This window comes from Nicrophorus vespilloides, unplaced genomic scaffold (assembly GCF_001412225.1).
Source record: "Nicrophorus vespilloides isolate i.1.1-1 unplaced genomic scaffold, Nicve_v1.0, whole genome shotgun sequence".
In the NCBI taxonomy this organism is placed as follows: domain Eukaryota; kingdom Metazoa; phylum Arthropoda; class Insecta; order Coleoptera; family Silphidae; genus Nicrophorus; species Nicrophorus vespilloides.
Window position 1 is genome coordinate 40939 of NW_017099650.1, and position 52305 is coordinate 93243.

At 30.1% G+C, this 52305-nt stretch overlaps 4 protein-coding genes across 4 annotated transcripts; 3 read left to right on the forward strand and 1 right to left on the reverse strand.

Moving 5' to 3' along the window:
* The first annotated feature begins 4394 nt into the window (after positions 1-4394).
* On the forward strand, positions 4395-5064 carry LOC108565012. Its single transcript, XM_017924237.1, has 3 exons — positions 4395-4468; positions 4523-4648; positions 4708-5064. The coding sequence occupies exons 1-3, from the start codon at positions 4412-4414 to the stop codon at positions 4933-4935; spliced, it is 411 nt and encodes a 136-aa protein (XP_017779726.1). The 5' UTR covers positions 4395-4411; the 3' UTR covers positions 4936-5064.
* A 103-nt stretch (positions 5065-5167) lies between these two features.
* LOC108565011 (sodium- and chloride-dependent glycine transporter 1-like) lies at positions 5168-8676 on the forward strand. The gene is made up of 12 exons (XM_017924236.1): positions 5168-5409; positions 5845-5976; positions 6096-6250; positions 6310-6380; positions 6436-6703; positions 6847-6950; positions 7003-7240; positions 7293-7421; positions 7695-7895; positions 8109-8279; positions 8354-8453; positions 8515-8676. The coding sequence occupies exons 1-12, from the start codon at positions 5250-5252 to the stop codon at positions 8604-8606; spliced, it is 1821 nt and encodes a 606-aa protein (XP_017779725.1). The 5' UTR covers positions 5168-5249; the 3' UTR covers positions 8607-8676.
* Positions 8677-30819: 22143 nt separating this feature from the next.
* On the forward strand, positions 30820-40665 carry LOC108565013. Its single transcript, XM_017924238.1, has 4 exons — positions 30820-31006; positions 38409-38566; positions 38975-39230; positions 39483-40665. Exons 2-4 carry the CDS (start codon positions 38419-38421, stop codon positions 39649-39651), a joined length of 573 nt encoding a protein of 190 aa, XP_017779727.1. The 5' UTR covers positions 30820-31006; positions 38409-38418; the 3' UTR covers positions 39652-40665.
* A 3049-nt stretch (positions 40666-43714) lies between these two features.
* LOC108565014 (uricase) lies at positions 43715-45520 on the reverse strand. The gene is made up of 4 exons (XM_017924239.1): positions 45354-45520; positions 44514-44992; positions 43973-44283; positions 43715-43917 (listed from the first exon to the last, which is right to left on the reverse strand). Exons 1-4 carry the CDS (start codon positions 45389-45391, stop codon positions 43741-43743), a joined length of 1005 nt encoding a protein of 334 aa, XP_017779728.1. The 5' UTR covers positions 45392-45520; the 3' UTR covers positions 43715-43740.
* Between the last annotated feature and the right edge of the window lie 6785 nt (positions 45521-52305).

Sequence of the window (52305 nt, forward strand, 5' to 3'; positions counted from 1 at the left end):
CGGAGAAAAATCAAAATGATGAAAAACGCATGCAAAAATAAAATAGATGTGAAAAAAGAGTGGATTATTGCGAGCAGGTAACCTTCTGTGCGAGCATAATTTAATTAAATTCCATTCATATTTTATGGAATATATTATTTCGGTAAAATCGATGGAATTATAAACTAGCAAGTTTTGTGCGTTTCCAGTTCAAATGATGGCCTTTTCCACTCTTTTTTTTTTCAATTTATATATTTTCGTCCACTCTCCAGTATTGTTGTTATTGCGTTTGTTGCTATTATTATCGAGGTCTGCATTTATAATCATTATATATTCTTTTCCTGAAACGAATTCAATTGATGAGGTATGTATATGTATATACATATCGGGAATATGCACGAATAAATAATGGCACAGTATGGCTTCATTAAGCGATTATTTATTGGGCTGCGTTCGGTTAATGATGCTGATGTTATGTATTATTTAGAGGCGAGCTGATTTATTGCCACAATAATTTTATTAACTGTCTCAGGCAACGAGACCGTCTCTTTTCACCCGCAGCTTCACTTATGTAACTCCCTTTTTGATTTATTTCGTATGCATAGCTAAGATTCTCCTAGTCAACTGTAAATTATTGTGTATGTTTGGTATTGCCTGCATACTTACTTTTTTTTTATTCTTTGTCATTGTCAGCAGAAATATAATTTCGTTAAATCTTACCAAGTACATATATAATTTATAAACCAATACAGCAACACCTTGAATAGTGCGGGTAATCGGTTCCGCCTATATCCCGGACTGATTGAATCCGAAATATTCAAAGAATTAAATACATATTTAATTTACAATCTTATTCCTGCAAATATTAATTATATCTAATGGCGGTAGACATTTGTTTTTTGGTTAATTTATCAATGGAAGTTTTTACCATTATATTCTTCTATAATTTGTTGGTTAGTTGCCGTCTTGTAGGTTAACTTCTGTATTTTAATGCTTTGCGATCCCACTATTCCCTTTGTCTGTTTATCTGCTGCTATCCTTAACACTGTCATTGTCCATCGACTTGGTTGAAGGTCCATATGCTAAACCTCATTCATTTGACTGTCTATCTGTGATGAACGATGGCCCTTTTGCTGCAAGCACCGAGAGGGCTCACAAGGGGCCTGATTTGACCAGGATTCGAATCGTGGGTAGGGCGACTTAAAAAAATCAAAAAAATAACGTTATAAACATTTTTTAGAATATTTTTTTTATTTTACTCCATTATAATCGCAAATAACATTGATTACATAATCATTCAAATATTTATTATATTACTAAGTATTTATTATATTTCATATTTTTTGATCAATTATGAATTAAAAAATACATAGATGATTAATAAATGATACAAATTATTCTTGATTTTCACAATGTATTATCATGCAATTTCACCAATTTAATGCATATTTCTTTGACTTGGTACAGACAACTACAATACATTATGTTTATATATTTGCTATATGATGAACATTTTTATAAATCTAAACTAAAAATAAACTATATATAAATATCGCAAAATTACAGCTGTAATTCGTATTGCGTTATATAGTAACCACGTTAAGAGAAATACTTGATTTGTTACGATTAAAACGGTTATGAAATATTTGAATACATATTTCAAATTATGTGCATTGAATTTCAGAAAATTCTTAGAAGATATGTGAAAAACAAAATGAAATACATTAAGAAATCGTTTGACACTTAAAAAAAATATAGGACCCCTTTGTAGAAAAATATACGATCCTGTCTGTCATCAATTTTTCTGGCACCCACACTTTGAGAATCACTGGTTTAGTGCAATTGTTTCACAAACTATGTTCCGCTGAACATTGGTGTTCTTCTGAAAATTAATAGGTGTTCCGTGAAAAACTAGAATGATATAATTACTAAATAAATAATGAATGTTTTTTCTAATTTTTTAAAAGTTTATTGATTATGTGTTATTACCTATCCTATAAAATAAACAAGGTATTCCGTGAAAAATTCAAGATTTACGAAGTATTCCGTTGCAGGAAACGTTTGGGAAACAGTACATTCTCGATTAACGCTGATTCGATAACATGTTGATGTTCGAAGCATCAACATGAAAAATATGTTAATATGACTTCGTTTAATGGTGTTACGTATATCGCTTGTTGTTGAACGTATCCTAAACGTTAAATGAGGTTTTACTGTGTAAACAAAAACTGTATTATAATTTTTCAATTATTTTAAAAAGAAGATGTCAAGTGACAAAACTAATATATACGTGTATATATCTATGTTATTTGATCATTCGAGGAAAGTTCGAGGTGCGGGATTTCCAATTCCGAAGATTTTGATTGTATCGCAACAACTGCAATAAAAAGTCCCACCATTATTTGTTATAGTTCTTCTCGATGCGATTACCAATTGGATGAGAAGAGTATGAGTGGGGCGGGTTTTGGACCGTTGCGCTTTCCAATAAGAACAGGAAAAATAATTTCGTAGTTCGTGAATATTTATACGAAAAACGAGTAGTAAGAGAGAGATATCCAGGTGATGTGTCTGCTGGGGTGGCACAAACTTATATGAATTTATACATTGCCGACGGTTAAAATTTTACGGCCATTTCCACCTTTCATCCGAGCCGCCGTGCCGCACCAGTAACATAAGCCATCTCCATTCCATTTTAGATATTTATAATATTATATATATAAAGAGGAAGTGGAAGTGTGTATGGGTGTGTGTGTATATAGCGGTGATGCGGCCGCCCCCAACTTCAGTCTGTATAAATATATTTTTCTGCATTGAATATTTAATGCGATACAAATTGAGAAGTTCATTTTCTCGAAAACCATCAGAACTCGAACTGGACGTCAATGCATTATTAAACGACCGCAGAGGGATGCCGTGCCAAGGGGGAAAATTACCCCTTATGAAATTTTCACTCTTTTAATATATTTATATCGACGGACATGCACACATACTACACATTGAAAACACGCTCGCATTCGCACAAAAGCTCCCAATTGATATCAACCATTTCGTTGTTCAAAAACCCACCCCCATTGCGACCCTTTCACTTAATACAAATAATTAAATTAGAAAAAAAGAAACACACAGTGGAATCTTAATTAAAAGGAGCTTTAATAGGTACAATTTGTGCCAGCTTTATCATTTCACTACCCTCTGCCCTTTTTTTTATTATTTTTCTTTGTTTCTTTGCGTGCTTTCAGTTTCTAATTATAAGAACGGACGAGAACAATTTCATTTGTAGTATATCTTTCTTATTTAGCGTTTCAATTTAATTCTCCCAGCAATTCCGTATTCCGTTAATTAAATCGCTAAGGGCAGATTATGCTCAGCAGGCGCCACCTATCACTCACCGAAAAACCCTTTCTTTACAGATAGCGGCCTCCATCTGTTGTCGAGTAGTGGAAATTTCCAATACTTGCGAAGCCTAGACCTCTCCGATAATGAGATTACTGATCTACTTTGGACATTGCAGATTTTACAGGAATTAAAGTCCATATACTCGTTACAGTTGGAAGGAAATCCTTGCTACGTATGCGTTTACTCCTGTTCTTTCAAAGATGGCACAAAACATATTGCTCTAGGTCGTTAGTGGATACAAAGACTACATTCTACGCTACTTTCCAAACTTAGTTTATCTGGATAATGTTAAAATTCTTCCAGAAGATAGAGCAATTGATGATGCTGGTACCAATTTAGGTGACGCCGCTATCATTTTCACATGCCATCGAATTGTAGGATTGCCTGCACCACCAAAAGAAGTACATCTCTTTAATTAAGTAATAATTTTTTACTGTTATTCTTTTCACCTAGAAAGGTACAATCCAGAAATTCTTCTTTGAGGTGAGTGTCTCTTTACTGGAAGAGGTAATTGTGGAATCGAGCGTCGAAGCGATTAATACAGAAGCACCGAAGAAGCGAGATAAATCGAAGTCTTCTAAGAGCTCCAAGAAAAGTAAAAAGGGAAAAGCGTCAATGTACTCCGGCCCGGATGAATATAAAGAGAACGAAAAGAGCACCAGTTTTAAGACGGAAAGGTTCGGGTGGTCCAAGGTAATGCAATTACCGGAGGACGCTCTCGTAATCGAATCCTTGAAGAGAAACTACACAGACATCAGAGATACTTTCCGAAGTACCGTCAGTGTTAAACTTATTTACTTCAAGGTGAGCCGCGAGGGCGGATGATCCAATTATTGCAGACGAGATTACCATGTGCTTTCTTTAAAAACGTAATGATATTTAATGCTTTCGTATTGCGCTGTAGACAATCCCGCCGTCTAAAAAGAAGAAAGGCAAAGACAAGAAAAAGGGTAAAGGTAAAAAGGGGAAGAAGGCTTCGTCGAAGGGCTCGAAGAGCTCGAAGGGCAAAAAGTCTAAAGGCGGGAATAAAGAGAAGATGAATAACGATTCCGTGAAAGTTGTTGAAGAACCTAAAGAGATTGTTTTAAAAAAAGTATCAAATTTAATTTATTTAACATACATTTTTCTTATTAGATTATTCTTCTAGTTAACTTTAGCGGATTTTAATTGTGATTTGCATACTATCAATTGGAGTGATAAAACAATCGATTTTTTTTGGGCAAACCATCCGCAATTGGGTAATAAGGGTGTCGAAATTGAGGGTAGTCTGCGCGTCTGTTTTAAGCTTCTTTTAATTAACTATGAGTTTAATTTAGAGTATCTATATTCTAGGATTTCAAATACTCGGAGGGAGGTAAAAAAGGAAAAGGTGGAAAGAAAGGTAAAAAGGAGAAAAAATCGAAAAAAGAAAAGAAAGGTAAGAAAGGATCTAAAAAATCAAAGGAGGGCGAAACGGAAAATGAAGCGGTAAGCTTAGAACCACAGAAATTATCAGTTCCGAATATACTCACAATTCACATTGGTTTCGGCTTAATGAGAAGCTATAATGTAGTAGTGTAAAATTGATTAATGAGCGTTAATAAAGAGGCAACGACCTAGAACCAAATTGCTTTTGTAGGAAGTAGAGTTCCTTTAAAGGTTTTTTTTGCGGCGGGTTCTTCAAATGTCGGTGGCCCTAATCCCCGACGTTTACAGTCAGATTTCGTTTATTGATATTAATAGGAAGTGGAAAATAAACCTTGGATTAAAGCATGTGTCGTCGTCCACTACTTATCATCAATTATTCCTGATAGCATAATAGGCAGGAGTTGCTGCCGTACGAACGATTGTAACATTTAGTTGGTGCCTGAAAAGACGACCAAGTGGATACGGCAATGGACACCGTTCCCAAAGACTGTGAAAATGCAGACGAAAAGGCAAAGCAGAGAGGAAGTTGGGCAAACAAAACAGAATTCCTGCTATCCTGCATGGGCTACGCGATCGGAATTGGAAACGTGTGGCGCTTTCCCTACTTATGTTATAGAAATGGTGGAGGTATTGTACACAGATTTACATAAACTATGAATTAAGTTCAATATATGCTAAGTTATTGTTTAGTAATGCTAACGTACTACATAAATATACATAAGCCATGTTCAATAATTAATACGAAATTTAACATATTTCATGTATTATGTAGATGAACTGTAATAAAAACAATGTAAGATGATATTGGGTGGGCAGACTAAATATAATTTAATAGACTAGTGTCTATTTTTTATGGAAATGTAACTTCTGGTATAACAATTAAAGCGGAAAAACTTTTACGTGAAAACTTGGGCAAGTTTAAATTACCTCTAAGAGCGGTTTCATTTAATTGAGATTTTCAACTCGTAAAGTAAATCAATTTGCTTTATAGTTTACCATTTACTTAATGCGAATGTTAATCATTATTAACGTATATTATTAAAGATAATGCGTCTGTTTCAGGTGCCTTCTTAGTGCCGTATCTCCTGATGCTTACATTATGCGGAATACCATTATTTTTCATGGAAACTTCACTAGGACAGTTCGCAAATACTGGATGCATAACGCTATTTAAAATATCCCCTTTGTTCAAAGGTAAGCAATATTATAAAGAGTTTCCTTTGAATTACATTATTTCTGCTCAATTCAACAGAATATAAGCTTTCGTTTGCATGCAGAAAAATCGCATTTTGTATTTTCGTTTTCATTTCCAGGAGCTGGATATGCCATCGTTATTGTTAACTTAATATGTACCTGCTACTACAACGTTATTATATCTTATCCATTGTTGTTTATCATAAACTCGTTCAGAGCTAAGTTGCCTTGGGTCGATTGCAGTAATCCTTGGAATACGCCAAATTGTCTGGAGGTAATTAAAGTTACAATGTTATTTAATTGATTTTATTTTAATTTTGCTAAAATATTTAGTTAACTAGCCGATATCTAAATATCAGCACGGCGCACGGAATGCCTAAAACTCCAGCTGACGAATTTTTCCAGTAAGTTTATTTACATGTAAATCAATTATTTTACTAATTAATATGTTTGTTACAGTAATAAAATATTGCAAATTTCCAATAACGTCAATGAGATTGGCACTATTGTGTGGCCATTATTCTGGTGCAATGTAATTGCTTGGATCGTCGTTTATGTTTGTATAATGAAAGGCGTGAAAACAGTAGGAAAAGTAGTCTACTTTACAGCCACATTTCCTTTCGTCATTCTATTCATTCTTTTAATACGAGGATTAACTTTACCCGGCGCCTGGGATGGGGTGTTTTTCTACCTTTACCCCGAATGGAATCAGCTCACCAATTTGAAGGTAACAGTCTAAATAAAATAAAACATTCACATTTATCCTAAATCGGTTCTCGTTTTATCAGCATAGTATTAATTTTATTTGCAAAAGCTTAAATTTAATGGTTTATAATTACTTATTTTTATACAACTTTAATATTTTTGTAGGTTTGGGCTGACGCCGCGATTCAAATATTCTTTTCCTTAGGTCCTGGCTGGGGTGGCATTATAAATATGGCTAGTTTTAATAACTTCAATAATAACAATAGAAGGTTAACTTTCAGATAATTAATTGTAGTTAAAAATAATAATTTCATTCTTTAGAGATTCGATTCTGGTGCCTATTTTGAATTGCGGCACGAGTATTTTAGCAGGGTTCGTGGTTTTTTCGGTCTTAGGTTTCATGTCCAAGAAAACTGGATTGCCAGTGTCGACAGTAGCAACTGGAGGTCCAGGATTAGCCTTCGTTACTTACCCTGAGGCTATAACAATGCTACCTTTACCACACCTTTGGGCTATAATCTTTTTCATCATGCTCTTCCTATTAGGTTTGGACAGTTGCGTAAGTTTATGGAAATATTAAAGTGAATACATTTTATTTATGTTGCATTCAGTTTGTACAGATAGAAGCCATTATATCCAGCATAATCGACGAATATCCATCTCTGAGAAAGTCTAAAATGCTTGTAAGCTTAGTCTCGTGCTTTGTTATGTTCCTCTGCTCCATCTTATTTGTAACAAACGTAAGTTAAATCAATTATTTTTTTGTCAAGCCTTTTCTTTTTTATCCGAATCGAACTGATCCGGTGGGAAATCTAAATCTAATTGAATTATTGATAACCCTTGAGGGCTAACTTAAATTGTAATAATTGTAATTTCATTTCATCGTGATTACAAATAAAAAAATATAGGCTACGGGGAAAAAAGAATCATAATTTGCCTCGCCTATTCCATAAAACCGATAGCGACACGGCACGATTTTAATTAGTGCGGATGTTTGTATGTTGTTTTTTAAGGGCGGCATGTATTATTTGCAATTATTCGATTGGTATGCAGCATCGATCTCGGTAATTCTGATCTGTCTGGTGGAAGTTGTCATAGTCGGATGGACTTATGGAACGGATAGATTTGTGAGCGACGTAGAATTCATGATCAAAGAAAAGATCCATTGGTGGTGGCCTCTTTGTTGGAAGTACATCACTCCTATTATCCTTACGGTAAATTTTAACTACTTATTTGTACACTGCTTGTACTAACTACATGATATTTGTTAAGTGCCATGAATTCATGCAAGTACACTTTAAACACTACAAAAGATTATTAATACATATTAAACGCACAATACTTGTCAAGTAACATGTGTTCACACTATTGATAATATATTTGTATGTATAATTACTCATTCGACTCCTATTTGGTAATATTTATAGTTTATCTTCTTCACGACAATTATCTTCAATACAACCATCACCTACCATGGAGTAATCTATCCCGAATGGTCTGTAACCTTGGGATGGTCATCGTGCCTACTTTCAATCCTGTGCATACCAATGTACATGGGATACAAACTTTTATATTTAAGCGAAGGCGACTTATTCGAGGTATAAAGCTCTTAATAATCATCTGCTATACGCACTCATCCAAGTTTAACTATGTTATATAACTTTTTTTACAGAGAATAAAACTATCGGTAAAGCCCTCTCTGGACTGGGGTCCGGCATTGGAGCACAATAGGAAGGAATGGTTGGTGCGCTGCGTTTTTAGAAAACAACTCGGTAAGTACAATTAATCTGGTTTTATTAGAATTTTAAAATTAATATAAAATTGCTTTTGCAGCGGAATTACATGAAAGATTGGAAGAGAACGCGGCAGATCTCGTCCATCAACAATTCGTGCAACTCGCAACAACTGAAGTTCTCATAAAATAATGTGTTCCAAAAATATAAATAGTTATAAATAGTCTTTTCATAATTATATTACAATTGTTTATATGTATTATTATTATTGCGTACAAATATATAATAAGGATTAAATATTTTAAAATTTAATTTTAATTAGATAAATTTTTAATGGTTAATTTGTATGGTTTCAAGTTTATATATAATGGCAAATCAATAATGACTAAAGAGGATTATTCTTTTTTACTCTTACAGTTTATTAAAAGCATAAAGGAGTACAAATAATAAAATAACAACCTCATTAGTACGTTTTGCGAAAAGTATATGATGTAACATTAATATAATGAATTTAAATATTATAAAAACAAGCTCGAAAATAATTGATGCCGCTATTTCTTATAACTTTTTTTCTATGAATTTTACGCAAATCTAAGTTGTTGAGTGTAAGTTACTTGTCGCTAAGCAAGTAGCTTTTTATATGTAAAATTAAATTTAGAATGTTAACGAACATAATCGATTTAAAGACAATGTTTGCTACCCGAATTATTCATTATCCGATCATCCATTTAAGAAACTGCTTAAGGTTCATCTTACCGCCAACGTCAATCAATGGGAAAGGTTCAAAAAGGTTCTTTATACGAACATATATTTGTTATGCCAACATAAATAATTTCACGAAAGTTTTGTTATTCGATTTGTTCGCAATCCGAATGCATTGTATTTAAAAAATAATATTGCCATAGAGACAATACAATTAAATATTTTATTATTATTGTTTCAATACTTTTTTGACACAATCTGTAGGTTCAAATGTCAGTATAAAAGAAAATCGATCGTGCTTCAAAATTGATTGTTCTCCAATTTGGAGTACTTAATACTTGTAAATTTTTAAATGCGTGCGTGAAATTCTTCATTAAACAAGATGTGTCCGAGGAAGGGCAGGAGGCGTAAGCCTAATGCCAAGAAATCGCCGGAAGAGCCAAAAGAATCATCTCCATCTTTTTATGCAATCATGCAAAAGCGATTACTCAAATGGTGGGAGAAGCCAGCAATCAAATATGCGTAAGTTAAATTTTCAAAAATTAATATATGATTTAGTTTTGAATAAATAATCGATATATTTCGATATGTATAATATTGGTATATAGGAGTGATTCTCAAAGCGTGTATCGAGGCCACCATCGCATATTTGGGGGGTCGCAGAAACTTTTTATGTCTAAAAGAAAGTCGCTATCCGAAAAGTTTGAGAATCACTGGTATAGAGTGTATACATGCAATATTTCCATCCATATATAAATAAATAAATAAATAAATTGCACAAAGACAACCTTATTTGTATATAAGAAATTTGAAAGACCATTAGGATTAGTAATTTTGTTTACTAATTATTTAGAATAGATTTTTATTTTGTTCAATTGTAGTTAATATTTTTTAAATTTGCAAATTGTTTCTATATGAATTGGTTTTAAACAAAGTATTAATATAAGTGTAGTATAGCAATCAATGAAATGCATTCGAGTTTCTAGTTTAAATTTTATAAAATATAAAATAAATTAAATAAACGGTAGATTAAAGTGAATTGCTGTGCAGTAAGAATTTCGTTTGAGTTATGAGTGTTTAGTGACTGGGAATTTAATTGTCGTCGAATCGTGTCTGGGAGTGCTTGTTGCCAAGAGCGTCGTAACCAAAACACAAGTTCGTTGTACCGTTTTTTATAATACGAGTAAAAGTTGATACTCCTTTTGTTTGTATGTTTGTACATGACCTGCCCCATCAGTTTCCCCTTATGCGCGTGAAGTGGATGGATTAAATGGGTAGGTGGCGATGGCACCTGAAATACCAACAACAAATTTTGATTGTTCACATCACCGGCTCTTCACATCGTGTGCAAGCTACACAATTCCGTGTTGTGCTGACTTTAATTGCAAAGTCCGCTAATTGACGAGCTCAGGTTTTTGGCTCCGTTACAAAAGCTCAGCTCTCTCTCTCTCATTACCAGTCTTCATTTGCAACGGTATGGAAAGCAGTTACTTCTGGAAGACGATCGACCTGCTCTTAAGCATCGATTACAAAAGATCCAACAAAGATTTAAGAGCTGATGCTGAGATCTGGGTTAATAAATTGATCGCAGAAAAATCAGAGGATGCGGATAACAATGTTATGTTAAAGAAGAGGCTGCTGGGTAGCGCCAGATCGGAAATATCTACAGTGAGAGTTAACAATGATGAAGTCAAAGTGTTCTTGAAACAGTTAAATTTACCACCATTTGTATGCCAGTAAGTAAATTTTGTTATCATTACAATTGTTAGTATATGATTTTTTCTTATAATGTGTTGCATATCATATTTCTCGTAATAAAATGTTAAATATTTGCACTTGTTTAAGCTTTAATTAATAATAAATCTAAATTTTTAAGTGTTATAAGCTTTAATCAGTCAAGTCACCAAAATTCGATATCAAAATAACCCACTTTAAAACCAATGATCTCATTTATTCTAAAACCTAAATTGTTCCTCTCTTATATTTTTCGCTTTCCATTACATTTAAATCCAAAAGCATATATTTCATTTTATTATTTCCTCTCTCGCCAAATTTCAATATCTAATATCCATATTTTCTTGATCTTGATTATTGTATATACTTATCTTCTATTATATTATCAATATTAATAACTTTTTGGCTAATTATATTTACTTTAAGTTTACCTATTTTTTTGTTTTGTTTATTGTTTTTGGATGCAATTTATGTCTGGTCAATAAATCATAATTATTAATTATTCAATTTAGGTTACAGTTAGTTATTATTTACATATACACTTTTTGCAGATTATATTTGTAATACTTATTAGATGTTGAATATTTTCTTTTTTTATACAAATCATGAAATATAAATTCCAGAAGAAGATTAAATTAAAAACAAGGGAAAAAATAATAAATTTAAACATAAACCTAAAAAACAAGAAACATTCTATAATGAAATTTCTAAAGAATAACAATAAAACAATTAACAATCTGGCCAAAATGTCTGTAGATGTAATTCTTTTCACCCAATTATTATCATTAAACCAAATTTACTGCATACCCAAAAGTTCTTTGACTTTTTCTTTATTTATGAAATGTGATGACTTTTAATTATATTTTTTTATGAAGCATAAATCAATGACCAACATGCTAACATAATGCATAAAATTGTTTTGTTTTATGGAAGACGTAAATTGTTTTTAGAGGTCGTAAATATAATAAACTTTAAATTTAGTGCCGAATTATCACATCAAGAAGAAGAGATAATAACGCGAAGACGCTTTATGCACACTTAAGATAGCTTTATATCAGAAACTAATTTATAAAGACAGGGTGATTGTGCATGATTAAATAATACGTTTATAAATATTTTTAATATAAATACAGAGTGGGTCAACTTCGACTGACTGATGTAAAATACATACAACGTTTGTAATTGTATTTTTTTTTTAGATTTTCATTTTTTAGATGAAAGTATAGTTTATTAGAATTTTTCTGATATAAGTGTAGAAAATAGTATCATTTAAATGACCTCCATTGTCTTGTTGACAAGTATTGACTTTTTCTAATGCATTTTTAGCTGCAAATTTGTTATTTCTTTACGAATTCTAAATCCAGTGATAACAATTGAATGGAAACATCTTCAAATCAAGTTTCAATATTCCTTTTAACGATTTTCTGAAGATGCCCAACTAAGTAGCACGTCGACGAGAAGACACAAATCATCATCTTTGACACTATGTCGTATAGCCACCACGGTTTCTTCATTGCGAACAGTACGATGAACATTTCATCGTTGATGATAACATACTACACCACGTTCCTAAAAATGGCTGATTAAGTTTCTAATCATGTTTACAATGGGAATTGTTGGAACATTAAAATGTGCACGGTATTTTTTTGTGCGTTGTAACAATACATCATCGGGAAATATAATAAAATTCTATAATTTTGACTAGTTCTTGCACTGAGCCATTACAAAATTTCTTTATAATCTACAATAAAAATAAATTTAAAATAATTAAAAACTCAAAGTTATTAATATTTGAAAACAGTCAGTACAAGTTGGCCCACCCTATAGATACAAAAGAATTAATTACTAAATATTGGTTAATGTAAATAATATTGATTTATACTATCAACAATATATTTATTTTTTGTTTAATACTAATAATAACATTAATTGCAACAAATCATCATACTACAATTAGAACAAACGTAATAAGAAAATAAATATTTGTTTAAATCTTATAAATATGTTGTTAACCATACATATAAAAAAAGATATTTTACAGTATTAAATATTACGTAATATGTATGGCAAGTATTTTTTAAAGCACTTGAACTTTTAAAGGTTTTGGACGTTGCTTTTATATTACATTATTATAGTAATCTGTTTTTATACAAAATAATGAAAAGAAATTTTAACTTTAGCATAGGGTATTTCATTCTTTAATAAAGTTCCCTATGTTTTTATAATCATCTACTGGCTATGTATTTGGTTTGGTATTAGATTTATTAGCCAAGAACTGGAATATTAATCTCGGTATTATTTTTCTCGGTCTTTTTCTTTTATAATCTGGATCATTGAAATCCCCTTCTTCGTATGTTCCTTCATCAGCCATTTTCTCCACCTATCGTTTTTGTGGTTTTTCTAAAATCTATTTAGAAGCTACACTACTGTAATTGAACGTTTGCTGATAATCACTAAAATCCCTATTTCTTCGGTGTAGAGTGTCACATTAATAACTACTTTAATGCAGATATATTTATTAATTTTTTTCATAAAAATTTCCATGAATTTAATAAATATTTTAATATCACTAATGTGTTTTTCATGAAAAAAGTTTCTTTCTAAATATGAAATAACATATTAAAAATATTCACATTACATGTGCTTATAGTTATTAAATTTTATTATTAAAATAACTGTGGTTCTTGTATGTGATTCAAGGCATGAAATTAATTTAAAAAAATCCATTTGTTCTTTGCCGTTTTTTTTTGTGCGCACTGTGAATATATGTTTTGTTTTGTTTGCAATATTCAAATGTAGTATGGAAATGATATTGGGATATGACTAAGAGTGGGTGTGAAAGTGAATGAAAATGGGGGCGCCTCGGAAAGCACGAAAAGCAAAAGGGGGATGGGTAGAAAATGGGGCGACATCTCGAGTCGGTACCCGCATCACCACCCCGAAAACCGGCGTCGCGACGCTCGAACAATATCACGATGCAAATCTGTCTACACCTGTGCATTTCAGCATAACAGCGGAAAATGTACTATACAATTGCATACGGCCAATGTTGTGTAATACGTGCTAAAAAATGTGATTAAATTTACTTTGTACACTCACGGCGGTAAATATCAGAACGTGCTATTGATTATGAAATTTCAATCGCGTATTTAATTAAGGAAATGGGTACTAGTGTAATTATTGCTTGGAGCGTGATAACCGGCAACACGTGAAACCCCAATTTAATTCGATAATCAGTAAATAATCATCGTTCGCTTATGTAATTTCATACCATTATTTGTATTTACTTTAATTCCAAATGACAAACTAATTATTGAAGTTTAAACTTAAAATAAACATAAATACACTAGTTTTCAAGTTTATACATTCGCAATTATATAAATAAATTTGAAATTTTTATTTGTAATTTTTTGAAATACAAATTAATTAATAATCCAAATTCAAGATCTGTATACACGAAGGACTAATTTCTACTTTTAGACATTAATATTAATATGAACATATGTATAATTGGTTCCAATTGGTACCATTTTTATTTAATTTTATGTATGTATGTAACTTAACAATTCTATTCGAAAATTAAAATTTAAACACATTCAATTATATGAAGTCATGAAAACAATGTACAGGAATACCCCGGATTCACTATAGTATAAAAATAAATTCTAAAAAAAAATTATGCGATTTTAAAGTCGCCGAATTATCCTCACTAGTTGGGGTAGCAATACCCCAATTATTTAATTTTACTATGAGCAACTTATGAAAATTAATTATGAAATTTTAAGATTTTTTTTTAGAAAAATATACATAAATATTGGTATATACTGTAAAAAGCTAAATTCAATCACTTTACATCGTCTACATATAAATTTTATCTGTCGGAAATATTCAATGTGACAAATGTGTGGATCTGAGGAAAGGTGACACAACTTCAATATATGTGTGAACTAACTTTGCCAATTCGAGACAGGTTGAATAATACGTCAATTGATCTAAGTAATAAGTCTTCATACTGCATAAATTCACTGAATATCTTCATATTGTGATTATGAAAGTTAGTATTAAGTAGTTTTTTAAATTATTTTATACATCCTTATCATTGCATAATAAATCGAAAGATTTGAATCGGATTAAGGACGTATACCGAGGTATCATTTATTGAATATATTCACATTATTTATTTTATTGGCTCTAATTTCGGCTATCTACATAAACATTTACAAAAAACAGAAACAAAGAAATTATATTTAAAGTGTCATGAAAAAACACATCAAAAGTACATACATAAAGATAATTTCTAAAGAAATTTAAATCTCAAAAATACAGTTCAAAATCTTCAACTTCATGTTTTTAAAATTGAATTATATATTATAAAATGTATTACGAAACAATTTCTATGATAAACTTTAATTATATTACATTTAAGTTTATCATAACATAATATTTGCTTCTATGAGAAATTTCCTTTCAAAATATTTAAGATTTTTGACATGACGTCTGGTTGCATTTGCGATCTTTCATCTCTGGTCAAATAACGCAGTATTTTATCGTTGAGACATATGAAATTGATATTACATAACCGCATTTCATGTCTGCATATATTAAAAAATTGTAATGTTAGAAGTAAATAAACCACAAACATGTTGTTGGTACAGGCAATTTGCGAACGTCGTATTTGCATGTGGTCAGTCGAATAAAATTAGTTTATGTACCAAATACAGTTACGTACATTTACGAGACAATTTGCAGCCCACGTCTTGATTATGGATATATTATATTATACAATACCGCAAACGAAGCGAAGCGAATAATGGAGGTTACCGAGGGATTCACCCTTCGCACAATTACTGAAATTAGACAATCCAACATAGGACCATCTTTCTTGTGGTCCAAATCATCTCCAACATATACCGCATTGTGAGTACAAGTTGTAACAGGTAATTTTATAATAATACTAATTACATAATACAGTAGAACCTCGCTTAACGAGTTTAATCCGTTCCAAAATTTTGGGATTTTTACTCGTATAGTGAAACATATTCAATAATACACATAATATGTGTACACAAGTTTTAAAAATGATGTAGCAGGCGTGAAATCCGGGACTTCTCTTCTCATCGTCACTCGTTAAGCGAGTCATGTTTCTTAGAATTAATTTTGCTCGTTTTGCTTTTCCAATTTGTTATTTCATTCATGAATAGTTGTGGTTTTTACTACTAGTCTAGTCTATTCGATTACTATTCACGATACGTATTGCTTATCTATCGTCGCTGATAGTTTCAGTACATATATTCTAGTCTATAATTATATTACGGCTTTAAACATAAATTCTAGTAAAATTTCAATTAGAGCTATGCAATTTGCGGGATTAATCAAAGGCGATAATCAATGTCGTTTCTGTGCACGTACGGAACAATAAATAAATTGGCATATTGAAATGAAATTCAAAATTGAAATAATCTAAATGCGTAAGCAGATTTTAGGCGATAATTAATGGCGTGTTTAAAGGGTACGGGGTCGTTCGAGGCGAGGCAACGTGACGAAAACCCTCCAAACGGGACGTTATTTATCACCGCAAACGTGACAGTTATTGGGACCGAATTCTTTTGTTATTAACAAATTTATGTAATCGCATCGGGATTCTGGAATCCCGGGTGTAGGTGGGTGTGTTGACATCAATCGATCTAACAACCGTCGCACGGATATTTTCATTCGGATGCAGCCGCTCGAGAAATAATCTTATTAACTATTATTTCAGTGCCGATGAATTCTGGATATTTGTCTTGCTTAAAAGACTATCAATCTTCTTTATAATCTGCTGCTTCCTCTGAACAATTCTGCACTTCCTCCTACACAGACACGCACATACCTCCAGACCTTCACCCCATTCAACGACACTTTCGCATCATTTCATCTCGTTGTGATTGTGCATCTGGAAATCCTTTGCATTACATAAACAAATAATTATTCAACATCATTTTTAATCATTAAATATTTATGTAAAAAGAATTACATTACTTATTTACAACATTTTTTTTAATATCAACAATATTTAATTGTTGCAATAAGATAAATTAACAAACAGATTCAGATTTTTCAAATCAATTTTATTTGAATTTTCATTGAATTCTTCACATTTATCAATAATAAATAAATACTAATTAATTCTATGGTCAATTTCCTATTGAAATAGTTGATCATTTTTTTATTTTATTATTATGATTATATAAATATTTTTTAATTAGTATTATTATTATTTATAAATAATAATCCGTTCCCTCCGTTCCAAAATAAGTATTCGATTTAGAAATTTTATTTGTTTTATTTGTGAAAGTATGCAAATGGGTATATAAAATATATTTTCAAGCAAACTATAACATTAAATGGAAAACATTTGAAAATTAACACTTATGAGTAACATTTAACAAATTTGTAACTCTAAACGTTCAAGTTCCTAACGTAACAATGTTCGCTACAAACGTTCCACTTTGTCTTTGCTCATGTGAGGAAGCTTGTAGTTGTTGCCTCATTTCTGAAGCTTCATAAACTTCTGCAATATAATGAAAGACTCTAGTCTTTCCGCGGTTATTTCATCCCATACTTTATAAACAGCCGCAACGAGTTCATCAATACTCATTGTGTTGTAACGATTGAATGGTTTTAAAGAAACCCAACTCGATGACATTGAAATCGGGGTTATTTGGTGGTTGACAAACCATTCTTATGTTCCACCCAATTTCAGTACCAGCGCGAACAACTTCCTCATCATCAACACTGCAATAGCATTATCTTACTGGATTTTCATTGGCATGGTTCTACTACCAATAAGCCAGTTTGCTTTTATTGCGGGAATTAATTTCTCTGTAATTGTTCAAATTTAGACTTTTTGGTTAGTTTTTGTAATTATTCATGAACAAATTGTCAGCGGGTAAAAAATCGTTAGTTTGGTTTTACAAAATTGTTACAAAATTTTACCTATTTTAACTTCAAGCAGCTACTATAGTTACTTTTTGTATGCTTAACTTAATTAAATAGATACATTTAATTTCATTATTTCAATAAACCATTAAAAAAACTAAAATTGGACACCTATTTTGGAACAGAGGGAGTATTAGTTATTTCTTATTTATATTTAATAATTGAAACAATTCTATTCGACGATTTCAATTAATATTTTGATATTGTTTCTTAATAATAATAATAATTTATTGGACAGACATCAATAAAAAAAAGAATACATTCTATAAATAAATGATAATAACAACAATTCTCAACACAAATAAAAAAATTCTAACATAAATTAAAATAAAAAAATATAATAGGCTGGCCAAAGGGCTATCGACCGAGGTCTTTCTGCCTAATCGTTTCTTAATAATAATAATTTATTGGCCAAACATCAATACACAAGAAGAAGAAAAAAAAGTACAATTTATACATAAATAAATTTTAACATACAATAAAAAAAATATATATTAATAGGCTGGCCAAAGGGCTAACGACCGAGGTCTTTCCGCCCGGGAACATAAATTTAATTATGAAATAATATCAGTATTATAATAATAATATACACAGAAGAATAAGGAAAAAAAATATATATAAAGTTGTAGTTTCTTTTTTAATAATCGAAGGATGAAGGGTGGAAGAGAGTAGTTGTAAGGTGTTATTTTGATTTTGGGGGAGTTCTGAATAACTGTGGAGGACATAAATGAATAGAATTCGGAGATGATTTCTAGAGAAGGATCTGGATTTTGGGAAATGAAGGAGAGAAGACTGGAGTTAACAATGGTTTCGACAAACAGGGAACAGGAATCGTTTCTTATTTTATTTAAAATTTCAATTATAATCCATATGATCGATGATGCATTTGCAGTTCCGCAAAGTTGAATTAATTTTGTAATTTATATTATTTAGCTAACATATTTATTGGTCACACTTATGACCAAAGAGCTTTCATCACCCGATGTCTCTCCGACAGGAGATATTGTATATTATTTTCTATAGATGTCGTATTGAAACCAGTGTTGTTTTAATATAATAAGAATCAATTTGATATACAAATTATTAAGAAATATTTTAATTAAACTAAGATCTTCTTTAATTTAGAAATATTATCAAAAATGTACTTTTCGTTTTTGATTAGCGCAAATAAACAAATAACAATAGTTATTTTTTTAGCAACATAATAATATTTATGTTTATTAATGTATAGAATTTAAGTTAATAAAGAAAACGTGAAATGTGCAAGATTTACTGATATTAACCGAATTGGATTTATACATTTTTTCCATATTGATTTTCTTCTTTGATTTAAATTTAAGCATCTTCGTATCTATTTGACATAACAACTACTTAGGTTGCTTATGGATGTTAAGGAAAATGTTTTGCGCAATTCTCGAAAGTAAACAACATGCAGATGTAGACCAAATTGTTTGTGTGTATTCATCTGAGTATACGTCAGATGTATGTCACACAATGCGAGAACTCCACTCTCATATTTCCTGCGATTCTAATGCGTAGAAAATACAACGTTCCGAATGTTTGCGCAAACCGGCGACATCTTTTTTCCCTAATGTATCAATACGAAAGGAAATGTAGCAATTCCAAATACCATGATTAAATTCACTACTTAATAGACCGCAACAAAACCCTTTGTTGGGGTGTTTAATTTGGTGAATGCCTTCATCAATCAGTGCGTCACATGGGTAGCAGCACCTACGACATATTGATTCTCCATAAATGATATTCGTATTATGCGTAACGCCAATTACAAGAAGCGATACGAAAACAACAACAAATTTAATCAATTTCATCTTCAGGCATGCACCGACGTCGACGTGGAATTGATCTGCCACTCTTCTGAAGAGTTTTGTTTTCTCCTCTCGTTTTTATATATTTATGTTTTGTTTTTGTTTTTCGATATGACGATATATCACTCGCTTATATTTTTCTTTCGCGATTAATAACGAGCCAATAAATTGCGCGATATTCGTGTTATAGTCGTATAAATAAATCGCTTTCCGGTTCATGGCTACACAATGCATAGCTTTATTGGATCGTCGATTTCTCTTTGCTTCTTCTTTTCCACTTGGTAAAGTCCATAGAATTATTTTTCTCAAATAAATATTTATTCGTATACCTGTAATAATAATTAGCAGTAATTATTTGCAGTTTTATTCGATGAACATTACATATGTATTAGTTAATTTTATCGTTGTTTATTTGTTTTTTTGTTATTAATGACTTTGTTTGTATTACTTCGATGGTAAACATATTCATGAAAAATAAAGTATAATCAAATTGATCAAATTTACTCATTGTAAATAAAAATAAAGCAATACAAAAAATAACTACCAAAAGTATAGAATCGACGATAGTGAAAAAATACTAAAATTTTTACTTAATTTAAAAAAATTAAACTTTAATTAAAAATAACTATTATATAGAAAATTTATAGTGTATATACAAATGTATAATTCTATTTGTGACTGAAATATATAGCAAATATTACAAAAATATCATTTCGTTAGACATTAATAAGTATTATATTTAATCTATATACATCTCAATAAATACATATAATAAGATTCGTCTGTGAGCGGTTTTTGAGCGTGAACTTATTAAAGAAGCTATGAATAATTATCTTGCTACCTAAAGAGCTGGAAATATAATGGACAGGTGAATGTTGTCGGGCTAATCCGTTGCCGCTTGCAGAGCGGGATAAAACGAATTTATATTAAAATCTTGGCGTCATTTCCTCTGCTCTTTCAGTAAGACGTAGCAGCCTTGAATAAATCTAAGTATTAAAGTATATACGGGTGGAAAATTGGTAAAAGCCAAAGATTCTATTCCAGTAATGTCGTGTCGGTGCTGCTAGTCGATTGTTGTAGTTTAGCTTTTGTGGGGGGTAGCGAAGGGGGTAGTTTTTGATCATTCGAAGGTTGTGGGTGTCGGTGTCGGGGGCGGCCTCTCAGTTTCCGTGCCGAACCTTGCACGGCTCGCGGTTTTGTCATTCCAAGTCGGCAATTAGACGTAATGGTCTGAAGCCGTTTTGAGAATTCGTTAAAACTGAAGTTTCGCCACCCCCACGCGCATGGTGCTACATATGAAGACCGAATACACGCAACGGTAAGTCGTCGTTTCCAGTTGGCAGTCAGTTTATAATAGTGAAATCCTCATTTGGATTCTTGCCCTAATTGGAAATTCCGATAATTGATACTACAATTCCTATTGTAAACGGGTCACTTTACTTTATTTTTTGGCAATAATCCATTTACTTTTCTGTATTCTAACTCGTTCCACGTCATTTCCAGATTCAGCCATCCGCATGTGAAATCAAAATTGGAGAAGTTGATGGGCTCCTGTTTGGTTAGCCTGACTGATCGTCAATACATGACCGAACTGCAAGCCCGAATCTTGGATGATTACGCACAATCCATGAATAAGAGGATCGAGATCAGACAAGTAAGCTCATACATCTACAATTTCAAAATTATCAATAATTTCCAAAATGCAGACAAACTAAAACCAAATCATTTCAATAACACATAAAATATATGCAGTATTCAGATGCACTTATAGGTTATTTACATTTTACGATTATTTTTTGTTTCCGAGAAACAAAAAGTTTAAAATTAATTTCCCGAGAATCCCGGGAAATAATATTTTATCCGATTAGAGAAACACAAGAATAAATATAATTGCATTCCTATATTCCAGAGGAAATGTTTCGATTTTTTAAATTTTTTTTTTTAGGAAAACGGAAAATTTTAAATAATATAATAAGTGCATTTCTTAAATGAAAAAAAGTACTGTGTTGATCAACAATAGATAATTTAAAATAAAAATAAGATTTGACTTATATTCAAAGGTATTTATATTCAAAGTGTATATCGAATAAACTTCTCTTGACTTTTATATAAAGTTATAAAAATTACTTTTAGATACCAATTTAAACTTTCTTTCCAAACGACGATAAATTATGATAAGAAAATACAATACTTTTAGGTTATTTAAATTTGAAATTGATGGCAATAACGTTAAAATGTTTATTTGTTATTTTCTAATAAACAATTATTATGACCCAATTAATTATTTATAATGAAGCAGCAATTGTGTATCAATTTTCCGCTCAACTAACCCAATTACCAGGATCCGAATGTATATAACAATATGAACACTTGCATTGGTAAACCTTTATTGCATTTACGTAATATACATAATATTGTAACAGTCATATACAATCCAATTTAAAAGTAAACATATCCATTACAAAGTATTATTTAATTATTGTCTGTAATAATTTATATCTTAATTCTTACAAATATATAAATATAACATTGTTTTTTATATTTAATGCTTCAAAAAGTAACGTAATGATGTAAATAATGAAGATTTTAAATGAATTTGTAAATTTGCGAAAATGAATAATAATAAGCAAGAAAATTTATTTTATAACAACACACAAAGCTGAAGAAAAATGATATTTCGTATTTACTTATTTATACGTGAAGAAGGTAGCGAGAGTTTCTATTTCCTGAAAAGTAAATATTTGTATTCATAATAGCAGTTTCTTTGTACCGGCAGATGCTTTATTTTCAGAAATAACTTTCTGTGAAACAAACTTTACAATTAATTCGGTTGTCTAAAAATATTCTCCTATAAGCTTATATTCCAATAAAAGAGTAGATTTATTGTATTTTAATAGTCTTTAATGTCGTTTTACAATAAATGATTAAGTTGGGATTTGCAATTGACAGTAAATTAAAGTATGGGACGAGCATATATCTGATTTTTTCCATAAGCTATTTGAGCTCTAAATATAAAACGTGCGTTGTGAAGAGCACGCGAATACGTGTAAAAAGGAAATAAATAAATATAGAGTAGAGTGTTTTAATTGGATTGATTGTGACGCTGTCCACGACAAACCGATGTATATTATTTTCCTCAAATTGAATTGAATCATTGAAACACGCAGCGTTATGTTTGGACTTTTTTTTTTAAATTTTAGTTGTTAAAATTTATAATTGAAAGTAAATAATGCTGGCTGGCTGTACACAGTTGAAATACATCGATCTTCTTTATAAACTTTCAGGCGGAGGAAATGGAGCGTGTTAAGAATCTAGTGCTGACAGGAAAGATTCCTCTGGACGAGGCCCCGCCGGAAATGGCGAATCATCCGGTCATGCTAATCGATCAATTCTGCAAGAAAATCATGGCCGAGAGACGAGCCAAGGTAATTGTCATCGAATAATTGCATAACACTTGATGCGGGAAATATCATGTAAAACGGACAGGATCTAATTCCGGTTCCTAATCCGTTTTGCGGTTGTAACGGGTACATTTCCGTTGATTATAACTGTATACAATTGAGGTGGATTATGCGTTTCGTTAAATCATATTTCTGGTTTAGATTAAGGTGCTGAAGCCGTTTATATCGAAATACTTGTATTGGGACGATACTCCGGATCCGCCATCCGGATTATCGATAGAAGCTGGACACGTCCTGAGGTTGAACAACGATCGACTTTGCGTTCCTCCCGATATCTTCTTGGGAACAGACGATGCTGCAAATATGACCGATGGTTACATGTATAGCGATGAGGATTACGAAAGGATGAAGTTCGAAAGTCCGCTTATTAAAGAGCTGCGCGATTGTCAAGTGAGTTAATTCAATATTAATTTTCTCCGGAATGGAAGCTTCGGAATTCAATTGGAGCCTTTTGAGATCGGATTTAAGATTTTTTTAAATCCGCTCTGCATTAGTACATTAAGAATTTAATAAGCACGTAAATGAAACACACGTATTTATATTTTTCAGACCGTCGAGGAGCTGTACACACTTGCAGATCAGATCATCGGCGTTCTCAAAACTTTGGCTGATAGCGGATACAAAACGGAATAGGAATATTGAATAACATTCATTTGTGCGCTGTATTTTATTCATTTCAATCATCTTTTTATTATCATCTAAGTTTGAATAAGAATAAAAAATAACTTATTAAATCTCACTTTTACCCGGCGCATCCACCGCGCTACGACAGATTTTTTTTCATATAAGCCTTAACAGAAATTGATCGAGCCTATTATTATAAATTTATAAGGACGACGTTTCATATAACAAATGGTTTCTGCCATCCGCTTTATTCGCTTCATAAGCAGGTTGTTGCTTAAAGAATAAACATTGCCGATGTAATTAAAATGGAATTGTCTGACTCTAACTTTGTTTACGTTTAATTCCTCTTTAATGTCCCATTATATTTTTTCTCATCAACTTCTCTAGGGCTTTACCCAAACAAAGGTAAAATCATTGCATCTTATACATAGAGATTGCAGTCACAGAAGAAAAATAACTGTTTATAACTTGTTCACGGACATATTTTATGAAAATTTCTTTTTTTTACTTTTCCTTAGATGCATTTTGCGCTGAAACGGAACAGTTGGGATATGTGCATCAAAGAATGCGTATTTCAATCTATAATGGGATACACTAAAAGCAACAGCAAACAGACTTTTGATTTAAAATCCGATTTCCAATATTCGCTACACGTGCAGTTATTGCCTGCAAGTAAAAAAGCAAGGAATACGTGCATGGGAATGCCTTTTCAGGTCGAGGCTGAATGTATTTGACGCACGGCTATATTAAATTGTTGCATTTCTTGAAAAATAGAAGAAATATCTAATTCAGAAAATCTTGTAACACCAAGGGCTGTGCAACTTGGATGACATTGCATTTAATATTGTAATAAATGTTTATATATCTATATATATCGTCTGATGTAAGTTTAAAGAAAACAACTGCATCCTTGGAAAAGGACGTTTATATGTGTCATATGCAAGGTTCAATGTTTATTTTCTTAGGTAAACTACATATTTGTAAAAGAAGACCTCTTCGATGTATATCTACTGGAATGAATTTGTTTATTCAATTGAAAATGTAACGCCTATCACGTGCAAACATGATATTAAACAGTTGTATTGCGTAAAAGTGGGTACTATTGCCCATTCAAAACTAACACGTACAATTTCCGGAAATGGAAACGTGCGGGTATAAGTTTGTTTAATTTTCATTGCGGCGAAAAACCTACCCCTTTTGTTACGTAACTGTAATTAATTATGTTTTAAAACTTTCAGAGTGGAAAGTTACTTTAAATAGCATTTCCTTTTTTTGAATGAATTAAAGCCGATGTATAATTATAACACACATTGTTCAACAGTTACATTACAACCTACACACGTAGTAAAGTGAAATTAACAAAAAATATTACAAAAAATAATAAAAGCATAATTATTTTTGCATATGCAAAATTGAAGAGATTAATTTTATATAATAGTAAATAATTTTATTTCTTCTTAAGAAATTGACAAAGTTTTTCACACTGAATTATTAATCTACAATATTTTAGAAGTATTTTATTGGATAACCTAACAAATGTCAAATAAATCTACTAATAAATAATAATAAATTTATTTTATTTACTTAGTAAAATATAAACCAAAAAAAACTATTAAAATTGTTTATGAAAAATTTATTTGAAAATATAAAAAAATATATTTTACATTAATCGAATAAAATAAACTAAATACATTCAAACTCTTAATAACTGTTTACTAATGAATAGGATGTGATGGATTATCATATATCTTCCAAATTAGAAATCAAAACAAATTTTATGAATATAAACTCCCATCAAAAATAAGATTGCTAAAAACTAAAAAAAAAATCCCTAAATTAGAATCTTCAGTATTACCTCGTATAGTTCGGCTTCGATTAGACCTAATTGATTATAAATTTAAAATGAAATATTTTTTTTAAATAGGTAAAAATAAATATCTTCCAAACAATTATTGCACCAACTTTTAGTCTGCTTTCAAACAATCCGGAACCGATTACTAGCACTATGCGAGGTATTTATGTATATAATAATAATAAAGCAAGTACAAAAGTTACTTTATTAAAAATTATCCTCAAATTACACTAACAATAAAAAAACATTTCCTTCTATCCATAATATAAAAGGAAAATAAAAAGCAATTATTGCTCGTTTTCTTTCATAAATTTTCATTTACCTCATTCATCTGAGTAGTAATACCTATTTCTTATAATTACCGACTTGCTGAGGTAGCAAAGAACGTATATAAATAAAAAAAAAAGTAATAAACTTGTTGATGTTATATTTTTTTCCGGGTTGATGTCGTAATTCCTTTTTTGCTAATGACAACGCACGTATAATAAATCCATCTCTTGATTAACTCGCAGAATCAAATTGCATGACACCAAAAAACCAATTAACGTCATGCAACAAGTTAAAAAAAATCGGCTAATTTAATTCAGCTTTTTGTGTAATTTTTAAAATTGGGATGATTAACTGAAAACGTTTGGTTTGGTGTTAAGTTATTAGTTTAAAGAGATTAGGTAGTGCAGTGAATTATCTCAAGGGATTGATGCTGTTAATTAAGAAAATTAATAGCCTTAGAGCGTCAGCGCTTGGGCCATAATTTTCAACTTGAAAAAAAAAATAGTCCTCACAATTTCAACTTTAATATTTAACTAATTGATATTTACGTTGTCAGGTTAATCCGAGCGCAAAACACAAATGAAAACTATATATTTTCAGAGGGTTAGAAATATATCAGCAGGTTTTTTTTAGGTTTTAAACTGTCCATATTTAGTTTCAGAGTGTTCTCGATGCAATCCGCTTCTATTTATAGACCCATTTGTTTCAAGAATCCACAGTGGGCGGATAGAAATTTGCGGCTAAAGTAAATTTTGCGGCGGTAAAATTTAATTACTTCGCCACTTTGATGAATGAATCAATGCATGAATGGTGGTGATCTTGAAGCGGCAAACCGCAAATGCAATTGAGCGATTTTTAATATACGCCTCAATATCTAATGATCTCCGCATTATGGATTCGTTGAATCTGCAGCTATCGTATTCATGGAATATATGAATGAACGGTTTTCTCCGAAATTCAGGGTTGATTTATTATAATCATCTGCATCACAATTGCGGGTGTTAATAAATCTCGCTGCTCTATGTGTGTAAATTAGGCAAATCACTTTTCTGCGTATGGAGCGGAACACAAAGGAGTTGTGATTCCAACAATTATCCAACAATCGGTGTCTTCTCCCATTTGTTCCCCGCTTCTCACGAATATTATTTATCATAATCTTATCTGCACATACTCATCTTCAAGTTCTGTTCGCAAATATAACTTTACAACTCTAATCTACGCAATAAAACACATTCGAAAAAGTACTACTTTCATGCTTCATTAAGCATATCTCTACCAATTAACCCCAACTAACATCAATAAATGCATCTTGATAGAACAATGTTGCATTATTTCATACATATCTAAACCAAAGAGTCAAACCGAAATTAATTAAATGTTATCGTTTCAGCTTTGGTTTGTCTAAAAAAATTCAAATTGCGATTCAGTTTCGATTAATATTTAGTTCGATAGAAATTTTAAAAATTTCCGAATGATACCGAAATCATTCATAAACTATGAATAAATAGGAAAAAAGTTTACAAATTATATTAGTTAATACGTGAAAATTGTGTATGTATCTTGATGACTTTTCAAACAATTTTAGGAAAAAAAATTGATTAGGTTAAATTAATTTATGACAGTTTGGTACACTCTTTAAGATTGAAGAAAAAAGTACATTTTAGACATTTGATGTGTATTTGTTACCAGAAAAACATTGAGTATTATGTAAAATATTAAATTTTAAGAATTTTACATTAAACATTAAAATTAATTTATTGTTGTTTCAATAAAGACTGTAATCTATCAATTGAAACCTATACCAAAAATTGAATAGAAAATATTATAAATAGTTTTTATTTATTTTCGAATTGAAAACGAGAAAGCAACAATGAATGAAAATTAGCTTAAAGAAAACTGCTTGGATAAAGCGTAAGTGTTGTATTGAATTCGGGAAACTATATTAGCTGCTCAAAAGAAAGTTAGAGTTAAAAAGAAACTTTTAAGATTGAAATACTTCAACAAGTTCAATTGAAAACGCTTCAAAGAATCAGTGTCGTATAATGGAATGTACCCAAAAATGTTATACTCAAAGACGAGTAAATGAAAATAGTTCATTATTTAAATTTCATTAAAAATATCAACATTAAATTTTTATAATCTTCAGTTTCATTTATTACAATTTTAATAAAATAGTAAAACAAAAAACGATTAAATGTTGCAAATATGAAAATATAAACTTTTAATTTAAATCTAATTTGAAAAACTTAAAATTGCTATTATTTTCTTCTGTTTTTCCATAACAAGAATATACAGTGGAACATCGCTTAACGAGTATAGTCCGTTCCAAAATTTCCGTATTGTTACTCGTATAGTGAAACAGTTTTCCCCATAAAAACCAATGTAAAATACAAGAATACGTTCCATGCCGGAAAAAAAAGTACAACTTCTTCTCGATTTCTAACGATTTTGCTTTTTATATCTATGGTTATTTTTATTGTTTGGCTTTTTATTCAAAGATATGTAAGTGTTATTAAAATTTGCACAAAAAACATAACAAGTCTGACACATAACAAAAACACAAGTTTGGAAATATGTTTGATAACAAACAACACTAAGATTCAACTAGAATTACTATATTTGCAAAGTATAGTCCGCTATAAACAAAGATGACAAAGAAAATCGAAAATTGTTAATACAGTGGTTTTTACTCGTATAGAGAAACATACGACTTCTCTTCTTCTCGTCACTGTTAAGCTAGTCATTTTTCTTACAATTAATTTTGCTCGTTAAGCGAAATACTCGTTATTCGAGGTTCCACTGTATATAGATTTCATTAAAACTTATATCCGCACGAAAGTATAAAAAGTAAACTAAATTTTAATTGAATAAAATGATATTAATTCTAAAAATTTCTACACAAAATTATTTCGGTTTAAAAACAAGGCGATAACAATGTGAGGTATTGCTAGAACAATAATTTATTAACAGTACATATTCAATTGTAGAAAATTCTAAGAAATTAAATATTTAAAAAGAAAATGTATCTGCAAAGAAAATGCTTTCAGCGTCTAACCTTAAGCAGAACTTGGATGAAAAATCGATGGTAACCAGTGTCAACAAGTGCAACGTAAAACAGATGCCTACAAGAAAACAAGAGCAATTTCAATATGTACCCAGAACAAAAAAACTATTTGATAGATAAGATGCATTTTAGAAATAACATTTTTAAAAATAATATTTTTATTTGTTGTAAAAATAAAACCTATAAATTAATTTATGAATGATGAAATTATTGGACAAGTGAATTTTGTTTTAATTAACGCAAAACAAACAACAGTCGCACCGAAAAAAGAATATCATGATTAATTTGTGTAATTAACACGTCACACATAATACATTTTGCAGAGGCTGCTACAGTACTAAAATGCGACGCCGTATTTATAATTACGTAGAAAACAAAAACGTGTAAAACAATTCCGCAAATCTATATATATTTTATAAATATATATACATATATAAATACGCGATCCGTTTAATTACTAAATTCTGTGCAACGTCTAAAAATAAATTGAAACTTATTTAAAATTAAATTATTTCCTGTGATAAACATCATTCAAATACTGGTTATAATTGGATGGTTTTTCATCGTATTGAAAAGCTTATTGAAATCGTCAAAATATAAAATAACGCAATTAGAATAAATTCAATGCGAAGGATGAAATAAGACGGTCAAAGACCTTCTTCGGTTCTTTGCATTGCGGATAAAGAAGATTATTATCGATTTTCGAAAGCTGTATAGAAATGTTGATTAAATTATTTCCGTCGTAGTTTTGCGATCCTATTATTACATTCCACAATGCTGCATGTGATATGGTCATTTTGCATCTGTGCAACTAACTTCCATTAAACGAGCACTATTGTTTGAGCAATAGCGAAAATGGCGTCTATAAACGTGACCATTTAAGTAAAATATAGCCTCATCAATGATGAAAATCGATACAAAAGCTTTTCGCAAAATGCATTCATAATCTAAATAACATTAGTACGCTTGATTTGGTATTATCCATGTATACTTAATGTATATGAATATTTATTTTACAATTTATCATATTACAATTTTATTTACGTGTATAACTAAAGTATGTGTTTATTTTTTATGTAATTCAAATTATAATGATGAGAAATCTAATTAATATATTAGTATTTACTAAAAACTGTTTTTCAATATGCTCTCATTCTTAAACTATTAAATTTACATTAATGACTACAGTCTTTGCGGGTAATCGATTCCGTCAATATACGGCACTATTTAAAACTAGATTTATCGAGTACTTTAAAATCGTATTATCACAAAACTTGACTGTATCAAAGAAAAAAAACGTTATTTTTTGTAAATATTTTTTGAAACCGGACTAATCGAAGATATTTTAATTTATAAAGGGAAAAACAATGATTTATATAAAATTAAAATTGTGTACTAATTTATTAGAATTTATATTTTTTTTTAATAGAAGATATAAATAAATCAAAACTGTAGAAATACGAACTTCGTAACTGATGATTGAAAGTGTATTAGAGATTTAATTGTAAGTTTGTGTTAAAAAAAATTGTAACGTAGAAAGCAAAATGAATCGATTCATTATTGATGACAGAAGAAACTAACTCCTGTTCATTAAAGTACTTTGATAATAAACCTGACTGATAAATCATCGCGGTGAAACGTAGTAAGTTTGTTAGGAATAAATATCTCCGGCATCAGTAGATTTTTTTTGTATATTGAAGCATCGATGTGTTGGTGTATGTTTCCTCTCTGTATGGTGGGTGAGTGTGTGTTTGTATGAGAGGAAGAGAGTGAGAAAGATATGATGGAATATGGCAATGACACCCACACCGAAGCTATCCTCTCTATCCGATATGCGCGCACAGGGCTCTATTTTGCGCCCTCCAAGTATAAAAGCTTGGGATGGTGAACGCGTGCGATCACATACCATCGCGAAATCGACACAAATCAACAAGCATACCAATAATACACTGTGCACAATTCCACTCATATCAGGCATAGCTGTCATACGTTTGAGACGTTAACTGTTCGAAACTATCGCTGCAGAGAAGATCTCCAATTTCCAGTTGCTGTTTTGTGCTTCCAGTTGCAGAAGAAACGTAAGTCGACTATTACCATACCAAATATTAAACATATTCATCTACAAGCATTCATATAGATTAATAATTTATTTAACCATCTTTAATATAAATTAATTTTTAATATAAAAGAAAATCAATATAGTAATTAGACCATAAATAAACAAATATTCATACAATTTAACGATTTTTTGCAAAATTAATTGCAAAAGTATAAAATTCTCAATAATATGTGTAAAAATATAAAATTTATCAAATTTTTTACAATAATTATTTTCTTTTTGGTGTATTTTTATTCAAAATGTACCTTTTTGTATTAATTTATACAAAATCTAATTAATTTATCTAAAATTCTAATTACTCTTTATAGTAGTAGTATTTATATGTAAAAGGATTATTTCGTATATTTTTATACAAAATATATCTAGTTAAGATGTATTTCTATATTAATTATAACAAAAAAAACATAGTTCTAATTAATTTATGAAACAAATTTAATATCGAACATCGCCTGAAGCATTGAAACATTTTGCACGAAAAGAAATTTTGCATTAATATACGCAAATGTATATAAAAATTGTAATTTCAAATTGTTTGATTAAAGCCAATCGATACTCCAACATCCTGTTTTCTTAAAAAAAAACAATGGTTAAGTCTTTAATATCGATATTATAACAATATGATTACTTCATTACAAAATTAACTGTTGATTTAAATACTAAAATTTTATTTCATTTATGACTAAAAATCTATAATTTTAATTTATAGACTCATTTTTAACAAAAAAACATATAATTGACATACTTCAATGTATTTTAAAATTGTTTGATAAAAAAAAGTCAATCAATTTTTCAATATCCTGTTTGGACGTCAACAATGTATGCGTAATATCGAGATTATATTTTTTTTTTAAAGCAATATCTTGTGTAGTGCGGCTTTGATCAGTCTCTCACTATAGTGAAATTTTAATAAAACCAAATAAATAAATTCTAAAAAAAAAATTCACAAAATTACACAAAATTATATTTGTTTAAACACGATTATCCGCAGTATTTCAAACAAAATAATGTTAAAGAACAAAATGTTACTTTTATACAAGAAATTAGTAGTATAAATTAGTATTGATTTATGACTTTTTCAACGAAAACACAAATAATAAATTTCAAATAGCTATAAATTTAAAAAAAAAAACATTTAAATGTATGCATATACCCGATAATATGCATAAGATTGCTATCCTGATTTATATTTGACGGAACAAGAAGGACGAAGCAATTTTCCAAGGAAATTAGTTACTGTACACCAATATTGTATATTACTTAAACTGCCTTTTGCATATTCCATTCATAATTTTCTTTATAATGAATTCTGATGAATTTGTTTTAATTAAAAAACATAGTGTAGAAAAAAAATGGTTGATAGACCGAAAATTATACTTCGTTTGCAGCAGATCAATTTGATTTTAATTTTCTTATTATGTTATTTTATTGAGTATGTAGTAGGGTGATTTGTTGCAATAAATGTTGTTATTATTATTAAAATATATAGTAATACCTGTTTTTGTGCGGTAGATGCCGCATAAAATAAATCGGACAAAAAAAAATAGAAATTTTCATAAATTCTTACATATCACAAATAATTTTGTATAATAATATATTAGAAAATACGTCAAAGATTTACGAAATACACTATAAAGTGCATTCAAACAAAATAATTAAATTATACATGGAAACATATAATTTCCATTGCAAATATGCACTGCTACTCATGTTAATCGAAAACGCGCATCTTCTTGTGATGAATTGGTTCAATCGACTAACAGAACAACTGTACTGATAGAAAACATTACAATGGTGCCAATGCCATTGGAATTGGTTGGATTTCATACACAGCATAAAAAAAATCGCATAAAAAAGAACCGTACAAAAACAGTTTGTACTGTACATTATTTAAATTATTTTACATTACAATTGCATTTATTAAATTTATAATTTTTTATTAAAAAATCATTAATGCTTATCATAGATTTATAAATTGTTTGGATTTATAAATGGAACTGATTAATCTAATTAGATTTAAAATTTAAAAAAATGACATTTTTTTTTGTATCTTTCTAGATTATACATGTTTGTGCGTAAATAAGAAAATCTTTAGAAAGAAGACACCGAAGTAAAGTGCATTTTATAATAAAAATCTTAAATACGTGTATTAATTAAGGTTGCGTAAGAAAAATGGATGAAAATGCGTCTTACACTCAAATAACAATTTATTATTAAAATAATAATAAGATTGGTCGAAAAGTGCTTTTTGTTTAATTTTAACTTTTGTATTATTATTAAAATAAACTTAATAATTATTAATTTAAGATCAGAATAAGTTTATTATTTAATTATTGGCTGCAAACCGTGCTGATGATACTAATACTCTGTTTTTGAAGAGATTATAAATGACAGTTTAAGTAGTTAAGTGATTTAATTGTAATTTAATTTCCCTTATCAGTTCCAAGCATTTATTTGGCCAAAATTAAATGTTAAGAATAAATTTCTAATTAAATGATAATCCTCGGGATTAAAACGATCAAAACTTTCCGTTTAATCTCGAAACAAAATATAAGAAAGTCGTAATACTTTTCTTCATTATTAAGAAATTTATGTAGAAAATCGCATTCAATTATATTGTATTGAATTTCTCGCTTATTTTTTTTTCTAAATATTAATACAATGTAATTTAAATAGAATGAATATATTTATTTAAGCCTTTTTTATTAATATAAAATTCATGTAATATAATTTAATTTCAAGCCGTTACAGGTAATATTTTCTATAGACATAATAATATATAAAGAGATTGTTAGCTGATTTAATAAAGATCTGAAGAGTAGTCTATAATATTGAAGTACTTTTCTTTAGATCAAAGAAGATAATAATCTCGGTAAGTATTTGCCGAACTCTTAACATTTTCTTTTCCATTTTATCACGATGGAACATAACAATACCATTATTATAATTAAACTACAAAGATATCGATTAGTATTCAATAACAAAGCTATTCCATAATTCAACTACCATAGATCAATATTTCTCATCTTTGACGTTCATATTACCAGAACTGAAGCGTTGGAACCAACGCTTTACTGTTGCATTCAATACTGTATTGGGTTCATAAACAACACACATGTTTTTGGCCGCTTGCTCCTCTTTACCCCTTGATCCTAGTGATGCTAAAGAATGTATCGAATTTTCTCTTTTTTATCTCCATTTTGGAGCGCTCTAACACACAACTGGATTCACTAAGCACAAAACTGTCAAAGAACTTTTTTTAAAGCGTTATGTCGACTTTAAGTCGCAGTATAGAATGACAAGATTCAACGTATACATCGTGTGATATGGCTCACTAAAGCTTTCTAACGAAAAACGCTCAGAACTTTTTACTTCACCTAATATATATGAAAGTTTTTAAAGATTTATAATTAATATTAATTAGCTAAAAAAACAATAATGGGATTGTTTATATGAAAATCAATTAATTAATTTCATATTTGAATTTAATTAAATTAAACTCTTATAAATTTGATAATTTTTCTGCATTATTTTCGGAAGGTAGTTCAAATTTCTTTAATCGTAAACTTTGTAGGCGAGAAGCATTTGATAATATAATCGAATGGCGTAAGGCACGCAATATTAATAGAATTTTATTGGACATTTGAAGGAGAAAACTGTCATCCTATAAATATTTAGAGATAATGCGGTTAATCTCGAGACGAATTAAGAATTTAAATCGTTCATAATAAAATTGCCGAATGAAGAATTTTATTTTGTTGAAACCTCTTCTCCGAAACAAATCCAAAAAAATTATTTAATCTTTTTCATTATATCCATTTTACTATGGATTATCATCAATTCACAAAAATTATAAAATCATTTCTGGTATTAATTATTCTAAATATTAGGGTTGTTGAATAAACAATTCTTCAATTTAATCAAATGTTTAAGAATGTAAATTTAATAACAGTTATTCATTTCTCTAACTACGGGAATACCTCGCATAGTCAGGGTTTAATCGGACTGTTTTAAACCAGACTAATTAAGGAAATAGAGACTTGACTGTATACAGATAGAAACGATAATTTACGTATACAAAAATATTGTGTTATAACTTTTTACAATTTATATTTTTGAATTAAAAATAATTTCTTTTTACACAATTTTTTCATTAATCAAATATTTAAAGTTATTAAACTACTGCTAGAATATTTAAGTTGATACAATTAATTAAATTTTCATATAAAACATAATGAGAAACCTAATTTTCATTTTTAACGAAGCAGCAGCAAAAACCCATTTTGTTTAGTCAAAATATAGAAACGTAATATGCTTTTCGCTCTGCTTTAGCTATTTTGAGTGTCATTTTCCATAATGGATCCTTGGAAAGCTGAACACCACGAAGATAAAATATAATTACTAAAAGCGTGTCCTGTTTATGTTTACTTGCATCGTTCTAGTAGAGTGCACCGGATTTACCAATAACTCATTCCATTTCGAACAACGTAAAAAAATATATATATGAATGTAATCTCTTTACATCTAAAATAACGCAAAGCCCGTGGAATCATAAATAAACCGCTCGACTTGTCAAGTAATAAACTTCGTAATCTAAGTTACGAAATTCGCGTTAAGTAATGATACACTTTTTTACTTTATTGTGTACGCCATAAATTATATTTCCAATTATAAAAGGAGATCCAAAGTTTTTTTTTCTGCTTTCTTTCAAACAACTAAAAAGTCGATATTTGTTATTTGACACTCGTCAATGATGAATTTAAGGATAGAGAAAAAGAAAATATCTTCTTTGAAAAAAAGAAACGACATTTATTGGAAAAGTTCATTTATTGGTATCGAATATCAAGTGCCAATGATTTATTTTTTAGTTGATTGAAAATTATACAGTTTTAATTTAATTTCACTCTATTTTAGTTTCCATGTAGGTCGCATTTCCTATTGATTCTACTAAAACGCACCAAATTTCCGTGCTTTAATTGGACGGTTCCAAAAACCTGTTAATATCAATATTCTCGGTGCATTGCGTAGGTTTAATTGGAAACCTTCGAAAATTGCGCATCGACACTCTTCAATTAATGTGGAACATCAAAAAATTCAATCTCATCAGCATATTTTATAGCACAGTACAACTGCTAATAAACCAACTGATAGCCTAAATTTATCAATTTATACGATATACAGAGGGTGTAGAAAGCAACAGGTCTTCACTCGATTGCCTAGCCATTCTATTTCGAGTCTGGCTTCCACAAATCCCACACAAATCGGATGAAAACAACCTGATTATTTTGGCGCACCTTTTTTTTGCCATGCACAAAACTGAATTTCATCAGAAACAACAAATTAATTACTGAACCGCGCCTTTTTAGTGAACGCCCTTTGTGGTGGAAACGCTCACACATTATTCATAATAAACTCGTACGAAAATACCAAAATTTGCAATTCAGAAAGATAATACAATTTATTTATTGTTGGAACGTACAGTTTTCGCTACAGCTAATAATAATATTTATTTTAGTAATTACAGGTAATTGTTAAATATTGCTTTAATTTATTACAAAATTACACCCGGCGCATCCACATTGCCTTTAAATTAGCATTGAATCTTATTTTATATACAAAATAGTATTCCTAAATAACAAATATTAATTAAATTTATAAATACAAAAAAAATGCATCAGTTTTTCAAGGAAAAACATATTTCATTAAACTAATTTACTTAAACCACCGAACAGGAAAGTCCTAATGCAAATAAAAAAAGGGTTTCTAGGAAAAAAGGTCACAAAATTTATTACCATGAAAAAGCTAATAAAGATCTTAATTAAGTAATACAATATATAAGCTTCCTAGAGGAACTAGAAAAAATAAATTTGTGGTTCCGACAGAACAAAAAATATAATTTAACTGTCTTCTTAATTTACCACAAAGAAAGTATAAGATAGAAACACGATGAAATAAATTGTATTTATAAAGTTGACTAATTAAGTTTATGTTACTTACTTCATTCAATAAACTTTTAAGTAAGCTAATAAGAGATACAATGGAGCAATGTGTTATAAATATTAGAAATCGAAGGATCAATGAACGAAAATATATAAATAAACATTAATTAAAATTATTATACGTAATTCATACAATTAGTATCTGTTATTGACAAAATAAACCAAATAAAATAATATATTATAACTATGAGAAATTTAGAATAATTTTATATTTATTAAAATTATTTAATAATTTTAAATAAATTATTCTTATCTAGTAAAAATTAATTAAATTTGAGTTATTCAAATAAACGTAATTAAATTTAATTAAAATAAAATATATTGCTCAACAACTCGTAATGCTTGAGTGCATTCAAATAATCCCGCTTTTATTTAAATACGTTTATGTATTCATGATTTCTATTATTTGCATTTACTTTGAACATGCAAATAAAATAATTGACTTATTGTTTTATAAGCAAGGATACAAAAGGGAGTAAATATTATTCGTTGCAAAACGAACATTTTTTCATACCGTTCATTAATTAAAGCTAAAAATAACCTTTTTCCCTTTATGAATTTATTTTATAAAGTTTATTAAATTTATATATGCGCTAAAATATACTACGAACTATTCAAAATTTAATTATTTACTTTCATTGTAATCGAATCTCAATACGAAATTAAAGTTTGTTAAATTTTGGATTGAATATTAATCAGGATTACGAACGAACCTTTAAAAATATTTGTCAGCATTATATAAAAAAATAATTATTTTATAAAGCTAATTTAAAAAATGTAGGTAGTTATTAATATACACTGCGTCATAACAATTATTCAATATTTGGTTACTTTCTTTAAAGAATTACAAAATTGATTCATTATTATTTTTTAAATTCTTAAAATTGTAATTAAAATTTATTTATATTAAATTTGTAATTAAAATTTATTTGATTTTACGTACTAATATTTAAAACTTCAACTTACAGCATTTTTTCAAATTTATATTATTATTTCAAAAACTAAATTAATAAACCTTTAGTTTATTACAAATTATATAATTTATTTTAAAACTAAATGATTTCATTTAATGTATATTATTCTGAGGAGTAGCGTATTTAGTCCTTACTAAATTTGTATCTAAAGGACTTCGTCATGTTGAAACTGTTTACTCGATATTACCTAATACTGTTAGTGCGCATTAAAATTAGATGCTAATCCCAGCAATACAATCGAATAGTTTCATTTTAATTAAGTAATGAATAGTTTAAGTCGATAATCTTGGAAATAATGACTCAATTCATTGATTGAATTAAGAAAATTAATAATTTTCGATTAAAATTTTGATTTAATATTGCATAATTTAAATGTAATTTTATTTTTCAGGAAACAGAGCATGGTGGGCTGGGTGACAAAAGTAATAGCTTTGGCGACATTACAATATATCGCTCCATCGTATGGCTCTCCATTGCCACTGGACGTCGACTCTATTAATGGAAACTACTTAGATGCGGGCTCGTTTGCCCCTGCAGACGTCGTTTCAGGTAAATACATGCAAACTAGATTTTATATAAATAGATTTCTTGACAATAAGTTAACCTTAAACTAGTTAGTTAAGAGGCAGAGAAATAACGTTGAATAAACTTAATTCCACTGTAATGATCCATATAACCTTAATGGTACGATTCATGAGGCCACAATAAACAAGTAAATAACTTTTACGTCTTGCTGACTTTATTACAAATCATCCCCCGCGCGGTTACATACCGAGTAGCTCTGCGGGACATCTATTAAAGTAATTGAATTAGATTATGATTGATGTTATTTATTAATATGTTTTTATTAGAATCTAGAAATATTATTAATAGGACTAGATGCGAAAATCAATTATAATTAAAAACATAGATGTATGTTGAATGTTAATTATAATTATGTATATTAACTTGTTCCAGATCTGGGGGCAGTCGAAGGTCTGAACGAGGATGAGAAGCTGCAGCAAATTGGAAATTATCTGACCGAGTTGCTGCTGCTGCCTTGGAACGGGAAAGGATTGCCGATACTTTACGTGGAGGACGAGTCGGAGGACAGAAGTATTTATGACGGAATGGATTATTCTCAAGGTTTTGATCAAGAGATGGCCCATAGAGCGCCCTTAAAGAGATCCCGATTCTACCGCAAATATCCGTGGAAGAGGCAGAACGCCAGGGCGTGAGTAAATCCCTTTATCGTCGCACTCGCATGCACCGCCTGATCCTCAAATATTGTTCCAAATAAACGGGCGACAAAATTAACTCTTGAAATAGGCCATTGTTAATTTTAATTAAATGCCTGTCGCGTCAAAAACGAGCAACAGGTCCACGCATAATAACGTGCACACCCAAAGCAGTTAATTAGTTTGGTTTTTGTAATATATATTTTTTTTTCGAAATCTTATGATTAATATGATCGGCTTCTTTTCAGTTACGACGCCGAAAATCGTTACTTGTGTCAGCCCAGCAAGGACGATGTCTTTCGATTAATTATCGCTCTGCACGACACGCGCGTTGGCAGCAAAGGAAGAACCATCAACTTCTGCAACAGGAAGCGACCGGCCACCGTAATCTTCAGCAACATCCGGTTCCTCGGCTGAAACGAATTGCACGCATACACAGAAGAAGAAAAAACGACTGAACTCCCGAAAATATAGGAAATATTTATTTTTCTCGAATCTAAGACAGTATTAAAATGTTTATGCATATCGTAAATAATCAGTCCATAATTAAGCGAAATATAAATAATAATGATGATGATTCCTCACACGTAGAAAGCTTCGTTTCTTATTTCAAATCTAAATCCTTAAAGACTGTTTTCAATGTTTCTCTCGATGTACAAGTTTCCTTTAAATAACTTACTGTATATTATATAATAACTATGCGTATAAATGAGATAGTTACGAGTTTCCAGATTACAGAATAAATTTGTTATCACATGTTATCTCTTTGAATTCAATGTTCTCAACTGTAGCGGCATTCCTGAATTTTAACTCCAGCTTGTCTGTTCCATTATATGGCACGTCTGCACAAGAACGTTATTTAATCTTACTGAAAAAAATATATCCTTACTTATACTTACATATTGTACGTGGTGTAATAGCGTTGCACTCGAGAACTTCACTTTTATTCAAAATATAGTTGCAAAATGATTCACTGGTGTTTGACGATTTCAAATTCATTACTACTCCGCACACATCTAAAACTCCCACATCCTACATTTAGAAAGAAAAATCAAATCTAACGAAAATCAATTACCTTTCAAATCTTTCCTCAAAATCACGTTTACTTCATCCACAACTTCCACTTTCTTAAAACCACCTTCATTGGTAGCATTATCAAACAAAAGCAATCTTTGCGCCGGAGGAATTATATCTACAAGAAATTAAAAAGTTTACTACAAACTATTGATACTTCAATTATTATACCGCAGCCCTCAATTTGCTGACCGCTTAGGTGTAATTTTAATCCTGTCTGAGCTTGCGACGAAACTTTATTATAGAGAATCTCAATTGATCCCTCCACAAATTCCAAACTTACTAAAATTAAAATCAATTATAATCATTAATTAATATCCAATTATGTATTCACTCACAGGTTCTGCCAGCTAAGTTCCCGCAATATTTTTGATTATTTATAAGTAAAAATTCAGATTCGCATTGAAAATCAAATGATATTAAACTAAGATCCAATTGACAAATTTTCTAAAAGTAATTTTCATTTTAATCTATGTTACTTTTCCATTCAAAAATTATACCTCTGAACTTCTTTGTATAACAAATTTACACACGTCCTTCCCATAATCGTATATATCTATGGTAAAATACGGATCCATAATCTGCCTTGAACACGGTTTCTCAGTCGTCGTTGTCGGCGGTGGAAGAGTCCAGTGAGGATTTGGTTGATAACCGGAATTATAACAAGGTATTTGCTCGTAAATTCCTCGAAATCCTCTCCCGTTATTTTGGGAATCAGTAATAAATCGAATTTCTTCGTAGTGTTTACCGGACATATCAAATAAAGCTTAAAATCATTAAATTAAATAAATATTGTTTTATAGTAAGATAAATAACTTTAAAGAAACTTACTAAAAGTATTTGCTAAGCTTTGTCCGCAATATCTGTAGTTCCCGTTCAATTTTAGATAATCTTTTCTACAATCTATGCTATGTTCCAATTGGAAATCTAATATAATCAGTCGAATTTTACAATAACCTCTCTGTTTTAAAAATCTGAAATTTAATAAATTATTATTATTATTATAAAATGTATTGATCTTTTCGACCAAAAGGCTATCAAGTGAAGTATTTCCGCTCTAAGAATTGTAGTATTTAATTATTGGTAGTTTTGAATTTTTACCTGTAACAGATGTTGGAATTTTTCGGATAATAATATGGATATCCTGGACTTTGAAAATAACCTTTAACAAATGTAAATTCCTTGCATTGCGATCCACCTATACTGTGAGCTATTTCGTTGCATTTCGTCATTTTTGCCCAGAGAGGATCCGAATTTAAAAGATTCCAATTAGATATACCCCATTCAGAGCATTTCTCAATATCATAGCCGTTCGTACATTGCGGTTTCAAATCGAAAGTGTCCAAATAACTAGTTTCCTCGACGTCTCTCCGTCTGTTAAATTCGCTAGGATTAACGTCGTCGTCCAAATCATATGGAGCATCAAAGAAATACACGTGTTTAATCACTTTCGGTTTAAAGCCGAAATCAGCAATTTCGTATTTCTCGGAAACGTTAAGTGGGTTTAATCTTTTTTCAGAATTGAATATTTGGGTTTGTCTTGCGTAACGTTTAGGACACTCGTCTTGTATAATTTCAATGACAAATCCAGCAAATCCTTCCCGTCTTGGAATTGCTTCGCTTTTAAACCGAAATACTTTCGTGTTTCCAAAGGATCCGTCGAACGGTGAAACCAATTTCATGCCAGTATGACAGCCGCAAATCAATTTTCCATCAATCTGAAGATATCCTTGAGTGCAGGCAGCGTCCGGCACTCCCACCCAGAAAAATTTGAAATGCACTCGGATGCGACAAATTTTAGGATTCGCTCGGAATATTGTGAATTGGCAATTCGATGGATTTGTCATCGACGGAAAACCTGGACTTGCAATATAAAACCGTCTGGTGTTATATGTCGATGCGCAACAGGCCGGTTCTTTTGTGTTCGGATGAAATCCCGCTGATGGATACGGCGTGTAACTGTAAACTGAAACACCATTTGTTGTTGATTCTGTCGCAGGAATAATAGTATTTGCAATTGTCGTTGTTGTTGTGGGATTTATCGTTGTGATTTCAGTGCGACAGATCGATCTGGATACCAGAATTCGAAATCCTCTTGCGGAATTAACACCATTCGAAATAAAATTTAAAATCAATGTTCCCGTATCTGCGGTATAAGTCTTAATGCCACTCTTGATACCACAAATAGCATCTTTATCCTTAATTTCCAATCGGTCGCTCACGCAACCCAGCGAGTTTTCCAGGTTGAAATCCAAGAACTGAAGGGTGTAATTACTTTCACAGTAAGGACCTTTGAAGATGAAAAGGCAATTTAGATTATTAGGATAATTGCTGGGGTAGTTCGGGGTCTCGATTATAAATTGTAATTTAGAGTAGATTCCACCACATGTTTGCACTTCACCGCTCAATTTAGACGAACTCCTTTCGTTACTTGTACTATTCCGAACGTCATAGGATTCATTTAATTTGGACTCATTCTTTGCGCCATTCCGAATGTTATAGGACTTGGAGGATGTCACGAGGAAGACGAGAATAAACGCGTTCCGAAGCATCATTCTTTCGGTACTGCTCTTTCTGGAGGCGAGTTTGTCTTATTTAATGTTAGTCCGCATGTCATAAGTTTCACACTTAAAACAAAGGTATACCACTTCCTCAGGAAACAACTGTTTGGCGATGATTTCAGAGATAAGCAATTTGAAGAGAGCATAACCGTGACCCATAAACTCGAGACTCGAAATATGCATATGTGGGTTCCTTGCTTTTCTTTTCCACTTTTTTTTTCTTCTGTTCTCTGCGTAAGATAATTATCGGTTTCCGTGTGTTCGCAAAATTCCATGTACAAAAATATTTAACAAGACATCATTGCACAATCTGCATACATATACAACAATGATTTAACTCATGCAAATATTACGCAATCAACTAACATTTAACCTTAAGAAATGGTATAAATCATTCTTCAAACACTTAATTAAAAACTAATTAGGTAAGTAACGAATAATATTCACATTCTCCTAATATGAATTAATAAATTATAATCTTAGTTAACTAAATATTTTATTGAAGATATACATTTTACAATTTACTTGCCGCAATATTCCAAAATTATTGCAAGTTGAAACTCAGAAGTAGATAACGTTTCACATTACACCGGAAATTAAAAAGACGTCTTACAACGTCTATATCATACATACGATATATCTATTTCTACGACAAACATACAAATTCGCATAACTTACTTCAAAAAAAGTTATGAATTAATTACATTCATATTTTAATAATAATATCATAAAATATAAATTTCTTAAACAACATAATATACTTTTACTCTTTAATTTATTGATTACATACTAGTACTGTAATTAAAAAAAATATGAATATAAAAGTAAAAAATATATATGAAATCAGTATTAAAAAAAAATAAGTAGTAATTTATAATTTGGAAACAAAGTTTTTTCTATGAAGTTCCGCATATATAATTCCAGATGGCTTATCAACTGGTAAGTAGACTTCGTTATTATCATGACCATCGACAATTTCTTGAGGAAATTTACTCATATTAACCGGAAAATAATGCTTGTTTGGCATTTGCATCTCGATACGACTAATCTGTAAAAAAAAATACTGTCAAATTATTTAATTGATAAATTATCGAAAAGTTTACCTGAGGAACATTATCCAAAATCATTTTTTCAGCTAGATACAATGTGTTTTGTACAGAAGGCGAGAAAATTCCTTTTTCAGGATCACCAGCAAACTTATCCAAAACGCAATCTTTGATTGCGCACCAAACATCATCAAAATCAACACCGTTTGCAGTTGAGTAATCCCAAGTGGAGGATACTACTGTGCTAAAAATGCGGTCATTTGCATCCGGCAAGGTGCGATAACCATCTTCAATGAAATCTTTGAATGCCGATTGAGTTGTTTTCAAGATTCGTAAATTTTTCAGTCCTCCGCTAATTTGAGCGATTTCTAAAACAGCGAATTTGCATTAGTTTTAATGTAATCAATAATAGCTGCTAATGAATCAATAAATAATCTGAAGGATATTATATCACCGAAGTAACAAAGTCCATACTGTTATCTATCAATGCACGAGATGTGTAGTAAAAATAAAAAACGTAAGTCACGAGACTTTTTATCATGCTATTCACAAAGACGTTATTATAACCGGTTTAGTTTGCATTTAATCACATGCTTACCGTTTCGTTTATGAACGATTTGTGCTAATCTAATTGCACTCGGGGAGTAAACGAATGCGTGATTATGGGCTTGCCCTTCGGCCCTTAATCTTTCCCATGGATACTCTTCCAATTTTACTCCAACTTCGACGACGTGCTTATAAGTGTTCAAGAAATGCGAACACAGCAATAAACCAAATTCTTCTGGGCTTTTAATGCCGTGCTTCTTTGCCAATACATACACTGTATTCTTTTGGGAATCCGTTGCTATGATCTGCCTATTATCGCCCTCCAAATAATCGTTTTGGGTGCTCAAACGAAGGTACACATCTATTTCGTATTCTCTGATCTTATGAAGTGAACCCTGTCTATGGACGTGAAGAAGTTTAACGTGATTTTTTCCATATCCATAATTCCCAAATGCGTATTTCTCTCTCTCGTCCATATTTTCAATATCTTTGATTTTTTTATAATTTAAATTACTAGTAGCATCGTTCACTCTAAAATCAATTTCAAATTTTATTATAAACAACCCAACAACTTTATTACAAATGTAAATACATATTTATTGAAGGTATAAAAAGTCTTGTAAAATGTCACAACATAATTAATAAATTAATAATTACTTTCATATTTTAATAAAAATATCGCTTATATCTAGGATTCACTGATTTATGATTCGCATAAAGTCTGACAATGAGAAGAGAAGTCCCGGATTGCGTGCCTGCTACATCATTTTTAAAACTTGTGTACACATATTATGTGTATTTTTTAATATGTTTCACTATACGAGTAAAAATCCGGAAATTTTTGAACGGATTAAACTGGTTAAGCAAGATTATATTTATTAAATTAAATTACCTTGTAGGATTTGACCATTTACTCGAAGACATTGCCATGATATTAACTTTGACAAAGTCGGAACAAGACTAAATCTATAGAATACATAAGTCTCTGATCATATACCAATGCCACTCTTATCACTTATTTGTTTTCTTAAACTCAATTAATATTATCATAGATAATCATTCCAGCATTTAAAAGACCTAAAATCTTCAAGGTTTGTTTGTAAATGTAATTAATGTTCATTGAAAAGGACACGTTCAATGTACAAATATTTCATAATATGTGGGAAATCACATTAATTTTCAAACAAAGAAGAATCTAGATTGAACTTGAAAGATTATTTTAAAATGTTTAAATTAATGCAATTAAAAATAAAAGAAGCGAAACAAAAATTTGTATTGATAAAACATTCAAGAATCAAAATAAATGATTAAATTGTCGTCATTGTTAATATGCAACGAAAGCAATTTTAAAATAGTCATATAAGTTGTCTATTTTGTATAATGAATTGTATATGCAACCAAATATACAGTTATGAAATAATTTATAGACGTTATATTTGGAATAAGACAATCATGCTATGGTCATCGGTATCATAAAATCTGATACTAAATGTGACAGATTCAAATTTGACCAACAAAAACAATCATTGTGCAGAAATAGATCCCTAAACATACGAACAAAAATTATAATTATTGATTAATATTGATCCTAATTATGTAAACAACGAATTTATCACTTGAGAGACCACAGGCACAATTCAATTTTGAGATCTATGCATTCTGAAATTTTAATTACAATAATTATATTTCTATATTTATTATTAAACAAAAACATATCAAAGCGCATATTCGAAACTACAGGTATCCCCCGACTTACGAACTAGTTCCGTTCCAAAGTGTTCGTAAGTCGAAGGAATTTTAAAAATTTCAAATATCTTACTACATTTTATTATGGTTTTTACTTTTATATATGTTAAATTCAGTATTACTGACTGCAATAATTTTGAAAATATGATTAATATTAACAAAGTACTTACTTACAAATACTTTTCAATGTAGACATCACAATTATTTAATGCTGTATTTATTTCTTCTTCTCGTGATTCCGGTGCAACCACCTAGCGGGAACTATTTATCTCTTCTTCTTTCTGCCTGGAGAATTTCATCCTTTATAATACTTTTAACATTGCATCGACATAATTACGCCAGCTTTGTACTTATTCAAGGTTCTAAAAAATAGGAAAGACCTTATTTTATAAGGACAATTAACTTTATTTCGTATTATATGCAACTTTTATATCGCATCAACATAATCCTAACATACATTATACCGAAGCAAAATAGAGGACTACCACGCAAAGTGCGGATAATTTTCCAGCACTGTCTGAAAACGGACTAATCGAGAACTTTGAAAACGTATAAAAATAAACTGCACAAATTTTATTGCAACAATAAATTACAAAATGAAAACTCAACACAATAATAAAAATAAAAAGTCAAATTGGGAAAAAAATATTTTTAATTTTCCATAATTAAAAATTTAATTTGTTTTAAAATATTCTAACCACGTCTATTGAAATCCCGACGTTCGATTTCCTGAAGTATCGAAATCCCGACGTTCGAAATCCCGACTATATCAAAATCTCAACAACCAGAATCTCGACAACCATAATCCGGACAAACATAATCCCGGCTATATCAAAAAAATTTACAATAACATTTTAAAATTATTTCGGAGCGTAGTCACCTTGTGCTACACTTTTATTATTAATAACAATAAATTATTATTAATTTATTTGATTTTGTTGAATTATTCATAATAAACCCTAACATTATGAAATAAATACAATTAGATTAATTGTTATTATTTATTATTAATAACAATTTTAAAGTCACTATGCTCCGGAATTATTTGAAAATGTTATTGTAGACATTTTCGATATAGTCGGGATTTTGATATAGTCGGGATTTTGATACAGTCGGGATTATGGTTGTCGGGATTTTGATACAGTTGGGATTTCAAACGTCTGGATTTGTATACAGTCGGCATTTCAAATGTCGGGATTTCGAACGTAGGGAATTTGATTGACGGTATTTCGGTTGTCGGGTTTGCGATTGCCACCGATAATCCACACTTATCGAATCTGTACCATACATGTATTTTTTTTTTATAAAAAAGAGATTTATATAAATTTATTATTGATATAAATCTCTTTTGGCCCTCTTTCTTCCCCCTTTTCGGGTTTATCGGCCGCACAAATGTTGTTGGTTTTTGGGAATCAAATCAACGACCTTTCCTATCGTGATACAGGCGACTAACTATACATATTAAAATTATCCTTTAATAATGTACATTTGGTTGCCTATGTGACAATCCTGCCATGATAAATTGTTGATGAAAAAATGATCAAAATCTCATTTACAATTAATAAATATTGGTTTTAAATTATTTATATTTAGTTACATTATTAATATCACCTTTATCAAGGGCTATTGACCATATGTATTTCTGACCCAATAATAATATTTTATATGATTTTAAAAGAATAAAACCAGATATATATTAATAATATTTATTCGTTTTACCTAATTTTTTACCAATAAAAAATTGTAAATAAATATAGTATTACTTAATTTAAATCATTTCAATTTAATATTAATTTAAATAAAATTAGTAACTTCCAGTTTTTAAGCCTAGTAACATTTGCCAAAGGAACTATTGGTAGTAAACTGAGAAAAAAATAAATCATGTTATTATATTTTCATATATAAATACTATATATTAACTATACAGTGGAACCTCGCTTAATGAATTGTAAGAAAAATGACTCGCTTAGCGAGCGATGTTTCGCTTAACGAGTGATGATGAGAAGAGAAGTGTACACATATTATGTGTATTTTTTAATATGTTTCACTGTACTAGTAAAAATACGGAAATTTTGGAAGCGAGTACTAGATTTCAGTTTGGAGAAATGCATAGAAATATTATCATTTTCTTTATGGGTTAAAACAAATAACACATAAATATTGTAGAATATGTTTCGAAAATTCGTAGAATTATGTTGTAAATATAAAGGTGAAGAAAATTATTTTTCAAGTTTATTGTTCGTGCAGGAAAATTATGCGTTATTTTATGAACGGTGTGAACTGCAATTTACAAATCCATACCGAGATTTATCGATCCATTACTAAGGCAATAGCCTATGCACATGAGTGCAATTGCATTGCGTACAACACATGTTATCTTCATTCGAGAAAGTGCAATTTGTGTGCAAAAGGAGCACTTTAATTGTAATACATAGACATGTATACCATATTTAAAATAAATAACTTTCCATTCTCAACAAATCGAAGATTGGAGAAAAAGGCAAGAAGACCAATTAGTACATGTAATTGATAAATAATAAAAAAAACAAATATACTAGGTAGTGATGACTTTCGCTTGTTTTTGATTCGAATTTGTTTCGGCTTTTTGTTTTTGTCTAATACCGCAACGCCGATCAATCCAACCCAACACACACCATTGACACAAATTCTCCAACAGATTGGAGAGCATTTTTATTATGCATAGAATAGCAGGAGAAGAGCGAGGAATCAATAATATATAAAAAAAAGTGAAACGTCGACCAGAGAATACTCGTGTATATGTGAAACCTTGCATGTATAATAGATTTAAAAGGAATATGAGGAAAAAAGGCTACTGAAATGCGTGAACAAATCGACGCACCGACAAATCCTGTTAAGGGAATTAGCTAATAATTTACTCCCAGCACACACATTTTCCATCAAACAGCTACATAAATAGTATTAAGTCTATTCCATACCTAATTGCATTAGAAAAAAGTTGATCATAAATTTAGTGTTTCACTAAGTTCATGTACTTATAGTATTGTGCAACGTGTTGTTGAGTACACTTATCCATTGTTTAAAAACAAGTTAAAGATAATTGCACTGCTTTTTATATGAATGAGAATAAGAATGATAACATTGCAGACACGATAGTATTAAATTTAGGTCATCGGTTTGTTAGCAATTTACGAAAAAGAAAAAAAAAACTAAAAACAATGTCATTGTCAACAGTTCCGACATCACTAATGGCCATAATTTCTGTGTAATTGGAATAACGCGGTCCATTTATTTATCTATTCGATAAACACGAGTTTCTCTTAATGTTTATATGTATGTAAAAGAAGAGAGAAGCATTCACCTCGCTTCACTTTTACCACAGTAAAATGAAAACGAAATTAATTCTGCTAAATGTAATTAGGTACTTCTTTTTAACAAAATTTCTCTTTCTTCTTATTCAGACCAATTAAAAATATAATATTCGTATGCTTAAACGCTTTACACAAACAAACTTTGTAAATAAAACCTATAGCATTCAATGAAATTCTTGGATGTAAGTTATTTAATAAAAGTTTCATGTGTATATGTATCACGTTTCGATCCAATATATTTTCGTAATTCCTTGAAAGTTATCGAGTAACGCGAAAATGTTAATATAAATATTTATATAATTATAATGCGCCATGCTTAAGTGGAACTAAAGTTGGCAACGTTCTACTATTTCTTTTTTTTTGCATAATAAGAAGCTTATGAAACTGTAACACGAGGATTTTAGTATTTGCTTTAATATCTAAATTGAAAGTGTGAAAAATATACATAGGATCGTGAAACAATATAAAATCAATTTTAGTAACACGTACGTTGATATTTTTTCAATAAATTGTTATTAAAATTATGTTGATATGATTGAAATGATAATCTTAGTGCGTGCTTTCTTTAATACAATTTTTATTTAATATCAAGCACATATGATATTTCAATATTGTTTAAAATCTAAATATCAAAATAATAGATGCAAAATATATCATATTTGCGGGCAGAAAGATCTATGGTCAATAGCCCTTTGTATCAGTGGACTTTTTTTGGAATTATATATATTTATTTAGTTTTATTAATTCTGTAAGTTTTTATTTTGTACGCTGATGCAATAAACATTATTATAATATCATACTTACCAAATTTCTTTACAATTTCTATTCTTTTCTTCTTAGTTAACATATTGAAATAATGCCAATATATATTTTTTATCGTCCTTTTTATTCACTACTGTCCTACAATAAAAACATTCAGTAAATGATCTGGCGGTTGACAAGATTTTAATTGGACAATGTGATTATCCTTTACTTATTGGTTATTTGTTGAATCTCAAGGGTAGATCCAGTGGCTTGTGTTGCTTCAGTCGCTGGGCTATTGTGCAGTCTAGTCTAGTCTATATTGGTATCGGTTACTTTTTTTCGTAACTGTTTCTTCTACTGTTTCCATTTGAAGGTCCTCATGAATTCTCCTGTTCGTAATATACCATGGAGCACCAATGATCGTTTTTAGGCATTTTAACTGGAATGTTTGTATGGTCTCAATATTAGATCTGCTGCATAGCTGTATTCCGTATGTCAGATTTTAAAATTACTTTATAGATCATTAACTTGTTTTCTTTCGAAATTGGCGAGTCTTCCCGTAATAGCTAGTAGAGTTTCCTGAACATAATTTCAAGTTATTTGCTTTTTGCTTGGATGTGATCCTTCCAGGTCAATCTTCTATCTAGATTCTATCTAGATGCATACCCAGGTATTTAACTTTATTAGCCATTAGCAGTCCATTTTCATGGTAAAGGTGACATGTATGATTTCGATTCATTGACCTTCATTCTCCATTTTTGTAGCCATTCCTGTATTAGGTTCTAGGTTTACTTGCAGGTGATGTGATGCAACTGCTGGTTGTTTTGTCCGTTAAGGGCATATCTGCAGTATATAGTATATACAGGATAGATCCTAGTACGCTTACTTGAGGTACACCTGACGTTACCGTATCGAACGCTTTCACCTGAAATAATCTTCCAGTCAAATATGAATATATTATTTTATAAAAGTTGTATGGTAAATCTTCTTTAATTTATAGTGCAGTCCCGTGTGCCACACTTTGTCAAATTCCTGCGATACATCTAAGAATCGCCTGAGCAATAGCGCTTCTCTTCCAGGTCCTGGCTTATCATATCTCATTCTATTAACTTGCTCGATGGTACCGTGTTGACACGAAATCCAAATTGGTGATTTGGTATTAGCTCATTGTTGTTTATGACTATTTTGAGCCTATTCATTAATAATTTTTCAAACACTTTTGATATTATTGGAAGTAGTCTATATGCATTTTATGTCTTTGGGAGCCTTTCCTGGTTTGGTTATTAGGATGATTTGAGCTAATTTCCATTGAGAGCAAAGTGTCCAGTTCTTAGGATTGAATTGAAAATAATTGTCAGGAAAATTATCAACTTCCTTGATAATTTTCCCTCTGATTAATCCTCTGATTAATCGCTATTAATGAGTGTTACAACTTCCTATTATATTCTATGTTATTGGTCAATAGAAGAGACATCTGAATGGTGAGGCGAGAAACATTTCTATTTCTAATCGCCATAATGCCAATTTTAGAGTACTTTTTATTACCCAAAATAGAATACAGTTTAATATTTGGATTGTAAATTAACTAATTCATTATATACCAAAAAATGTGCTTGTATGTTGTTTAAAGTAAACAACAACTTTATTAGTAGTTTCTAAATTATTTTCTAAAAAAAATTCTAACAAACAACACTAATTTATATACAACCTACATTAATATAATTAATTAGAAATGGAAATTTAGATAAGAATCATCGCGTTTTGGCATAACATTTTTATTAAAATACCTGGGGAATTATACATTCGACATTTATATATGATAATTTTATTGTCATCTATTTCTATTAATATTTGTGGAAAATTAAACTAAAATGTATATATTTCCTTATTAATATATTTTAATCTAATAAAATAATTCAGGGGCAGACTTACGAACTTCCGACTTATGAACTCTCGGACTTACAAACAAAATTCTAAAAGCTCTAACTTGTTGCAAAATTGATA

Bases quoted from the DNA above. Each gene is read 5' to 3' on its own strand.
- LOC108565012 (XM_017924237.1), top strand. From the start codon at position 4,412: ATGAATAACGATTCCGTGAAAGTTGTTGAAGAACCTAAAGAGATTGTT. The intron at 4,469-4,522 runs GTATCAAATTTA...TTATTCTTCTAG, and splicing joins AAGAGATTGTTTTAAAAAAA to TTAACTTTAGCGGATTTTAA. The intron at 4,649-4,707 runs GTCTGTTTTAAG...TCTATATTCTAG, and splicing joins AAATTGAGGGTAGTCTGCGC to GATTTCAAATACTCGGAGGG.
- LOC108565011 (XM_017924236.1), top strand. From the start codon at position 5,250: ATGGACACCGTTCCCAAAGACTGTGAAAATGCAGACGAAAAGGCAAAG. The intron at 6,381-6,435 runs GTAAGTTTATTT...TGTTTGTTACAG, and splicing joins CCAGCTGACGAATTTTTCCA to TAATAAAATATTGCAAATTT. The intron at 6,951-7,002 runs GTTAACTTTCAG...TTCATTCTTTAG, and splicing joins TTCAATAATAACAATAGAAG to AGATTCGATTCTGGTGCCTA.
- LOC108565013 (XM_017924238.1), top strand. From the start codon at position 38,419: ATGGTGGGCTGGGTGACAAAAGTAATAGCTTTGGCGACATTACAATAT. The intron at 38,567-38,974 runs GTAAATACATGC...AACTTGTTCCAG, and splicing joins CCCTGCAGACGTCGTTTCAG to ATCTGGGGGCAGTCGAAGGT. The intron at 39,231-39,482 runs GTGAGTAAATCC...GCTTCTTTTCAG, and splicing joins AAGAGGCAGAACGCCAGGGC to TTACGACGCCGAAAATCGTT.
- LOC108565014 (XM_017924239.1), bottom strand. From the start codon at position 45,391: ATGGCAATGTCTTCGAGTAAATGGTCAAATCCTACAAG. The intron at 44,993-45,353 runs GTAATTTAATTT...AATTGATTTTAG, and splicing joins AAATGGTCAAATCCTACAAG to AGTGAACGATGCTACTAGTA. The intron at 44,284-44,513 runs GTAAGCATGTGA...TCGCTGTTTTAG, and splicing joins AATCGTTCATAAACGAAACG to AAATCGCTCAAATTAGCGGA.